We start from the raw sequence: 65,224 nt of genomic DNA on the forward strand, positions 1-65,224 counted from the left end.
TGGACATATAAGGATGTAATTAAGTTATACGTTTAGTGAGTGTTTGTGAGTAGGTATTGTGGTAAGGTGAACAGAATAGTGTATGGTAGAGTCCTGGAAGGGGTGTATATCCCACCCAGCTTCCTCAACTGGGTGAGGTAAATAAAATCCAGAAGGTTAAAATGGTCTCAGCAATGTATAGGTTGCTGAGACAGTTTTGTTAAGTTTATTGGACTGGGAGAAGGTAGGATTGGTAGAGGGACCTCCCCAGTCCACCCCATTCCGGGACAGGTTTTCCCCTACCCTGAGGGATCCCCAGCTGAAGCCAGCTGGGATCGTCAAGGGGAAATAAAGCATAGTCCAGGTTGTCAGTCTAGGAGAGTTAGGCCTGGAGAAAGTCTGGGAAGCTGGCTGCCCTGCTGGCTAGAGAAGCCGAGTTCTCTGCGTGAACTCTGCTCAATAGGTGAGTTAGAAACTTCACTGCATTAGCCAGAGCCCAGACGGGCAGTTTTTTTGGGGGGTTTATGTTTTGTGGTGCTGGACCTTCAGCTTATTCAGTGAATTATAACTGGGGTTGCCTGTATTGCCGGAGTGTGATAAATAAAGCAACATTTGGACTTTAACCCTGCGGTCTGCAAGAGAATCTGTCATTGCCGCCCTACCTAAGAGTGTAACCCCTTACAGTATGTATATAGAAGAGTTGGCAACTCTCCTGAAACATACAGGAGGCTCCCAAAAAGGGAAGACCTCCTGAATTCCCAGAGGGCTTTGTAAATCCCCACACAGGGAATGAAGGACACATCATGAAAGGGGTGGGGGCATACATGGAAGGTGGTGGAGTCTTAGGAAAATGAGTGTGTCCACAATTTTCATTAATACTGGCAGATATGGTAGTGTATGGTTAACAAATCCTCCTAAATTATTTTAAAGCAGTGTTTAAGTCCATATGTCCCCCAGTGTGTGGTGGAGGAAAGCTTTGCTTTAGTGGGCCCCAAATAAATGGAGTACTCCGTACTCTGGAACCCTTAATCTGGTCCTACCTCCATATGAAATGGCATTTGCTGGCTCCATCCTGATCCGGAAACCATTCTTCTACTGAACATCTTATGTCCCGCACTCTCCTTTTGATATACTTTCAAGTGTGAAAAAATATCATGTAAAACAGGTGGGTGGTCAATGATTCTGCTCCACTTAAATGAGTTCAAAACTTAGTGGAGGACTAAGGAGCATACTGAACCAATGAGGATATGGAGTAATTTGAAACATAGCTTTTACTAGTTCCAAAAATAAAATAAATGAGGCTCAAACGATTAACTATAAATTAGTAATAAGAAAAAAATAAAATCTTACCACCTCTGGCGTGTGTTGATGATTCTTTCTTTCCAAGTCCAAAGGGGTAGTAATTATCTTGAAAATCCTGGATCTTTCTGTCCGTAAATAATATCTTGGCGGGACGCTTTGATTGTTACATAGGGACAATAACTATCTTACCCTTAAAAAACAATATGTGTAAGTAGGGAAGGGGCTATATGTCCCTGCCTCATAAAAACAGAGCACCAGCCCCATGGGAATAGTGAGGGCTTTTTAGGGATACGGTCACTGAAGGACAGGTTCCAGACGAGGTCACCCCTATCGGAGCGGGTGCTCTGTGTTTGTGACGCAAGATTTGCAGGATAATTACTACCCCTTTGGACTTGGAAAGAAAGAATCAGCAACACAAGCCAGAGGTGGTAAGAATACATTTTTTTCCTTATCACCAATGTATGGTTAATCGTTTGAGCCTTTTTTTATTTTTAGAACTAGTAAAAGTTATGTTTTAAATTACTCTATATCCTCAACTGTATGGTTTTGAGGAGATTTTGCTGTTGTAATACTTACCAGTTTGTGTGATGAAGACAAAGGAGCAGCATAACACTGGCAGGGCCGGATTTGCATTAAAAAATCATATAGTGTAAAAATAAATGCCTACAACCTCAATCTCTGGCTTTATATTAGGAGTAATTTGGATAGGAGAGCGTCAGGGGTGGATTGACCATAGACCTTACACGGAAATTTCCTGGTGGACCGATGCCCAGAGGGCCAGCCAGTGGATGTTTTTGGGGATGCATTTTGTGCTTCTGGCAGTATTTTGTGATGGCCTGTTGGGGTGGTATAATGTGCCACAATATAGTATTACTTCTCCTGCCTTCCATCAATTTGGAGCCATTTACAAAACAGGGCCACTTTTCTTATTTTTTCCAGTCTGCCTCTGGAGAGCGGAGATGAGACAGGTAACAATTTCACCCCCAGTGCCATCTGCAGAACCCAGATACCTTCATGGTGCCTTCATTTACTAAATGGAAGAGGCAGAGGGGCAGATATGGCAGCAGGGTTGGTCACCTAGTGATATGGTAGTGTGTGATCTGTCATTGTATAACTAAGAGATTCTGCCATTTATAAAGTATAGAATAATGAAGACCAATCATATTCAGGGATATGTGATGATGACACAACATCGATGACATCACAGAAACTAGTGAGGAGCCTGAGGACCAATCAGATTCAAGCATATGTGATGACATCACAGAAGCTAGTGACATCACCAAGTTCTGAGCCTAGAAAAACCACTGGCTGACTTTACCTTGGCCAAATTAACTGTGAATACACAGAGAGACAGATTGACTTTGGCTTTTGCTGAGCAAATCTTTTCTTTGCATCATGGAGATCCAGGGTTTGGCATTCTTGCCTATCTTCTTGTCCATATGGATGCTATTAGGTCTCTGTTCCACGACCACCATTACTGTCATCTTAGGCCATTCAAAATATCCATACATCAGGTAAGAGCAGACGGGGCCAGATTCCTGATTGTGTAGTATAATTATTAGTATTACTGCGGTATCATTCCTGGGAGGGCATTATTACATTAGAATTACTATTAGTGGATTATTAATAAGCTCCATCTTATTGTTTATGTGGAAAATATCACAATGACTATAAGTATATAGAACATCAATGTGTCCACTATAAATGTCATAATAATAATAATGGTGGTGATGATAGTAATAATTATTCATTTCTTAACGAGTTTTACCCAGTTCCTCTGCTTCTCTGCAGGGACCATATCACTGGGTGTACTGGGGAAGTAATAGATATATAGCAGGGCAGGTAAAAGTGCATAAATTCTCCTCTGCTCTTGATGAGATATTTCCGACTCATGTCCTAGTAACTTCCAATATTTTGCTTTATTTCACAGTAACACGGGAGAAGAGTTCCCCGAATCGGTGGTCTTCACAGTCGTCTTCATGGTTATATCCATTGTAGGTAAGTGGATGCAGCTTCCTATAGGGAGACTACATGATGAAGATCTCAGTGACTCCAGATCTATGAACACTATCCAGCACTGAGCGGTGGCCATCACTAGAGATTGTAATCATCATTGACTCCTGAAGGTTATTGCAAGGGTTTATAGAAATGACCTATGGAAATCTCTGACTGATAACATATATTGTCTATTTCAGGAGCTGGCATCGCTTCCATCAAATACAGGTTCATGATCATTCATTCGGAGCCATCAGAGAAGCGACATATCATCGTCCAGAGAATCCTCTATGCCATGGGATGGCTGGCATGTATTGGGACAGCCTTGACCGGCGCATTTTCGGTTAGTTAGATTTTAGATAAAGTATAAATACACAGAGAAATCAGAACAATTACATGTAGAGGGGTCAATGCTTGGGCCCGGTGTTACATATATACTGGGCTGGGGCCCCATTTAGTGTTTGTTCCATAGAAAACATAGGGGCGGAAATTCTATTTGAAAATGTGCATTTTGCACCAAAAAACTGGTGTCCATGTGTAGCATCACATTTGCCAAGTTTTTTATGCCTTGTGCGATAAGGAGGAGTGTCGCCTAAAGGAAAGGCGTGCGGCCTAAATGCATCTTCATGTGCGACAAAACGCACCAAATTCTTGACAAATTTTTTAAGTAAAATTATAAAGTATAAGACACATTTCTGTCCTGAATCTGGGTCTATACACCAGAATAGTAAATTTGTCTAATAACAAGACAGTAATTCATATTCTTAGTGTAAATTGGGACACTATTAGTAAATCTCCCCCATAGTGTCTGATGCTCAGTGGCATAGTGCCATATGAAGCATACATTACCATGATACCCCCTGGTAACTATCCTTAGGTATTACTGCCCCTGTGTAATTGCACTCCACCTGTGGACTCTGCTCTTCTGCATTCTAAGATCTCCATAACGAGCTCATTGCGACATTTATATCTCTCTCTCTACATTCTAGATGAAGACCAATCCCCTCGTCCACAGGATCAGCGCAGGAGTGGCATTTTTCACTTTTGCCATATACAACCTGTGTCAATCTATATGCCTGTACAAGAGATCCCTCAGCAGTCGTTGCATGTGCCACATTAGACTGGCATCAACCTTGGTGACCATTGTGGCACTGATAATCTGTATCCTTTTATAGCCGGCTGGTACAATTATTTGTGTAGATATATTTGCATTTTAAGTTATTAAGAAATACAAGTTACATTTTAATAACATTTTGGTTGGTCCTAAGCGGTAGTTTTGTGGGCGTTTTGGCCTTAGTATATCTATATTGATTTCCCGAAGACCTTCCAAGTGGATAACAATATACATCTTAATGTTGTGTGCTGGATACACTGGTGATTATCTGCTTCCAGTGACTTCATTGCAGCATAGATGAGACATGACAGTATAGAAAACACAATATTAATAGACTTTTGTTACTTCTCCTTAACATCTCCTTCCAGTTGCTGTAGGTTTGGGCAGCTTCTTCCTTCTATGTACCACTGATAGCTGTAAAGAGGTGAGTTTATGTCTCTATTTGCCATCTTAAGTAACCACATGTGTCCTATGTAATAGTGATATAGAAACTCTTGGTGGATATGTGATCCTCCCACCCAACTCCATACCAGAACCACTGGTGAGTACTGCTGGGCACTAATATCTTCTATTCCATCCCATTCTCTTCTGCAGATCTTCTCTATAACAGGCCTGGTGGGTGAGTGGACGGGATTCTTTGGCTTGACAGTTTACCCTGTCATGAATTATACAGATTTCCAGGCGAGTAGATTATACATGAAGGTCTCATGCACCCAGTAAGCTGTTTAATGATAACATATTGAAGAAAGACTTTTATGATAAATTTCCCTTTTCTTTTATTCTCAGTGTTTGTCATTAGAGTTGTCACGAGAAGGCATCTCCATCGTTCTGAGGAAAAAGACCCAGGACCCTGAAAACCCCCAATAAAATCTAAGGTTAAAAACCAGGGACGGAGTGCCAGGAAGACAACTAAAACCATCTGGACATTGCTGGATTGAATACCGAACATGGCATTTACCGGACTTTCCGCAGTTAGATATATATTTTATCTGCTGCATCAAGAGACAGATTCCAGGCTTGGTCTCTGTTCTCACCACTGGACATGGCATTTACTGAACTTTCCGCAGTCAGATATATATTTTATCTGCTGCATCAAGAGACAGATTCCAGGCTTGGTCTCTGTTCTCACCACTGGACATGGCAATTACCGGACTTTCCGCAGTTAGATATATATTTTATCTGCTGCATCAAGAGACAGATTCCAGGCTTGGTCTCTGTTCTCGCTACTGGATATGACACTTACCGGACTTTCCGCAGTCAGATGTATATTTAATCTGCTGCATCAGGAGACAGATTCCGGGCTCGGTCTCTGTTCTCAATTCTGGACATGGCATTTACCTGATTGTCTAGAGCTACTTCACATAAAATGTTGACTTTTTACCCCTTTGCCCAGGGGAGGGGCAGTCCTTCAGCCATGGCTCCCTAGAGGTTTCCTCCACTGGGGGTTTTTCCTCTCCTGAGTGTTGAAGGACGACTCTTTGTGAGTTAGGGGTTTTCCATCAACAGGGCCATTCCAAAATTTCTGCCCTTTTAATAAATAAAAGTCACCAGATGAGGTAGCAAACAATGTGTCTGTGTCTCTTTATCATTCATTGTAGGCAACTTATTATAACTAATATTAGATAATAGAGCATGGGAAACTTCTTGGTGGTGACCAGACCAATCTCTGGAAGTGACATGAAGAGCGTGGTAATGGCAAGGATAGATTTTTCTATATAAGTAAAGGGCATGTAAGCAGTGGTTGTCATTTTATGGGCATTATAAATGACATCTTTTTGGAAAAAATATAAAGAGATATAAAAAAAAAATGATTTTACACTTCTGATCTGTCAGAAGAACTGAAAAATGAAAAACACAACAGATTCTGTATTTGGAGCATCCATAAGGCCTCTATCACACGGTCAGTATTTTGCATCAGGATTTGCTCATGATTTGGAAGCTAAAAGCAGGAGTGGGTACAAAACACAGAAGACATGCAAATATTCCAATCACAAGTCATCTCTGTTTTGGACCCACTCCTGTTTTCTTTTGGCCTTAGCAATACTGATCAATTACTGACCAAATGCTGGAAAAATAAACAGTGACGTCAACACAAACTTACTGCTGACACCCTGTCCACTCTGTCATGGGGGCCATATTTGTATCAGCGTGTAACAGAACTGGTTCTCTAGCAATCTATATATAATCAGCAGACGGTGTAAAAAGATAGGGCTCTTTCACCCTATAGTAGAATCTTGGGCCACTGTAGGTTAAGTCCTTGACATGTAAGGCTGATTCTAAGAGTGACGCCTGTCAACTGCCTGCCATACGAATGCACAATAATAGTTTCACTACCACAGCGGACTAGCTATGAATGTTTCTGCAATGCACAGTGATGTACACCCATATATATGCACCCTGCAGCCGGCAAATAGCTGATTTTTAACGTGCTTAATCACTAATTAATTCAAATTGAATTTGTTGGAAAAATTCGGCGAAGCATCCGAATCACATTTTTGAAAACTTCACTCATCTCTAGTAAAAACATATACATGGATAATTGAATATGACCTATTCTAAGGTAGCATTCGCACGCCCGTATCCATTTTGCAGACCTCAATTTGTAGATCCGCAAAACATGAATACCAGCCTTGTGCATTCCGCATTTGTGGATCAGCACGTCTTGCCCTTTGTTAGAAATGCTTATTCCTGTCTGCTAAACGGATAAGAATAGGACATGCTCTATTTTCATTTAATTTTTTTGCAGGGCCCACTGTAATGAATGGGTCCCCATCTGATCCGCAAAAAATGCTGATCCGATGTGGACCGAAAATACGGTCGTGTGAATGCTCTTTCAGTGTTTCAATGGAGCCTCATGGTTACTTCTGCTGTTTGCAATATCTCTTTTGTTAAGCTTTACTTTTTGCATATTTTTGCTCTGTGACAGCATATGTGCTTTATTCTTGCGTGTGACATCACAGTTCATATACTTTGTGCCGCATTTTTTGTATTGGCACACATAAGTGGATATTTTTGTACTGTAATGGGATTGAGCTACAAAAAGGCCATGTGACCAATGGATATGATATCAAAAGATGAGGACGAGGCTGAGATTCTGGAAGTAAGACTCCTGCAGATCACATATTGATGACTTTAAAGATATTTTTAATTTTGGTGCTGTATTTCTGTAGTGAGCTTGGTTCTGGCACTGTATTTGACTTATAGGCTTAATTCTGGTGCTGCATTTATGTATTGAACTTGGTTATGGTGTAGTATTTGTGTTATGAGCTTTGTTCTAGTGCTGTATCTACATTCTGTGCTTAGTTTCAGCGTTGTAATTATGTAGTTCTAGCTCTGCATTTGTGTGCTAAATATGCATCTGATGCTAGACTTTGATCTGATACTATCTATGCACATCTGCGTTGTCGGGTCCTCTGTCACAGATTCTGTCAAAAAGACCAGACAAAAAAGTCCTGCATGCTGGATTTTTTTTGTGTCTGGTAAAGAAGCAGCATCCTGAGCAGACGCCGTTATAGTTAATGGCGCCTGCTCCTTTCTTTTACTTTAAGATTTGTGCTCAATTTAGCACTTCCATTATATTTGTCCTTCTGCTCCAGTGAAAGCAGAAGACCAGAGTGTGATAACGCTCTTGTGAACCCAACCTAACAGCAATAGTCCTGTGCCCTCTGTATATCTTTTACCCTCCTCTCAGTGCTAAGTTAACGCCCTGCCAGTGGCGCAACTAGAAATTACTGGGCCCCACAGCATAATTTTGAATGGGGGCCCCCCTCTCCCAGTAATTTTTTCACAACCCCTTCCTTTCATGCCGCCCCCATTCCTGTGGCTAGTAAAGATCGCTCTCTCAGACCAGGCCTGGCAGCTGTTCCATCTATTTTGTACACTGCCTATACTGTCACTGTATATCATTTAATTGTGTAATACTGTTGAGGGGGCCCTGACAAAATCTTTTAGTCCTCCTCCTCCTGGATGGGCCCCTTGGGGGTCAGGGCCCCAAAGCAGCCGCTTCCCCTGCTTCCCCTATAGTTACGCCCCTGGCCACATTTGCAGTGTAACGTGTGCGTTGAAAAAATGTATCTGTGACATACAGTGTACTTTTTCCGTAGACAGTGTCCGCTTCTGACAGTGACATTATCTGTGCCACATCTCCAGTGTAACGTGTGCGCATCCCCAAAATATCTGTGACATACAGTGTACTTTTTCAATAGACTGTCGGCTTCTGACAGTGACATTAGCTGTGCCACATCTCCAGTGTAACGTGTGCGCATCCCCAAAATATCTGTGACATACAGTGTACTTTTTCAATAGACTGTCGGCTTCTGACAGTGACATTACCAGTGTAACTTGTGCGCTGAAAAAATTGATCTATGACATCCAGTGTACTTTTTTCGTAGACGCTGCGGACAGTGACATTACCGGTGGTACCTCTCCTGTATAACGTTTCCTCATCCCAAATACCTGTGACATTCCCTGGAATTTTTTATTAGCCGCTGGTGACAGCATTGACATTATCTGCGGGATATCTCCTGTAGTAATGGACGAACATCGGCCGAGACGATTCATAAACGCGTGTTTGCAATCAAATGTTTGCGAACCGCGAGTTCGCAACGCGCCCATTGACTTTAATAGCAGGCGAACTTGAAAAACCTTCAGGTCATATTTGCAGCCACCAAATACAAACTATGAGTGCACAAATAGTCCCACAACATGGACAGTGACATACCAGAGGGGGATCATTGGCAAAAATTCCCACAAAAAATATGTATATTAATCAGGGGCCATTTTTATGCTTCTTAGAGGGTAACCCTCAAAGATATGCCCTGCTGGAGCCTAGAACAATTGTATTTCCTATCGGTTTGATATATACAAATGTGCAGCACTCCGCGTTTTTGTATCCTGCAGAGTCCATTCAAAAAATGCATACGTTAATGTTAATTTTTTTTCTACTATGGAACTGTATGGTGAACGGACGCCACTGTACAGCATCAGTCTAAGGCATCTGTTAACGCATACATTTTTGGTATGCATTAAATGGATGGCAAAAATAGGATGTGAACCCAGCCCTAGTGTCAGAATAAGCACCAGTACACAGCGGAGCAGCGTGGCGGAGAGGGGAGGCCACCATGTACTGACAGAGCGCTACCTGGTCCTGGTGGTCAGGGATGAGGACTGTGTTTCCCAAGGATCATTTTCTACTGGGAAATACAGGGCACAGTATAATACACTAGAATCTATATAATATAAAGATATTAGCCCTACTCCCGAATAATAATACAATTAGGTGGTCATTTATTATATAGAAATACATCTATGTTAGGCGTATTTCTGACACAGATTGTGGCGCAAAGGTCCTTAGCACCGCAATCTGCATATTTTTCCTCCTCATGCCAGATCTAAAAAAGGATGGCGTGGGCAGGGAAAGGGTTACAGTTATGGCCATCCAGTTATTGGATACCACCGCCATACATTGACCGGATAATACCGACATTCCGTGACCAAATAAAAGGGTATAAGCGGGCACAGTACAGGGAATGACTAGGGGAACTGCACAGGGTGTAGTAAGAGGGCACAATGCAGGGTATAAGGGGTCACAGTACGGGATGAGGGGCACAGTACGGTGTGGGGGGCACAGTCACATGACCCTGTGACATTAGAAGGTCCATATGGTGAATGCGGTTCATACGCCACCATAATGAGAGGGAGAGGAGTGGGACAGGGAGGTGATTATGTGGCTAGAGATAAAAAATGTAACTGTTGGCCAGTACAGGCCCTAAAAAATAGCCAATAGGCATTCACCTGACAGCAAAGAACTTTGGATTCTGTGGCTGGAGGTACATTAGACGGTCACAGGATAAATATGTAACTGTTGGCCAGTACAGGCCCCAAAAATTAGGCAATAGGCATTCACCTGACAGCAAAGAACTTTGGATTCTGTGGCTGGAGGTACATTAGACGGTCACAGGATAAATATGTAACTGTTGGCCAGTACAGGCCCCAAAAATTAGGCAATAGGCATTCACCTGACAGCAAAGAACTTTGGATTCTGTGACTGGAGGTACATTAGGCGGCCACAGGATAAATATGTAACTGTCAGCCAGTACAGGCCCCAAAAATTAGGCATTCACCTGACATAAAAAGGCCTTTTATGCCGCTGTATGTACATAAGGCAAAGACCATTCTTTGTTCTGTGTGGTGGTGGATATGTATGGGCTGGCATGAGGAAATTCAATTAAACGTGGTCATCACAGGTGTTGAATTACTCTGAGATCCATGCCTCATTCATTTTTTAAAATGTGAGGTTGTCTAAACTGTCGTGAGCTAGGCGAGTGCGCTTATCGGTCACGATCCCCCCTGCTGCGCTGAACATCCTTTTGGGCAGGACACTCGACGAGGGGCAAGCCAAGAGTTCCATGGCAAATTGTGCCAGCTCTGGCCACAGGTCAAGCCTGAACACTTAGTAGTCAAGGGGTTCCTCGCTTCTCAGAGCGTACACATCAATCGTTAACCAAATGTAGTCCGACACCTGTCGGTCTAGGGGTTCCCTGAGGCTGGATCCGGAGGGCAGCTGTCGATGGGTTGGCTGCATGAATGAGCTCATATCTGAAGTGACCAGCACATCTTTAAACCGCCCTCTTCTTGCAGGCACGGTAGGATTGGTACCCGCACCTGTTTCGCTGTGGGTGGAAATTCCTCTGCCATTGCCCGCAACAGCAGAATGCAGCATCTCTCACAGCAAGGCCTGGAAATGCTGCATTCTGACAGCCCTCTGTGATGCTGGTAACATGTCTGCCATTTTGTGTTTGTACTGGGGGTCTAAGTACGTTGCCACCCAGTACAGGTGCTTGACCTTTATGCTTTTTATACAGGGTCTCTTTTCAAACACTGGAGCATGAATGCCCCCATTTGCGCTAAATTGGAAGCGCCCAGGACAATGTCATGTCATCCTCGGTCTCCTCCCCCCAGCCACGGACAACACCAGGGATCCCCGAAAAGTTTAGAGTCTGCTCTTCTTGCTCCTCCTCCCCCCAGTCACCATCCTCCTCTGACTCCTCTTCAGACTCCTGCTGACTTGTCTCAGATGGAGTAGACCCCCTTGGAATTCATTCAGCATTGCGACTTCCTCATCTTCCAGCTCCTGCTCCTCGATGGCTTGATCAATGACACGACGCAATGCACGCTCCAGAAAGAAGGCGTAAGGTACGATGTCACTGATGGTACCCTGGCTGCGACTGATTAGTTTGGTGATCTCATCAAATGGCCGCAGAAGTCTGCATGTGTCGCGCATGAGCAGCCACTGGCATGTTAAAAAAAAAAAAGAATTCCCCAGAACCTGTCCTGCCGCAAAGTTCGTACAGGTAGTCGTTAACGGCACGTTGCTGCTGGAGCAGCCTATCAAACATATACAAGGTGGAGTTCCAGCGCGTCGGGCAGTGAAATATCAGATGTTTGACGGGCAAGTGGTGTCGCCGCTGAACGTAAGCAACGTGAGTCATGGCCGTGTAAGATCTTCTAAAATGGCAAGAGATTTTCCTGGCCTGCCACAAGACATCCTGGACCACAGGGTATTTGGCAACGAATCTCTGCACGACTAAGTTCAGGACGTGTGTGTCATGGAACCATGAACCAGACGTACAACAGAGATGAGTGGAAATAAGAAGGCTTTATTGGAAATCAAGCCGTAGCAAAAGTCCAAACGGATGGCTAAACCGAAGCAGGGTCTTGCGTAGACAGAGGTCAGGAACCAGGAGGGTGGTCAGACGAAGCCAGGATCAGGAACCAACGGGGTAGTCAGACGAAGCCAGGATCAGGAACCAACGGGGTAGTCAGACGAAGCCAGGATCAGGAACCAACGGGGTAGTCAGACGAGGCCAGGATCAGGAACCAGAAGCAGCAGCAGTCTTAGAAGCATGTGAACACAGGAGGACCAAGCAAGGAACTGAAGCCACAGACCTTCTATATATATGAGCTAGGCATCCAGCTCCTCCCAGTGGGAAGGAGAAGCCGCAGGGTGGGAGGCTACAGAAACCCAGAAACCAAGATGGCCGCCAGCACATGTCAAACGAAGGTAAGACCATGACAGTACCTCCCCCTCAAGGGCCCCTCCTCCGCGGAGTAAGGAACGGTTTCTGAGGGAAGCGTGCGTGGAAGGCTCGGAGCAAAGCAGGAGCATGGACATCTGCGGAGGGAACCCAGGAACGCTCCTCTGGACCATAACCACGCCAATGGACCAAAAACTGCAACCGACCGCGGACCAGGCGTGAGTCCAGGATATTGCTCACCTCATATTCCTCATGATTGCCCACTTGGACCGGACGGGGCCGAGGAACCGAGGAAGTGAAACGATTACACACCAACGGCTTCAACAGGGAGACATGAAACACGTTGGAGATCCGCATGCCAGGAGGAAGCGCAAGGGCATAGGCTACCGGGTTTACCCTGCGAAGCACTCGGAAGGGACCAACAAAGCGAGGCGCCAGCTTGGGAGTGGGCACTCGAAGGTTGAGGTTGCGGGTGGACAACCATACACGGTCTCCGACCTGGTAGGAAGGAGCGGGCGCTCGTCTGCGATCAGCTTGGAGTCTCTGGCGCTGCGCAGAGACCTCAAGGGACCTCTGGATCTGTACCCAAGAAGCACGTAGGACGGAAAGGTGATCCTCCACAGCCGGAGTATCCTGGGGAGAGAATACCTCCGGTAACACGGCAGGTTGGAACCCATAATTGGCCATGAAGGGAGACGTCCCAGAGGAAGAGTTCACCGCCGTGTTCCTGGCAAACTCAGCCCAAGGCAGGAGGTCAACCCAATTGTCTTGGTGATCGGAGACATAGCAACGAAGGAATTGCTCCAAGGCCTGATTAGATCGTTCTGCGGCCCCATTGGACTGAGGGTGGTAGGCCGAGGAGAAAGAGAGATGAATCCCCAACTGGGAGCAAAAGGCGCGCCAGAACCTGGACACAAACTGACTCCCCCGATCCGACACAATCTCCTTGGGCAAACCGTGCAACCGGAAGACCTCCCTGGCGAAAATCGTGGCCAACTCTTGTGCAGAGGGTAACTTCTTGAGAGGAACACAGTGGCACATTTTGGAAAACCGGTCCACAATCATGAGAATGACCGTATGGCCTCGGGATGCAGGGAGGTCCACAATGAAATCTATCCCCAGGTGTGACCATGGGCGCTCCCCGGTGGCTATGGGTTGCAAAAGGCCCAGCGGAAGGTGCCGAGGGGACTTACTCTGGGCACAAACGGAGCATGCCGCTACATATGCGGCGATGTCGGAACGTAGAGAAGGCCACCAGAACAGACGTGAAACAGCCCAGGACAGCTGGTTCTTTCCAGGATGCCCCGCGGCCTTGGAGTTATGGTAGGTCCGCAACAACCGAGTGCGCAACTCCTCAGGCACAAAACACCTGCCGTTGGGTCTCCCAGAGGGAGCACCAGATTGAGCCGCCAAAATCTGCTCACCCAGGGGAGAGGTCAGGCTGGTGCGAATGGCGGCCAGGATCTGATTCGGAGGTATGACCGAAGTCGGAATCGACTCCTCCCCGGACAGCTCGGAGTACTGCCGTGATAAGGCATCCGCTCTGATGTTCTTGGAACCGGGTAGGTAGGAGACCACGTAATTAAAACGTGACAAGAACAGAGCCCATCTGGCCTGACGTGGTGTCAATCTCTTGGCCTCAGAAAGGTAGGTCAGATTCTTGTGGTCCGTCAGGATGAGAACCGGAACCACCGAGCCCTCGAGCAAGTGCCTCCATTCTTTAAGGGCCTGCACGATGGCCAATAACTCCCTGTCACCAATCTGATAGTTGCACTCCGCGGAAGACAGTTTCCGGGAGTAAAACCCACAGGGAAGCAGAGGACCCTCTGGTGTTCTACGCTGAGACAGAAGGGCGCCTACTCCCGTCTCAGACGCGTCCACCTCGAGGACAAAGGGCAACCCAGGGTTGGGATGCGACAGAATCGGAGCCGACACAAAGGCGGACTTTAGAGCCTCAAAAGCTCGGATGGCCTCGAGCGGCCAGACCTGGAAATTACTGCCCTTCCTGGTCAGATCCGTGAGAGGCTTGGCTAGCATGGAAAAGTCCCTGATGAACTTCCGATAATAATTGGCGAAGCCCAAAAAGCGCTGCAGGGCACGGAGACCACTGGGCTGGGGCCACTGTAAGACAGCCGAAACCTTCTCAGGATCCATGGAGAACCCCTCAGCGGAAATTATGTAACCTAAGAAGGTTACCTGGGAACGGTGAAATTCGCATTTCTCAAGCTTACCGAACAGCCTGTTCTCTCGTAACCGTTGCAACACTCGTCTGACATCCATAATGTGGGCCTCCATGGATTCAGAATATACCAAGATGTCATCCAAATAGACCACCACACACTGCTGCAACAGGTCACGGAAAACATCGTTGATGAATTCCTGGAAGACTGCGGGCGCATTGCACAACCCAAAGGGCATAACCAAGGATTCATAATGACCGGTCCTGGTGTTAAACACGGTCTTCCACTCATCGCCCGCCTTGATCCTTACCAGGTTATATGCCGCCCTCAGGTCGAGTTTGGTAAAGACCGTGGCCCCTTTGAGGCGATCGAACAGCTCGGAAATCAAGGGTATCGGGTAAGCGTTCTTGATCGTGATGCGATTGAGACCCCTGTAATCGATGCAAGGCCTCAACTCACCGCCCTTCTTTTTCACAAAGAAAAATCCAGCCCCTGCCGGGGACGAGGATTTGCGAATGTGTCCGCGTGAAAGCGCCTCCCTCACGTACTCCTCCATGGCCTCATTCTCCGCTACCGACAGTGGATAGACTTTGCCACGAGGAGGAACGGCACCGGATTGTAACTCTATGGCACAATCGTATGGGCGGTGCGGAGGTAGGGCAACCGCGCGCACCTTATCGAATACATCCCGGTACTCTTCGTATTCAGGAGGCAACAGAGAGTCCGAGGAAGTACACAGCAACTTGACAGGCCCATGGATGCAACTAACCCCACACTGCGGTGACCACGAGAGGATCTCGACCGATCTCCAATCGAAAGTCGGATTATGCTTCTGGAGCCAGGGGTACCCCAAGACCACCGAGTAGTGTGGAGACGAAATAACCTGGAGACAGACCGACTCTCTGTGAACGGCACCAATGGCTATCCCCACTGGAAGGGTCTCATGAGTCACGTGTGGCGGCAGAAGGGGTCTGCCGTCTATCGCCTCAAGAGCCAGTGGGGAACCTCGAGGCTGCAGAGGAATGGAATTGGCGGCAACGAACACTCTATCAATGAACAAACCACCAGCCCCAGAGTCCACCAACGCCTGGGTCGTCACCGAGCCCCCGACCCAGGAGAGGACAACCGTGATCAGTGGTTTGTCAACACGGGAAACCGGGGACGAGGAGACTCCACCCAAGATCTGCCCCCGACAGGACCTCAGGTACGAGCGTTCTCCCGGACGGTTCGGACATGCCAACCGAAAATGCCCACCGAGACCACAGTACATGCATCGGCCCTCGCGTCTCCGGAGTGCCCTCTCCCCCTCGGACAGGCGAGCAAACCCCTGCTGCATGGGTTCACCCCCAGACAAGTCATCCCCAGGAGGCGTGGGAGGAGAGGGAGGCACGGGTGGGACAGCAAACGTAGGCGCCAATCTGTTAGGAGACCTCCGCAGGCTCTCCTTAAAGGAAGGTCTCTCCCTGAGTCTGGTGTCAATCAAAATCAGGAAAGAAATAAGGGACTCGAGCTCCACTGGTAGGTCCTTAGCTGCAACCTCATCCTTCAAGGCATCCGAGAGACCATGAGAGAAAGCAGCGACCAGAGCCTCATTATTCCAGCCCACCTCTGCTGCCAGGGTACGAAACTCAATGGCGTATTCAGCTACGGATCGTGAACCCTGTCTGATGGACATAAGGAGCTTCGCAGCAGAGGCAGCACGAGCCGGCACATCGAATACCTTCCGAAGAGAAGCAACAAAACCGGAAAACCCGGCAACCACCGGATTGTTGTTCTCCCATAAAGGGCTGGCCCAGGCCAAGGCCTTGTCCGAGAGCAGCGAGATCAAGAAGCCCACCTTTGATCTCTCAGTAGGAAAGGCATGTGGCAGCAACTCGAAATAAATGCCCACCTGGTTAAGGAAACCTTGGCACTGAGTTGGCTCTCCCCCAAAGCGCTGTGGAAGGGGGGCAGAACCGGTCATACCCCGAGACACCGCAGGCGCAGCAACAGGTGTCGGGGTAGACTCTGGCGCAACAACCGGGGCGGCAGTAGGAGCGGGCCCAGGAGCAACAACCGACCCATCGGCAACGGAAGCGAAATGAGCCGTGCGTTCAAGCAGGGTTTGCAACGCCACAGCGAACCGACCCAACAGGTGATCCTGCTGATCAAGTCTGGCAACCAGCGTAGTTAGCGAGGATGGCCCTTTACCGTCAGAATTCATGGCTTGGTCCTAATGTCATGGAACCATGAACCAGACGTACAACAGAGATGAGTGGAAATAAGAAGGCTTTATTGGAAATCAAGCCGTAGCAAAAGTCCAAACGGATGGCTAAACCGAAGCAGGGTCTTGCGTAGACAGAGGTCAGGAACCAGGAGGGTGGTCAGACGAAGCCAGGATCAGGAACCAACGGGGTAGTCAGACGAAGCCAGGATCAGGAACCAACGGGGTAGTCAGACGAAGCCAGGATCAGGAACCAACGGGGTAGTCAGACGAGGCCAGGATCAGGAACCAGAAACAGCAGCAGTCTTAGAAGCATGTGAACACAGGAGGACCAAGCAAGGAACTGAAGCCACAGACCTTCTATATATATGAGCTAGGCATCCAGCTCCTCCCAGTGGGAAGGAGAAGCCGCAGGGTGGGAGGCTACAGAAACCCAGAAACCAAGATGGCCGCCAGCACATGTCAAACGAAGGTAAGACCATGACAGTGTGCCATGCACGGCACGTGTGTCATTTTGCCCAGTTTCAGTGCGCTCAGCAGATTGGCACCGTTGTCGCACACTACTTTACCAACTGTTAAATTGAGCGGGTTTAGCCACTGATCGGCCTGTGACCACAGAGCTGAAAGCAGTGCAGGACCTGTCTGGCTCTTGGCTTCCAGGCACAACACCCGCAGCACAGCATGGCAACGTCTCACCTGGGACGTCAAATAAGTTCTGGGGAGCTTGGGGGGTGCAGTGGAAGAGGCAAAAGCAGTGGAAAAGGAGGAGTCAGTCGAGGAGGAGACGGAGGATGGAGTAGGAGGAGGAGAAGAAGAAGCCGGCCTGCATGCAATCCGTGGCGGTAACACCAAATCCACACTAGTGCCACGGGTTACATGCTTGATTGCCGTCGGAAGGTTCACCCAGTGGGCAGTAAAAGTTATGTACCTTCCCTGCCAGTGTTTGCTAGACCACTTGTCTGTGGTCAGATGTATCTTGGCACCGACACTGTGTGCGAGAGATATATTAAAGGGAACCTGTCATCAACTTTATGCTGCCTATACTAATGGCAGAATAAAGTAGAGACAGGTGAGTGTATTTCAGCGGTCTGTCATTTAAAATTAAAAGTAAGCGGTTGCCAAGAACCAACATTACAATCATTGCAGACTGGGCCTGGAAAAGACTCATGGCCACCTGAGAAGAGTCATGGTTATTCGTAGATTCCTGCTCTCCCTGCCCACCTGCTGATGACTGACAGTCTAATACCGAGTTTTCTCCCTTTCTCTCTAGGAGAGAACTGCCAGCAGATGGGCGGAAACAGGAGATTATGAATAACCCTGACTCTTCTCAGGTAGATTTGATTCTTTTTGAGGCCTTGGCTGCAATGATTATGATGCTGGTTCTCAGCAACCACTTACTTCTAGCTCATTAGTGACACACCGAAATCAGCATTTCTGTCACTATTTTATACTGCCCTCAGTGAGGTCAGCATTAGAGATGAGCGAACTTCTGTTTTAAGTTCGGCGTCTAAAGTTCGGGTTTGGATTAGCGGAGAATCCCGATCTGGAACCGGATATGGATTCCGACTTCCGTTGTGGTCCGTGGTAGCGGAATCAATAATCGGCCATTATTGATTCCGCTACCACGGACCACAACGGAAGTCGGAATCCATATCTGGTTCCAGATCGGGATTCTCCGCTAATCCAAACCCGAACTTTAGACGCCGAACTTAAAACAGAGGTTCGCTCATCTCTAGTCAGCATAACGTTGATGACATGTTCCTTTTAACTTGACACTAAACGTGGCCATATAGTTCAGGGATGCCTATCTGGGAAAAAAATATTTCCTTCCGGGGACCTTCCATTGCGGTGTGCCAATGGCCACAAATTTTCTAAAGTTTTCCAAGTACACCAATTTATATGGCAGTAGTTGGCGGGCTAGCAGTTACGACAAGTTAACAGTCAGTCGTTGGGCAAGAGGATTATCCAACGTTATCATTTTTTTACGCTCGAACATTTGGACCACGGAAGCCTGCCTTGTGCCAGATGAACGCAACAACAGCACAGTCGAATGTGGAGTGGAGAACAAATGGGAGGAAAAGGAGAAGAGGCAGGACGTGGAGCGCCCGGAGTGTGGCTTTGTGGGTTCTGACGGCGTTGCTCCCTCTGGGCTCAGTTATGGGAGGCCAGGTGCCTTCTTAAGGCGGTCATCCGTAGGTGAGTGTTGGGCTTACCGCGACTTATGGGTTGACAGCACAGGCTGCAGATGGCAACGCTATTGTCAACAGCTGAGACATTAAAAAAAGCCCACACTGCGGAGCCATGTGCCAGCGTCCTGGAAGAGCAAGATGTGACCATGCATGGTGGATGGCTCGCTCCAGATACATTTGCAGTCTGCTTTTTGTCTCCTGTGCACTGTGTTACCACACAGACGAGGGCCCTCAGTCATGACGAATGCTCTCTGCAACATCTGGACATAGCCAGTGGCCGTTTGACCCCCCTGCACTTCCTGAAGCTCCATTGTTCCACTGAAGAAAAAAGCACCCCAGACCATTATGGCGCCCCCTCCACTGTGGCGCGTAGAAAACATCTCAGGTGGGATCTGCTTGTCATGCCAGTAACGTTGGAAACCATCAGAACCATCAAGGTTAAATTTTTTCTCATCAGAGAATAAAACTTTCTTCCACCTTTGAATGTCCCATGTTTGGTGCTCTCTAGCAAAGTCCAAACGAGCAGTTCTGTGGCGTTCAAGGAGACGAGGTCTTTGAAGATGTTTTTTGTTTTTGAAGCCCTTCAGTCTCAGATGCCATCTGATGGTTATGGGGCTGCAGTCAGCACCAGTAAGGGCCTTCATTTGGGTCGAGGATCGTCCAGTGTCTTGACGGACAGCCAATTGGATCCTCCGGCTCAGTGCTGATGAATTTTTTTTGGGTCTTCCACTTGACTTTTTTGTTCCATAACCCTCAGGATCATTTAAGAAATTCCAAATGACTGTCTTACTGCGTCCCACCCCAGCAGCGATGGCGCGATGTGAGAGACCCTGCTTATGCAGTTCAACAACCTGACCACGTTCAAAAAGGGAGAGTTTTTTTTGCCTTTGCCATCACAACGTGTGACTACCTGACAGAAAATGACAATGAATCCACATCTTTGCACAGATTTGGCCTTTTAAAGGCATGTGGTCCTAAAATTTGGATCAGCTGAAAAACAGCCTGTTTCAGTTTAATTGTTATTTTCAATTAATGGAATGCTCAAAAAATGTTTTGTCTCACTCTCATTTCTTCTTGTTGCATGTTGAAGCTCTACTTGGAACCCTGTTAAGATCCAACAATGTAAAATATGATTTTTTGCCATTTTTCAAGTGGTCTTAAACTTTTGATCAGGACTGTATATGGCAGGCTTCAATCAGTTGTTAGTTGAAGCAGGTATATCGAAACCCACAATTTGTATTTTGTGGACGCAGGTATATGGAAAACCTCTATCACTATTTTGTGGAAGCTGATATATGGCAGGCCTCAATCAGTTAGTTGAGGCTGGTTTATCACCCTCACGCAGTGTTTTTGTGGACGCAGGTATGTGGAAAACCTCAATCACTATTTTGTGGAAGCTGATAGATCGCAGCCCTCATTCACTATTTTCTGGAAGCATACAAATTCACTATAATATACTTTCTATGTTAGAAAGTATATTATAAGTATATCACACCCCTCTGTGTATCACACCTATCGATAGCACAACGTTACCAGTCCTTAACCTCTTAAGGACACATGACGTACCGGTACGGCATGTTGTCCTGGTACTTAAGGACACATGACATACCGGTACGTCATGTGTATTTCTGATCACCGCCGCACGGCGGGCGGTGATCGGAACAAGGTGCCTGCTCAAATCATTGAGCAGGCACCTTGGCTAAATGTGTGGCGGGGTCCCCGGGACCCCTCCGTGTCGGCGATCGCCACAAACCGCAGGTCAATTCAGACCTGCGGTTTGCGGCTTTTACTTGCAGTTGCGGTGGGCGGTGCATCGGGTCCCCATGCGGCTGTAGGGGGTGGACCCGATGGCATGGAAGGCAGCACGATGCCTAAGGAAGGCAGCACGCTGCCTTCCGGTGACGAGCCTGTGAGATCCAGCCCCCTGGATCTCACAGGCCGGAAGCTGTATGAGTATTACACACAGTATTACTCCTACAGCCAATGCATTCCAATACAGAAGTATTGGAATGCATTGTAAAGGATTAGACCCCCAAAAGTTCAAGTCCCAAAGTGGGACAAAAAAATAAAGTGAAAAAAAAGTTGAAAAAATAAAGTGAAAAAAAGTTGGAAAAATAAAGTGAAAAAAAAGTTGAAAAAGTAAAGTTTTTCCTCCCAAAAATTAAGTTTCAAGTAAAAATAAACAAAAACGTAATTTTCCCCCAAATAAAGTTAAAAAAAAGGTAAAAAATAGGGGGGAAAAAAGTATACATATTAGGTATCGCCACGTCCGTATTGACCGGCTCTATAAACATATCACATGACCTAACCCCTCAGATGAACACCGTAAAAAATTAAAAATAAAAACTGTGCTAAATAAACAATTTTTTTTGTCACCTTACATCACAAAAAGTACAACAGCAATCGATCAAAAAGGCGTTTGCCCACCAAAATAGTACCAATCTAACCATCACCTCATCCCGCAAAAAATGAGCCCCTACCTGAGACAATCGCCCAAAAAATAAATAAACTATGGCTCAGAATATGGAGACACTAAAACATAATTTTTTTTGTTTTAAAAAAGCTGTTATTGTGTAAAACTGACAAATAAAAAAAAGTATACATATTTGGTATCGCCGCGTCCGTATCGACCGGCTATATAAAAATATCACATGACCTAACCCCTCAGATGAGCACCATAAAAAAATCTAAAATAAAAACTGTGCTAAATAAACCATTTTTTGCCACCTTACATCACAAAAAGTGTAATAGCAAGCGATAAAAATGTCACACGCACCCCAAAATAGTGCCAATAAAACCGTCGTCTCATCCCGCAAAAATCATACCCTACCCAAGGTAATCACCTAAAAACCGGAAAAAGTATGGCTCTCAGACTATGGAAACACTAAAACATGATTTTTTTTTGTTTAAAAAAAGAAATCATTGTGAAAAACTTACATAAATAAAAAAAAGTATACATATTAGGTATCGCCGCATCCGTGACAACCTGGTCTATAAAAATATCACATGATCTAACTTGCCAGATGAATGTTATAAATAACAAACAAAAAAAAAACGGTGCCAAAACAGCTATTTCTTGTTACCTTGCCTCATAAAAAGTGTAATATAGAGCAACCAAAAATCATATGTACCCTAAACTAGTACCAACAATACTGCCACCCTGTCCCGTAGTTTCTATAATGGGGTCACTTTTTTGGAGTTTCTACTCTAGGGGTGCATCAGGGGGGCTTCAAATGGGACATGGTGTACAAAAAAAACAGTCCAGCAAAATCTGCCTTCCAAAAAACGTATGGCATTCCTTTCCTTCTGCGCCTTCCTGTGTGCCCGTACAGTAGTTTACGACCACATATAGGGGTGTTTCTGTAAACTAAAGAATCAGGGCCTTAAATATTGAGTTTTGTTTGACTGTTAACCTTTGCTTTGTAAAAGTAAAAAAAATATTAAAATGGAAAATCTGCCAAAAAAGTGAAATTTTGAAATTGTATCTCTATTTTCCATTAATTCTTGTGGAACACCTAAAGGGTTAACAAAGTTTGTAAAATCATTTTTGAGTACCTTGAGGGGTGTAGTTTCTAGAATGGGGTAATTTTTGGGTGGTTTCTAGTATGTAAGCCTCGCAAAGTGACTTCAGACCTGAACTGGTCCCTAAAAATTGGGTTTTTGAAAATTTCTGAAAAATTTCAGGATTTGCTTCTAAACTTCTAAGCCTTGTAGCATCCCCAAAAAATAAAATATCATTCCCAAAATGATCTCAGAATGGCCTGGATAAGTCAAAGCATTTTAAAGTTATCACCACTTAAAGTGACACTGGTCAGATTTGCAAAAAAATTGACCTGGTCCTTAAGGTGAAATAAGGCTGTGTCCCAAAGGGGTTAAAAGGACTTTTGTGTTCCTATTAGCTAGCGTTTGGTGTCTAAGTTCCTAACAGCCTGTCCCTGTTCCAAAATGCAACCTCTCCCTACACTGGCAAAACACATAATGTAAAATGGCTGCCAGATCAGGTTCTGTCATAGATTTGGGGGGGTGTCCATGTGCTAAAACGTTTCAATTGGCTGTCCTGTCCCACCTGATGGATGTGTCATGAGTCAAAGTTCAGCGCAATGCAAAAGAATATGGTGCTCGCAGGCATCGCCATATATTCGCATGTTCGACGGACAAAGTTCGCCGTGAGCCGACTGCCGGGCGAACCGCAAGGCCATCACTAGTAATAATATTGCCAGGTTATAGTTATTAGATTTCTGGAGAAGAGTTGTTGATCCAGGGAGTTATTCAGATTTTTTTTCCCTAAAGTGAGGAAAATTGGTTCTACCTCACATTTTTTTTTTTTTTTACTTTCCTCTGGATGATCTTGCAGGATAACAATGACGACATTTTTATGATCCGGAGTGGCTCGATGGACTCCTTGAATGAGTTCCACCAACATCTTAATAATGGGGTACCCGGGCTTCAATTCACTGTGACGGCCTCTTCTGAGGAGTTGCAGTTTCTTGACGTCAGGGTATACCGCGAAGGAGGTATATTAAAAACTGACTTGTACAAAAAGCCTACAGATAGGAACAATCGTTTAATATATGACAGTAATCATGCACGCTGCATGCTCGACTCCTTACCCTGGAGCCAGATGCTGCGTGTGAGACGAGTGGTATCTGATGATGACAAATTCATGAACTGCATTGTTGAGATGTGCAATAAGTTCTCCAATAGAAGATATCCAGGCAGGTTGTTAGACAGAATGAGGACCAGGATCTCCTCGGCTGACAGAGTGTCCACTTTTCAAGTCTCTCCTAGGAGAATGAATGCGGGACGCATCCCGTTTGTATCCACCTATGGCAATCATAGTGCTGATATAGCACAGATTTTGAGACGGGAGTGGCATATTTTACATAGGGGCCTCCCTACAGGAAGTGAATTTGACAAATTGCCATTGATGGCATACAAACGGGGTACTAATTTGCATGACAAACTTATTAAGACTGACACGTGTGATGTTAACAGAGGGGGCCAGACTTATTTGAAGCCCAGAAAGACAGGGAATTTCCCATGTTTGGGTTGCTGTAACTGTGGGAACATGTTGAAAGGGAACACTTTTGTTCACCCATACAGTGGCAAGAAATTCAACATTGCAGAATATTACACGTGCCGGTCTAGGTTTGTCATCTACATGGTTGTTTGTCCCTGCAGTGTGATCTACGTGGGAGAAACGACCATGGAAATTAGGGAGCGTATCAACAAACACAAAAGCACTATAAAGAAAAAAATGATGGACAAGCCAGTGGCTAAACATTTGATTGATTGTGGACACTCTGTCAGCCAACTGAGATTCTGGGTCATCGATTCTGTTCAGGTCCCTAAGAGAGGAGGGGATAGGGAGCGCATGTTGAGGAAGAAAGAGTTGAAATGGATTTTCACATTACAATCCCTACAACCCCAGGGACTCAACATTGAATTTAATGTAAACAGTGTAGATAGGTAGAATATTTTCATTTATTGTTGTCCGATTCAGTATATAATGTTTTTATATGGTACTTTAAGGTATATTTCTTACACTTCTTTTTTGCACTTTAATTATCTGTCCCCTTGGGGTACAGTTGTTTAGGGTCACTAGCTCCATATTATATGCCGACACTCATTTTGTCTCATCCATTTCCTTCTTTTTTTTTTTCCTAAGCCGAGGTCTAGTGACAATTAGATTGTCATCTGGTCTCTGTGAGATATTTAGTGGCAATAACTTATGTCTGAAATCTATTGTATAATCTATTCATTCTTCCATTATATGATGGGACATTAGTGAGACATAATTTTGGTCCCATTCTAGACATTAGGGGTGTTATATAATAGATATTCTTGAGGCCGATTTACCTTATTTATAACTAGGCGGATCTAGGACCTTTTGCCGGCCAGGTGACGATCACGTGGGCTGATGATGCGCTCTGCATGTGACTTGCTGTATGAGCGCTCATTGGTTGTATGTGCCGTAGTCACAGAGCGAGGTGTGGCCGCATTGTTGATGTTCGTGACGGAGGCCCGCCCATATTGAAACGTGATGACGTCACTGAAATGCGCAATAGGTCTGTTGAGACGCCGACTTGGGGAAGTGACATGGCTGAGGCATTTGGATGATTTTCAATGAGGATCAGGTACACATAGCTTTTATTTATTATTAGTCTGATTGGAGCTCAGGCCATTGTAATTATAACACATGTGCTGATGAGATTGAGCTTTTAGCTGATTGGCTACACTATGCCACATGAGTGACCACTCTGGTCTATATATGATTGCTCACTTTCTTGAATCTGTATACTTGATAAAGGCTACTGCGTAGCCGAAACGTTGTATCTTTTTGTGTGCGCACTCTTGGTTCCCAATAAATAGTCACACCGGACATGCTGCTGTTAACCTTTCTATTTTCTACCATTGCTTATGGGACTGCTGTAGATCGGTGGTCCTATCGCGGCTGGTGCATTCCGGATTGGTCAGGAGGTCCATTTGTGCTGCTGTGCAACTGTCTTCTATCTTGCAGGATAACAGTGATTCATTGCTTCATTCTGGAGAAAAATTACTTGTAATCCATATGCAGATGAGCAGTCAATCACTTTTTATGCAGAATAAAGCAAAGGATCAGGAAGTGAAAGGTATCATCTCATTAACTCATAGATATACACAGTGTAACTAATGGAATAGCCTAACAGCATCTGCAGATCTTTAGATGAAAATGTATATTTATTACATATTGTATATTTACCATTAGGGTTGTCACAATACCAAAATTTTGATTCAATTTCGATGCCATAAAAAAGTATTGCGATACTCGATACCACGCGAAAAAAATAAAACACAAAAAAAGGGGGAATTCCGCATTTTATGGATTTCATGGGAGGATACCACAGAGAAAGCCACTGCTGTCCAAAGAAAACCACTGCTGCACGTTTACAGTTTGCACAAGAGCACCTGGATGTTCCACAGCAGTACTAGCAAAATATTCTGTGGACAGATGAAGCCAAAGTTGAGTTTTTGGAAGAAACACACAACACTATGTGTGGAGAAAAAGAGGCACAACACACCAACATCAAAACCTCATCCCAACTGTGAAGTATGGTGGTGGGGCATCATGGTTTGGGGCTGCTTTGCTGTGTCAGGGCCTGGACGGATTGCTATCATCGAAGGAAAAATTAATTCCCAAGTTTATCAAGACATTTTGCAGGAGAACTTAAGGCCATCTGTCCACCAGCTGAAGCTCAACAGAAGATGGGTGTTGCAACAGGACAACGACCCAAAGCATAGAAGTAAATCAACAACAGAATGGCTTAAACAGAAAAATATACGCCTTCTGGAGTGGCCCAGAGTCCTGACCTCAACCCGATTGAGATGATGTGGCATGACCTCAAGAAAGCGATTCACACCAGACATCCCAAGAATATTGCTGAACTGAAACAGTTCTGTAAAGAGGAATGGTCAAGAATTACTCCTGACTGTTGTTCACATCTGATCTGCAACTACAGGAAACGTTTGGTTGAAGTTATTGCTGCCAAAGAAGGTTTAACCAGTTATTAAATCCAAAGGTTCACATACTTTTTCCACCTGCACTGTGAATGTTTACATGGTGTGTTCAATAAAAATATGGTAACATTTAATTCTTTGTGTGTTAATAGTTTAGTCTATTGTTGTGACTTAGATGAAGATCAGATCGCATTTTATGACCAATTTGTGCAGAAATCCATATCATTCCAAAGGGTTCACATACTTTTTCTTGCAACTGTATATAGTAACAGCTTGAAAAGTGTTGGATACAGCCTTGAAGACCTGTGAGTATCATACAGTACATGGGTTTCCGGGCAAGCTGACTGCTTTCAATTCGGGTCAAATTTATTTGTACCTGAATCTAATAGGACAATGGATTGATTTGAATGGGACCAGAAACTAATTTCAAGAAATTCTCTCATCTCTAATGGTAACTTAGCAATTTCCTTATTTGTACATTGCAGTGTTTTCTAACAGTGTGTATGTGTGTGCTTTAAACCACTGCATTCATCTGGCTTGATTTTTTTTACCCACAACTGCTGATCTACTATGGATCTGGAAGGCAGGATTCAGGAGGTGCATGACGTAGAGATTTTCTCTATGGTGTTCCATAAAGGCCCTGTGTCATGCTCCAGAGGCCTTGCTCTAGACTTACAAAATAACCAAACAACAATTTTCTTTTATGTATGTTTTTATTTTTACAGAAATGTATAATGTAGTGCAATTTAATATCAACAGATACTGTATAATACTGACAGTGTGTTGTTTTTTCATTGTTGCAATTTACGCATTTATTGAATTATGCAACAAAACATCTTTATTGTGAAATGCAGCACTGTTCTATATCATTCTAATAACTTCTATGTAAAATATGTCTATATAAACTCTTTTACTGCTTCTACTACAATATATAGCTTTTTTTTTTTTTATCTATTTCACTAGATAAAAGCATTTTTTTCTGGTAGAGGAATTTTCCCTTATGTAGAACATTAGCATTACATTAATATCTTTAGAATATTCCCTCTAAGTTTTCCATGTCACTAAAAAAGGAGAGGGGGGACTGGCAGAGGAACCAGGAGGGGCATGGGGGCACAGAGTGGCCTGAGCCCACCCTTGGTGCACTTAACTATTCATTTGCATTTAAATGGATTAATGAAGTAACGGATTGCTTAGTGAGAGATCACATTACGTTCGACTGAGCTAGCCCTACAAGCCATGGTGATGGATTCCTTTAAAGTTGTTCTTATTCACCAACATCCTTAAAGTGTTTGTACCATCTGGACAACCCCATCTCTAAACAAGGACACTCTGGTTATAAAGTATGTGCTAAGGGTGTGGCAGTTGCTTGGCCATCCGCTGTGATCACACATATCTTGCAGCTGCTGCGGTATTAAATGGCACCCGTACGATTGAAAGTCCTCCAGGGCTGGCTAAGCTCTTTGCACTAGCTCTCGGCTCTGGTGGGCCAGTCTGGATCAATGGACCCACCCATGTGATGTCCAAATGCCGTAACAAAGTGTATGGATAGGGAGTATTCTATTTGGAAAACCCCTATAAACCTCATTCACATATGGACTCCATACATTTTCATATCAAAAACCTTTTGGCAGTGGCACATTTAAAACCTACACAGACAGACTGAATAGTTTTTTTTTTATTATATGTTTGGGATTTTATTGAGTGAGGAAACCCACCTAAGACTTGCTATAACTCAAATTGCATGTTTCAAATATCTGATAAAAACACACTGTGTGATGGGAACTTAAAGGGTTATAGAAATATAGACCATGACCTATAGTATATGAGTCTGAGGCTAGGTTCACACCTGAGCGTTTTACAGCGCGTTCCTACACGCTGTAAAACGCTCAACAGGCAAAAAACAATGTTTCCCTATGGGCATGGTTCTCACCTGAGCGTTTTACAGCACGTACAAACGCGCTGTAAAACGCGCTGTAAAACGCGCTGTAAAACGCGCTGTAAAATGCCCTAGGCCCCAAGAAGTACAGGAACTTCTTTGGGGCGTATTGTCGCGCGTATTGTGGCAGTTAATCAAACAAACGCCTCAAAAACGCCCGATAAAAACGCCTGTATAAAACGCTTATGCCAGCATGGCTCAGAAGTCATTATTTTTATATCTTTCCCATCAATGTGTACTATAGTTTTCAGGACAAGGGTTAAATTGTGGGGATGAGATTACCAATATAAATGACAACAGTTCCCATGTTTCCTCTGATAGGTATTTCCTCTATCTACAGCTGCCTGCACGCACCTCTTTTAGGACATGGCCACAAAATTGTGCAGCCATTGGCTACCACGGATGGGCCTGACTTGGTCACATGCAGTCAGCCGCAGCATCGGGGTGGAACACACCCCTCAAGAAACAGGGAGGGGACAGCCTAGGGGAAAATGGAGATAAAAGGGAAAGAAGAAGCATGAGATGTGTCACATCCAGTACTTCAGGGAGGGGGAGATGTATGAGATGTCACACAAACATGAGATAAACACCAGGAGCATGGTCATGTCACAGCAGGCGAGGCTGGATTACAGAACCCTCTCAGCTACTGGCTGTATATCAGTAAATTACTAACCCTACTGCATTTTCTTAATTTGCACATTTTCAAGATCTGAAAACACCTTTAAGAGATGAAAGTTTTATTAGATCTTCCAAAGAACAGGATAAGATTTATCTGCTCTACTGGGCAAAGTAAAAATAAAATAAAAATCAAGAGCTGTTGTGTGTAGGCCTCTGTTGTGTGTAGGCCTCTGTTGTGTGTAGGCCTCTGTTGTGTGTAGGCCTCTGCTTCCATTTATAACTGAGCCATGATAGCTCTGGTAGATTTGTTTTGAAACTGATGCAAATGAATAGTAATAGACCCCATTGAGCGAAAGTGTGGTTTTCCAGGTTTCTGTTGAGGGTTTAATATTTTAGATGACAATTGTTGCAGACTGCAATGCTCTTCCTGTCAAAAATAGCAGAACCCCTGGGAGAAGGCATATTTTGGTGATGTGAACAGAGATTTATTTAGAAAAATGCCTCTAAGTGGAATAACTTTATTTTTTTTTTCATGATCATTTATGTCAATGTCATTCCAGCAATGTCCCGGTTGCAGTTGTTTTGTCAAGGTACAATGTCAGACCGATTGTAACAGTTACAGTAGAAACCTGGTGCCACAAGAAAAACAAGTTTCAAAGACTATCATTGAATACAGTGGTTCTTCAAGTTAGAGTGTTACTTGGTTCCGAGGCAACCGTTGCATGTTCAAAGCATTGTAACTTGAGTCCATGGAAAACTAGTAATTGGTTACAAAGCCCCAAATGTCATCCCTGAAAGCTGTAAGGGTACATTCAGACGACTGACGACTGTTTAAAAAAAATGGATGCTTGTTTTCCTTTGTCCAGATAATTTCCGGCCTATTTTTGCTTAATAGGGAACGGCACTCGATTTGCACATATTTGTTGAGACATATATGTTAAGGCTCATGCAGATGACCATATTTACGTGGCGGTCCGCAAAAAATGGCTCTGCAAAAAATACAGATGATGTCCGTGTGCATTCCGTATTTTGCGGAACGGAACAGCTAGCCCCTAATAGAACAGTTCTATCTTTGTCCGTAATGCGGACAATAATAGGACATGTTCTATTTTTTTGCGGAACGGAAATACAGACATACGGAAACGGAATGCACACGGAGTACCTTCAGTTTTTTTTTGCGGACCTATTGAAGTGAATGGTTCTGCATACGGTCTGAAAAAAACCCAGAACAGACACGGAAAGAAAATACATTCGTGTGCATGAGCCCTTATTGTTGATTTATTCGTTTTATGATTTTTCTCTGTCATTTCCACATTTCTTTTATATATCCTTTCCACATTCAGGACACAAGACGTCATCTCTTTCTGTAAGAAAGCCACGACCCACCAAAGAAATTGCACACTTCTTACAGTTAAAGCAATCACTGTGCCATTGACGTTCCTCAAAAGATATATATTTCGTTCCTCCAAGCCCTGGTAAATGAAAGAGATCACAGATATAAACCATTATTACAAAAATGAAAACACAATATGCACAATTATAGAATCTGATTATTGTTCAAATCAACATATCAGTCTAAGCCCTCATGCACATGACCGTTCCGTTTTTTTTCGGTCCGCAAATTGCGGATCCGCAAAACACGGAAGCCGCCCGTGTGCCTTCTGCAATTTGCAGAAGGCAAATGGAACAGGTGGCCCATTGTAGAAATGCCTATCCTTGTCCACAAAACGGAACAGAACAACGGTCGTGTGCATGAGGCCTAAACGTCTTCTGCTTTAACTCCATTCCTATGTTTGGCTGAAAAGGTTTTCGATTCAAGACCTCATCTATTAGCCAGAGAAGAGGAAAAAAGGTTCTCTTGGTCTTGGGCATGTCCTTTTGCTATATAGACAATTGATTTTGGTGACAGTAAGGCCCCTTTCACACGGGCGTTGCGGGAAAATGTGCGGGTGCGTTGCGGGAACACCCGTGATTTTTCTGCGCGAGTGCAAAACATTGTAATGCGTTTTGGACTTGTGTGAGAAAAATCGCGCATGTTTGGGATCGGTGTTCTGTAGATTGTATTATTTTCCCTTATAACATGGTTTTAAGGGAAAATAATAGCATTCTGAATGCAGAATGCATAGTAAAATAGCGCTGGAAGGGTTAAAAAATAAATAAAACATAATTTAACTCGCCTTAATCCACTTGTTCGCGCACCCCGGCATCTCCTTCTGTCTTCATCTTAGCTTTTTGTAGCAACAAGGACCTTTGGTGACGTCACAGTCATCACATGATCCATCACCATGGTAAAAGATCATGTGATGGATGATGTGATGACTGTGATGTCACCAAAGGTCCTTGTTGCTACAAAAAGCTAAGATCAAGACAGAAGGAGATGCCGGGGTGCGCGAACAAGTGGATTAAGGCGAGTTAAATTCTTTTTTATTTATTTTTTAACCCTTCCAGCGCTATTTTACTATGCATTCTGTATTCAGAATGCTATTATTTTCCCTTATAACCATGTTATAAGGGAAAATAATAATGATCGGGTCTCCAACCCGATTGTCTCCTAGCAACCGTGCGTGAAAATCACACCGCATCCGCACTTGCTTGTGGATGCTTGCGATTTTCACGCAACCCCATTCACTTCTATGGGGCCTGCGTTGTGTGGATTATCGCACCGCAACGCACAAAGAGGAGCATGCTACGATTTTCACGCAACGCATAAGTGATGAGTGAAAATCACCGCTCATGTGAACAGCCCCATAGAAATGAATGGGTCCGGATTTAGTGCGGGTGCAATGCGTTCACTTCACGCATTGCACCCGCGCAGAATACTCGCTCGTGTGAAAGGGGCCTAATGCTGAACTAACTGTAATGCTAGCTTGCCTAAAGGTGAACTTCAGATGAATTTTCAGAATAAGCTGTCATATGTGTGCATGAAGGGTAGCTCTGCTGCTTACTATTACATGACTTGTATTCAGCCCCAGAGTAAGCACAGACTAGCTGCTATGATGTTTCCCATAGACAGCACCCAGAGAGGAAGAGATCATGTGTCACGGATGTTCCCGCGACAGGTGGCAGAAGATCGGTGAGACTGGCAACATGTGGTTTGATCTGACATGTTTTCTTTTTGGATCAAATTACGTCTGTGTTTCTGGTGCTTGCCACACCTTCTTTCCCCAGGTGTGGCTATTAGGCCTCTGTTACACGGGCGTTCCGGATTTGCTCCAGATGCGTCGCGTGTGCATTGCGTAAAAACCCGCGCGAGTAGGCATGCAATTGCAGTCCGTTTTGACTGCGATTGCATTCAGATGTTCAGTTTTTTCCACACGACTGCAATGCGTTTTGCACGTGCGTGAGAAAAAACTGAATGTGGTACCCAGACCCGAACCTGGACTTCTTCACTGAAGTTTGGGTTTGGGTTAGGTGTTCTATTAATTTTAATATTTTCCCTTATAACATGGTTATAAGGGAAAATAATAACATTCTTAATACAGAATGCTTACTAAAATGTGGATTGAGGGGTTAAAAAATAAATAGAATTAACTCACCTTATCCAATTGATCGCGCAGCTGGCATCGTCTTCTTGCTTCTTCTTTTAGAACCTGCAAAAGGACCTTTGATGACGTAATCACATGGTGAGCGCGGTGACGTCACCGCAGGTCCTGCTGAATTAAGATAGAAGATTTCGTCATCAAAGATCCTTTTGCAGGTGCTAAAAGAAGCAAGAAGACGATGCCAGCTGCACGATCAATTGGATAAGGTGAGTTAATTTTTTTTATTTTTTAACCCCTCAATCCACATTTTAGTAAGCATTCTGTATCAAGAATGCTATTATTTTCCCTTATAACCATGTTATAAGGGAAAATAATACAGTGAATACACTTTAATCGAGTCTGGGGTTGCCTTTATCCCTATCATCTCCTAGCAATCATGCGTGAAAATCGCATCGCATCCGTACTTGCTTGCGGATGCTTGCGAATTTTACGCAGAACCATTCATTTCTATGGGGCTTGCATTGCGTAAAAAACTGAATATAGAACATGCTGCTATTTTCACACAATGCACAAGTGATGCGTGAAAATCACTGGTCATCTGAATAGCCCCATTGAGGTGAATTGGTCCGGATTCAGTGCAGGTGCAATGCGGAATTCTCACCCGTGTGAAAGGGGCCTTAGGGTCATTTAACCTTCTCTATTTATAGTTGCTTCTCCCACAATGCTGTGCAGTTTATAGCTTCTGTTTGGACCTTTGGATAGATTGTGTTTGCATCTCGGCTGAGTTTCTGGTGCTTTCATTGCTCCTTTGAAGTTGAGTCTTTCCTTTCTCTTTTGTATTTTGTTTGGGTTCTGTGTGTTGCATTTCCTTATTGTTTGTATTAGGCCTGAAGGAGACTCCTGTTCGTCCTTCCTTTTGGAGGAACAGGTAGTCTCCTGCCATTAGTACCAGGGTCCTATAGGGCTTGATAGGACTCTAGGTATTCCTGCGTGTGAACTCACCTACATTTGGGGTCTGTTCATACTGGTAGTCAGTCAGGATTTTGGTCTAGGGTTTTCACTAGGAGGTGTCCATTTTCCTTTCCTAGTTCTCAGGCCTGATTCCCAGTTCCCCCCCTTCCTTCCTATGCTCAGTGTGGTGTTTCCCTTCCACACCGAAGTGTGACATTATACTCCCCTATCTCTCTGAAGCACACTCAGAAGCAGCAGCATAGAGGACGTTATACATAAGTACTGAGCAGTGTAGCGGTGAATTCAGCACTAAGGTGAGATATATAACTTACTAGACCCAGCAATTAGGTAAAATAAAACACATACTTAGAGGCTTCAGCCACATCTCTTTGTGTTTTTCTGTCTCACTCTTGAGCTGCTCGCTTTTCTTCCTCCTTATCCCCTCTCCATAGACTTCTATGGGCAGCAGTTTTTTAATAAAATTTCTTACAAAATCAAGCTTTTGTGTACAAATTATTTCAGTAAATTAGAGTTGGTGATCAGTGTAAGTGGTGGAGAGAGGAAAAGAAGTGGCTGATAGGTGGAGAAAGTCATTTTTCTGTCATACAATAAATTACAAAGCTTCTTATCCTCATGTGTACTATTGATTTATCGGAAACAATAATGTTTAGGTACACTTTAAAGGGGTTTTCTAGCCTTAAACTGCATTTTTAATAAGGCCCAAGACTATGTTGCGTCTAAAGCAAAAATGCGTTCACCTGCTCCCCACAGCTCTGTTCCAGTACCAAGGCTCCATTCAGCAATCTTTCCAATACTTGGCATGTGTACTTCTGGCCAGGGTCCGTGCACTGCTGAAGTCATTCCCTGGTCTTAGCTACTTGGTCATGGCGCTGCTTGGGGACACATCACCGCTGAGGCCAATGAATGACTGTAGCATGTGACCCTGTCTAGAAGTTTACATGCCGGGGACTGGTAAGATTTCAGGAAGGAGCCTATGTGCCGGAATGGATTTTTTACTTTTATGGTCCTAGGCCTAATTAAAAAGGTTTCTAGGCCTGAAACCCCCTTTAAGGGTTCCAGGTTTCCACCTCAGATTATAGTTAATCGTTGGTGATGACACCCTGTAATTAGCTTATCATCATGCTAACAAAAAGGGATTTTCCAAGTCAGCCTTGGTCACACAGGACTAATAGATAACTGTTAAATCTACAGCCATCACACTATAAGTTTTGATACAATAGTGTGGGGGATGGATTTTCAAGATGGTCATAAAAATGTTTCTGTGGAACCACATGTGCAGTACAGCTGTAGGAGCTCAGGAAGCAGCTGCTACATCCAGACATTTTAACTGTGCAGTTTTAGATTTCTTTGTAGCATAGCAGTAATGCATACAGTAGTGCTTCAGCTAACCGTTGTGCTGTCCATGGAAAGCATTGCTCTGTCTTAACCAAAAGCATTGGAGTGTCAGTGAGTGACCCTAACGCTTAATATACTGCATTTTACCACATATTTTAAATGATGCAGGGGACTCTGACGTCCCCGTTATCAGCATACTCAACAGATAAACCATAAAAGTATTTAAGTGGAAAGCCGCTTTTAACGTTTTACTTTTTCCTGCTATATTTTTATATTTTCCATGGTTAATGCTATGTTTTAAAGCTTCATCTTCCTGAATATAATACATTGCCTATATTCCATGTATTGCAGCCCTATTGTTACATCATATCGATTTTATCAAGTAAAATAAAGCAAAACATGTGTACCACTTATGGGACTGGTGCATCCAGCACATTTCTTGGCATATAAATTGCAGAAGCAGTTCAGGCAATAGGCAAATTCATCCCGGGAAGTAAATCTTTGCCCAGACAATGGTTTCTTGCAGCCAGTACAGATAAAGCACTCCTTATGCCAGGGCTGATCCCGATAGGTGACACCTCCTGTAGTGATGGCCTTGAATAGAACAGAATACACTGCTGACATCAGACCTAAAAGGAGTTGTACAGGTCTTTTTATTTTTAATTTCATTTCCCACCCAAAAACCTACAACCCATCCAGCACTACCTGTCAAGAGATCTATACTTACTTGCTGGGTCACGTGCCGCTGGGAGACAGTCATTGGCTGCAGCGGCACATGTGATACAGTCATTGGCTGCAGTGGCACATGTGATACAGTCATTGGCTGCAGTGGCACATGTGATACAGTCATTGGCTGCAGTGGCACATGTGTCCATACAGAAGTTATTGGCTGCAGCAGTGCATGTGTGTCTATACAGAAGTTAACAGACAGGGATCAGAACTCCAGTAAAGACAATCTGGGAGCCATGAAAAGAATGGCAGGACAGGTACTTATAGATCTCTTCAAAAGGTACCAATTGGGGGGGGGGGGGTAGAAAAATAAGTCCTGCTTAGCTCCTATAACCTTGGTTTAACAAATGTTATAATTTGTCTTGTGGAGATGACCAGTTCACCATTTACTTGGCCATATGTGTTTCTTGTTGACTATTAACATTACAGCTCCCACAGATGATCCCAAAACCCCTTAAAGGGAGTCTGTCAGCAGATTTACCCCTTTTTAACAGTTGCCATACCGCTGTAGCCGCAAAACAGATGATTAACACAGTACCTTTATATGCTTTGGTGGACTTTTAAATATGCCAAAAATGAACTTTGATGAGGGCTCGCAAGTGCCCAGGGCGGAGTCCACCGGGTTGGAGCCCAGACAGCTCTGCCTCTTCGGCTCTTATCCCCGCCCAGCCTCCTCCTCTGCCCGCCTATCTGTTGTCTCTCCCCCTCAGCGAGATCCCGCGCCGATGCGATAACTTCCTTGGCCGGGGAATGCGCACTGCCATGCCCATTGCTGACACGGCATCGCAGTAGCTTATGCGCATGCCCTGACCAAAGAAGTCATCGCGTCGGCGCGGGATCTCGCTGAGGGGGAGAGACAACAGATAGGCGGGCAGAGGAGGAGGCTGGGCGGGGATAAGAGCCGAAGAGGCAGAGCTGCCTGGGCTCCAACCCGGTGGACTCCGCCCTGGGCACTTGCGGGCCCTCATCAAAGTTCGTTTTTGGCATATTTAAAAGTCCACCAAAGCATATAAAGGTACTGTGTTAATCATCTGTATTGCGGCTACAGCGGTATGGCAACTGTTAAAAAGGGGTAAATCTGCTGACAGACTCCCTTTAATAGAAAATCTACAGTTCTGCAGTGATATATTCAGGGAACATGCAGGACAATCCTAATGGCAGCACCCAGTATTCCCAGGAACAGGTAAAGAGGTGAAACTGCTGGATAGATAGAATTTGAACAATTTGATAGAGACCATACTCAATTCCTTAAATGCTAATGATTTCTTTTCAAGGAAAACCGTTCTTTGGGCTGTCTGCATATAACTACAATGCTGTGTATAAATGTCACTGCAGAGCTAGTAGCTTGCGGAGGTCTCTTCCTTCCTGACCAAGCTATACATTGCGTTCCAGCAAGCGTCAATGAAACTCATCTAGCATTTAGAGACATTAAATGTGTCTTGCAAAAAAGTCAGAAAAGATAAAAATTGCATTTGTATGCCACTGAAAAAGTGAAGTTGTTGTATTCATTGTAAGAGTAAATGGCATTGTACAGTACAGACCAAAAGTTTGGACACACCTTCTCATTCAAAGAGTTTTCTTTATTTTCATGACTATGAAAATTGTAGATTCACACTGAAGGCATCAAAACTATGAATTAAGGCTACTTTCACACTAGCGCTTGATCGGATCCGTTCTGAACGGATCCGATCATATTAATGCAGACGGAGGCTCCGTTCAGTACGGATCCGTCTGCATTAATAACTTAGAAAAATTTCTAAGTGCGCAAGATGCCTGAGCGGATCCGTTCAGACTTTCAATGTAAAGTCAATGGGGGACGGATCCGCTTGAAGATTGAGCCATATGGTGTCATCTTCAAGCGGATCCGTTCCCATTGACTTACATTGTAAGTCTGAACGGATCCGCTCGCCTCCGCACGGCCAGGCGGACAGCTGAACGCTGCAAGCAGCGTTCAGCTGTCCGCCTGGCCGTGCGGAGGCAAGCGGAGCGGAGGCTGAACGCCGCCAGACTGATGCAGTCTGAGCGGATCCGCTCCATTCAGACTGCATCAGGGCTGGACGGAGGCGTTCGGGTCCGCTCGTGAGCTGCTTAAAACGGTGGTCACGTGCGGACCGACGAACGCTAGTGTGAAAGTAGCCTTACACATGTGGAATTATATACATAACAAAAAAGTGTGAAACAACTGAAAATATGTCATATTCTAGGTTCTTCAAAGTAGCCACCTTTTGCTTTGATTACTGCTTTGCACACTCTTGGCATTCTCTTGATGAGCTTCAGGAAGTAGTCACCTGAAATGGTCTTCCAACAGTCTTGAAGGAGTTCCCAGAGATGCTTAGCACTTGTTGGCCCTTTTGCCTTCACTCTGCGGTCCAGCTCACCCCAAACCATCTCGATTGGGTTCAGGTCCGGTGACTGTGGAGGCCAGGTCATCTGGCGCAGCACCCCATCACTCTCCTTCATGGTCAAATAGCCCTTACACAGCCTGTAGGTGTGTTTGGGGTCATTGTCCTGTTGAAAAATAAATGATGGTCCAACTAAACGCAAACCGGATAGAATAGCATGCCGCTGCAAGATGCTGTGGTAGCCATGCTGGTTCAGTATGCCTTCAATTTTGAATAAATCCCCAACAGTGTCACCAGCAAAGCACCCCCACACCATCACACCTCCTCCTCCATGCTTCACGGTGGGAACCAGGCATGTAGAGTCCATCCGTTCACCTTTTCTGCGTCGCACAAAGACACGGTGGTTGGAACCAAAGATCTCAAATTTGGACTCATCAGACCAAAGCACAGATTTCCACTGGTCTAATGTCCATTCCTTGTGTTCTGTAGCCCAAACAAGTCTCTTCTGCTTGTTGCCTGTCCTTAGCAGTGGTTTCCTAGCAGATATTCTACCATGAAGGCCTGATTCACACAGTCTCCTCTTAACAGTTGTTCTAGAGATGTGTCTGCTGCTAGAACTCTGTGTGGCATTGACCTGGTCTCTAATCTGAGCTGCTGTTAACCTGCGATTTCTGAGGCTGGTGACTCGGATGAACTTATCCTCTGCAGCAGAGGTGACTCTTGGTCTTCCTTTCCTGGGGCGGTCCGCATGTGAGCCAGTTTCTTTGTAGCGCTTGATGGTTTTTGTGACTGCACTTGGGGACACTTTCAAAGTTTTCCCAATTTTTCGGACTGACTGACTTTCATTTCTTAAAGTAATGATGGCCACTCGTTTTTCTTTATTTAGCTGCTTTTTTTCTTGCCATAATACAAATGCTAACAGTCTATTCAGTAGGACTATCGGCTGTGTATCCACCTGACTTCTCCACAATGCAACTGATGGTCCCAACCCCATTTATAAGGCAAGAAATCCCACTTATTAAACCTGACAGGGCACACCTATGAAGTGAAAACCATTTCAGGTGACTACCTCTTGAAGCTCATCAAGAAAATGCCAAGAGTTTGCAAAGCAGTAATCAAAGCAAAAGGTGGCTACTTTGAAGAACCTAGAATATGACATATTTTCAGTTGTTTCACACTTTTTTGTTTGGTATATAATTCCACATAGTTTTGATGCCTTCAGTGTGAATCTACAATTTTCATAGTCATGAAAATAAAGAAAACTCTTTGAATGAGAAGGTGTGTCCAAACTTTTGGTCTGTACTGTATATTATCATATAGGTCATGTGTTCAGAGATGTCAATAAATTAGCATTTAATGTTGGTTTATATGATGCCACTGTTGATATATGTGGGGCGATTTCCTCTTATAAACATATGGGGGAAACATAGTTTAAAAACTAATAACAATAAAGTGAAAATAACATAGTAAAAACAAAAATATTTTTAAAAAATTAACAAAAACGCATCCTGACAGACGATAAAAGTGTCATGGCAATTACCGTTCTTGAAAGAGGAACCTATTTCAGTACAGTATATTAGTGAACCTTTGGCTCTGTTAGGATTTCGGTGTACATTGTATCACCTAATTTAATAAAAAAGTCCTAAATCCATGTGATTTTTTTCCCATAGCATGTCATTTCGTTCTGTAAAACTCCTGTCACATGCACTTTAAGGTAACAATAAAAGTGAAAGATGAAATCTCACTGTTCTGTTATATTGATCTCCTACCTTTTTACACTGAATGCAATGCATTGCAAACTGCTTTTCATAACATGGCACACAAAAGTTCTGGTTCTCTTTGGGGATGAAGCTCTTTGTACCTATAGGCTGCTGGCATCGCGCACAGATAAAGCAAGTCTCGTGCCAGCTGTTTCCCTTATATTCCATCTTGCGTGTTCCTGTGTGTCAATAAAAAGAGTTTATAACAGTTAGATCCTGACTGCCAGGAATATAACTCTATTATAGTGGCCCTTACAGACAGTATGAATTGTTTCCAATGTTTGTGACCACAGCGGTGGAGGAGCTGCCCATAGCAGCTAATAGGTCTGCTTATTTCATTTTCAAACTGTTGTGGTCAACCCCTCCACTTTTTAGATGTGTCCCCAAAAGAGTGCACAACATAAGCAAAATATACAAAGTCAAGGGACTAAACCAATTCTAATATTTATGGTTATCCTTTACCAAACATATTAGGCACATGGAAACAGAACTCCAAAAATGATGATAGAAAATGAGGGTTAAAACCAGGGGCGTAACTACCATAGTGGCAGACCATGTGATTGCTATGGGGCCCAGGGCAAGAGGGAGCCCAGTTTGGATCATCCCCTCTTCTACTGGGGTGAAAACTTAGTTAGGACTCTACCCTCTAAAGGAACAACTTTTAGCAAATGAGGCAGTGGAAAAAATGGCCCACGGGTCACTGAAAGGGGTTTAGGCGGAAACTCTTCAGCCATGTGTGGGTGGCCTGTCTTGATCCTTGCTATGGGGCCCTTACTTCCCTATGTACGCCACTGGTTAGAACCTTCTAGCATAGAAGGCTAAAATTCTTGGCATTCAGTATTTTGTAGAATGCATTTTCCAAATCTGAATAAAAAATGACTCCCAACACCCACCAACCTGGCATGATAGTTTTCTTGCATTCATTGCATTTGGAAGAATATTCATTAGAGTAACATTCAGTACAAATGAGATGTTCATCCTTGGCAGCAAATGGCTTGTCCACCAGTGAGCGCTTGCACTGGAAGCAGTGAAAGCAGGCTTCATGCCAGTGTCGATCCTTGTATGAAAGATCCTGAAAGAGCAATAGCCACCATTAGTTGTCACACATTTAATACCATATAGATCTGCAATTAAAAGGCTTGTCTGAAATACAAAAGACATTGTCAACCTAAAGCAACGCTTAGTTCAAGAAAAAAAAGGCCCATTAACTGGTGAACAGAACACTTACATAGTGTCCTTTTCATCTTTTCAGCTGCAGATCCACCAATGTCTGGGCTCCTCTTCTACCATACAAGATGGCCGCACCACTTCTCAGATTTCTTGATGCACACTGTGCATTTGGTAGTCCAAGACACTTCCTACTTGTCCAGCCCTGCCCTCATATTGGCCAGCACCGTTCATGTGCCAGCAAATCCGAGGGCAGCAGGAAGTGTCTTGGACTACTAATTGCAAAGTATGCATCAGGCAGTCTGAGAAGTGGTGCGGCCATCTTGAATGACAGAAGAAGAGCCTTGGAAATGGCTGATCTACAGCTGAAAAGATGGCACCAGGTGTTACGTTCATTTCTCAGTTAATGTGATTGGGCCCCCCCCCCCCCCCTTGAACTGGAGGGTCGCTTTATTAGAAGGACCTACATACAGTACATCATATAGCCAAAGTGCAGTGTCTACAAAAAGCATAGTTCTCTCTCTCAACATCCAGTTGTACCTGTATTAATAAGTAGTAGCAATAAATGAGGAACGAAACAAAGTAGAGTTAAAAAAGTGGGACCCTCTCCAGACTATTTTTCACATGGGGAATAAAATTATTTAGTAAAACAGACATGTCAGGAGTGGTAACAGATCCTCTTTAAATAGTTGGCAAACCTATTTGAAATACAATCATTTATTTATCACATCACATCGTCAAATAAATTAGCAAGTCCTCAAATCTTTTTATATTTTACCATAAACTGCCAGATCACATGATTAAAATAAATCTGTCACATTACATAGTGCAGATTCTGCAGAAAACTTGGCGAAGCTAGCATGAGACATAATCCTCTCCATAAATAATAGTGTGACTTCACACAGGATATTTCTCAGTTTGGAGTAATCTCTGACAGCCCAGTAAAGAATAATTCCAATTCCAGTAGATATTAAGCATTCATAAATTGTGATATGTAAAAGGTATAAGTGCCAAAGAAGGTTACATTACCAGAGTCATTTCTCAAAGCAAATTTCTATTAAAATAAACTGAAAACCTATAAGCCAAAAAAAATACTATCATATAACGTTTACTAAGAATCTGTCTCATGGATTGTGGATTGTTATCTGCAGTAACACATGAGTAATACTGTAGATAAGGAGTCCAGGTTACCATTTAAAATTTTCCTTCTGCGCCCATGCCCTTATTGTCAGCATTTAAGGCTGTGCTGAGATACATTAGGGCACATTTATTAAGACTGGCGTTTTAGACATCGGCCTTAATAAAGCCCTGCACTGACGGTGGAGGGCGCCAAAGTTATGAAGAAGCTCCTGCCTCTCATAACTTCAGTGGATCCACCACAGCTTCTACATGTAAGCCTGCTACCTTGCTATTTTACATTTAGACCATTTTCTACACCTAAAACAGGTATAGAAAATGGTAAATGAGATGAGCCTGCTGGCGCCCCCCCCTTCCCCGCCCAGACCACACCCACTTTTTAACTTGGCATGAGCAGGGAAAAGTTGCAGATTGCAGTGCAAAGCATCTATTTGCCACAATCTTTGCCAGAAATACGCCTAATATATGGACTGTGTATTTCAGCCTAACTTTGAGTGCTGACAGTGGAGGAACAGGGGACAGCAGGAAAATAAAAAGTAAAGATCTGGACTCCTTATCTGCAGTATTACTTATATATTACTGCAGTTAACAGCCCAGAATCATGGTGACAGATTTCCTTCAAGGAATTACCAGTAAATGCAAGGATAGCTGGCAAGCAACTGCTATAGAGACTAAGCAGTATTGGTGGTACTAGTACTATATAAACTTGTGCATTAAAAGTGAAATGGGGAGGCAACGCAAGGTTAATGGAAGGAGGAAAGTAGCAGATCAATACCATTGCAGTTGACAGAATGACTGCCCAATTTTTCAGCAGATAATCACGAGCGAGCATTCGTATGATCGCTCGTTAGTGATCATCTGGCAGTGTAATACTGCCGCCGATTGCCCAATGAACGCGCAAACGCTAGTCGATTATCGGGCAATCAAAATCTTTTGACATGTTAAAAAATGATTGCTTGCTGATGGCAGATTGTTCTGTCTAATAACAATCTGCCACTGGCAAACCACTATTCAGCATGGAGACGAGCAAAGGCATAACGATCGCTCCTTCCTAGGCTGCGGAGGAGATCACTGCATGTAATAACAGTCTCCTCCACTAGCGAGCAGGCAATTGCCGCGAAGGAACACTTCCCTCCTGACAAAAATATACAATGCAACAGCACCCTGCAAACCAAATGAAGTACAATAATGCCAAAGTAATAGAAAGTATTCTGGTGCTAATGCTACGCTAATAAATTTAAGATGTTTGGCAAATATATTTTGTACAAAATTATTTCGGCCCGTCTGCCAAACGTCAAGGCGATCTCAGTAAGACGGGAACCTTACACTAAATACCACATTAACTGGAGCCATACTGGCCTCCATTACATTCAGGGAATGCAGGTTCCATATGCATGCCGAGCACACATCGTATTATACCTCTTAGGGTCTATTCACACGTCCGTTGTTTGTTTCCTGATCTGTTCCGTTTTTTGCTGAACAGATCTGGACCAGATCTGGACCCATTCATTTTCAATGGGTCCTGAAAAAAAATGGACAGCACAATGTCAGATTTTTTTTCAGGACCCATTGAAAATGAATGGGTCCAGATCTGGTCCAGATCTGTTCAGCAAAAAACGGAACAGATCAGGAAAGAAACAACGGACGTGTGAATGGACCCTTATGGTGCCACGATGGCCTCCATTATATTCAGGGGATGCAGGCTCCTCATGCATGCCAACACTATATAATACCTTTTTGGTGCCTCACTGGCCTCAATTTTGTTCAGGGAATGCAGGTTCCACTAGCATGCTGAGCCCACTCTGTATTCCACCTATCCTGGTGCCAAATGGCCTCCAATACATACAGGGAGAGCAGGCTACAGCTTTATAGCTACACTAATTAAAATCAGCCTATGAGGCAGACAGGTTATCAGGAGTGCACGACCAACAGAGTCAGCCACACCTCCGATACAAACTGCAAAGAAAAATTGGGGGTCAGTCAGCACATCCAGTGCGCAGGTGCGCATTGCCATGGCTGAAAGCACACAAGCAAAAAAATATATACAATGCAACAGCACTCTGCAAACCAAATAAACTACAATAATGCCAAAGTAATGCTGTTGCATTATTTTTTGCTTGTGTGCTTTCATCCATGGCAACGCGCAACGCGCAACTGCGCACTGGATGCGCTGACTGACCCCCAATTTTTCTTTGCAGTTTGTATCAGAGGTCTGGCTGAATCTGTTGGTGCAGCCCTGATCTCCACACGCACCTCTGTCCCTGCCTACTTGCACGGCCCGTCCTAACTGACGGCATGCAACTTGGCAGCGGTCCCTAGCTTAGATACGTGCAGGGGCCTAAAGAGTGCTAAAGTAATACGAAACAGAGTCAGGGAAGCAAAGGTCAAAGCCAGGAGGTAACGCAGGTACGCAAGGGAAAACACAATAGCAAGGTCAACACAAAAGGAGTTAACAAGGTCAGAAAACAAAGCCGAGGTCCAAACACAATAGCTAGGTAACAATAGGAATGCTGGTGAAGGTAGAAAGACCAAAGGAAGTACAATAATGCCAAAGTAATAGAAAGTAAAACGTGACTCGCATAAAATAGCCCAATATAGCCAAGCTCAGCTCTCCTGCTGCTTGTTGTCTGGGGGACGGAGGATGCCGGCCACGCAGAGGAGGCATGCGCGGCTGGATCCTCCCCGCCCCCTGGTCCCCATGGAGACGAGAACGCCGCCCGTATCCTCACTCCGCTATGCGCGTGAAATGCCAATGCCGCTGCGAAGGGAGAGTGCGCCGCTGGCTCTCCGTGACAGACTCCTGTTAAGCTGAAGAAATATTGTTCTGCCTAACCCAGTAAATTTTCAGAATGAATATGCCCAGCCAAGAACATTTCAAGTAAAAATGTTCAAACACACACAATTCAGTCCTCAGTTTTTATTGAAACCACTGTCCAGAATAATATTTATCCTGCAACTCAAATAAATAAATGTACGACTACTTCTGCTGAAACTTTTGTCCTGAACTTTTTACATCCACTGTGACCACTGATAATCTAATCCAAGATATAGTTTATATGACTACCATCTGCAAATATGAACAAACAACAACTAATAGGATTAGACTTGGAGTATTCTGCTGCCAAAAATGTCAAAACAGTAAAAAATATGTTGGTTTTATGGCGTGTTGATCCCCTTTTGTATGCATACAGCTGTAATTTGTACTATGAACCTCACACAGCAAATTCCATTATAGCCACTCTGGCTGAACACTTCATTGTAGGCTTTGGATTTGAAGCTAAAATAGCTCATTAAGGAATGTGGTTAAAAAGACTCCAACTAAGACCAATAATCCAGTTTCTGGCTTAGTAGAACTCAACAGCTACCATTTTCTAATGTGGGGGGAGTGAGACAGCAGTGAGACATGGGAGAATACCTCTTTTTTTTTTACTATTGCCAGATTCATTTAACAAAGTTAAGGGGTTATCTAGAAAGGTCATTTCCAGGAGCCAATTAGTGAATTCTGACATATAGTGGTTGTCTATTGAAGATAACCCCTATTCATCTTTACATCAGAGGGTCCCCCACTAGGGACTCCCTCTATGAGCCAGAATGGAGAATTGTTCAGTTTGAGCGTCTCCCATTCTGGTAGACTCAAGCCATCCTTGTATTATATCTGAATAGCTGTCATGTAACATTAAATTTCGCATGCAGTGATTATTTCTAGGTGGGCAATTCTCTACCTCTCCCCCCTCCAGTAAAATTAAAGTTTGCCAGGTTGCTGGAAGCAGCTGTATTTTAAAAGACAAAATGCAAAAAGAGAGCATTGATCTCACATCCACATGCAATGCATAGCTCTATTGCTTCTATGCATAATTTATTACTGTATACGAGACACTTTGTATAGTTTTTTTTTATCAAAATGCATAAGCCTACACAACATGTCTTGGTGGCTTTTTTCAAGTGGGTTCCTATTCTGATTTGGTGACCATCCCACCACAACACAGCACCCGCAGGTGGCAAGACCTAGCATTCCAACAGCAACCCTGCTGTCAGGCTAAGCCCCTTGGCATTGGGCCCCAAAAATCCACAGACACAGCAACCATGCAGCACTGCACTCAGTACAGGCCACCTTGACATGGTGAGTGGACCCATGTTTTTTACGTATACTAAGTGCCTTGTGTACAGTTCATAAATGCCACTGAGATGCAATAGATCAATGCATGACATGTGGATATACAGACCATGTCTATTTCTCCATACTCTTGAATTTTAAAAGACCCCTGTAAAAGGTCCTTCATTCAGAAACCTCATCTATTAGTAAGATTAGAAAGTGGATACAAAAATCATCTCTAAGTCTGGAGGCACCAACATGTCCATAGGGTTTCTACCACTTGCATATCACATATTTGGTGATCAGACACTAGCGATCCGCTAGTGTCTGATGTAGCTTACAAGCTAATTATTACCTTAATCCGTTCGGCCCATACCTCAAAAAAAGCACTTATATCTTTATGCAAATGAGCCTCTAGGTGCTATGCAGGCGTTTTTCCAGCACCTAGAGGCTCCGTCTACCTTGCAGTTTGCCGCCCATCGCCTCGCTCCAGCACGCCCATCTCTTACCGTATTCGATCCTCCCCCTGCTTCAGCCTTCAGAAATCCCGCGCCTGCGCCGTTTGTCGCGGCATTCGGAGGCATTCGGCGCAGGCGCAGTCAATGTCTGACCGCTCCGTGCTCAGACATTTCCACTGCGCCTGCGCCGATGTCATCGGCGCAGGCGCAGTGGAAATGTCTGAGCACGGAGCGGTCAGACATTGACTGCGCCTGCGCCGAATGCCGCGACGAACGGCACAGGCGCGAGATTTCGGAAGGCAGAAGCAGGGGGAGGATCGAATAGAGTTGAAGATGGGCGTGCTGGAGCGAGGCGCTGGGCGGCAAACTGCAAGGTAGACGGAGCCTCTAGGTGCTGGAAAAACGCCTGCATAGCACCTAGAGGCTCATTTGCATAAAGATATAAGTGCTTTTTTTGAGGTATGGGCCGAACGGATTAAGGTAATAATTAGCTTGTAAGCTACATCAGACACTAGCGGATCGCTAGTGTCTGATCACCAAATATGTGATATGCAAGTGGTAGAAACCCTTTAAATAGACATAACATTGATTTACAACTGGTAAGTGTGTAATGCTTCATTTTACCTGCAGTGAAACTAATACTTGTTGTCCTACAGACTACAGCTGATCATTGGCTCCAGGCACTGAGACACCCTCTGAATAATTTATTTCCTGTGGGTCTTTTTAACAAAAAGTTTTTGTGTAAAGTGGACAACCCTTTTCAAGAGCAGAGTTGTCACCATAAAACCCTGTGGTGTCAACAGGAACTCAACTCAAATTTTTTTTTACGAATGCACTGACCTGACATACGTATATCAAAATATCAATGTATTCAAAATCAACCTAGAGGGATGAAGGTGGAAAATGGGGGCTCGTTAGCTCAGAGGTAATTCTACCCAAACCTGAAAATGTAATTTGAGGTGCAGTTACATTTTTTTCACATCACATTACAGAATAGAGAAAATATGTATAATTTAAACTATAGCTTGACTCACTTCATGATTCATACCTAAAAATGATAATTTAGTGGTCATTTATCCCAGTCTTTAAAGACAGAAGTGATCATTAGCATTTCATTTATGTCCTGTGATGTTCTCAGTAAAGGAAATTCCAGGACAATAGTCATTTTTTCACATTCTGATCATCATGCTTCTGAGAATCTCCAGGACTAACTATGGTACATACAGGACACAGTTCCACTGGGGTAGGCTATGGTGCAGCTTTTGAGTCGTTCACAAATAGCAACCCCTTTCTTCTGCTTACTTTTGGAATGTGCTTCTCCTTGTATAAATCTTAAATCGTGCATCGTATACACATTCCAAGACTAACTACATTTTTCTCTAATTTTTGCCAGATCATTTTACCACAAAATATGCAAGAGTTTGTAATTTACTCAATGGTTTTACAAACAATAACTTGAAATGATTACATGTAATGTGATGGCTTTATTCCAACTATGTTATTGGTACCACATGTAGTTGTTAGTTTCTGGACTCCAAGATAATAGAAATAAGCTAGACTAAATGCTATTATCAAGGTGACATCATCGAGATATGTCCTACCATACATCATTTTAGATCCAGGAGAGTACAGAGGGGGCTGTCACACCTAGATATTGGTGTCTAAGGGGGCCCAGCAGTACTTATCTGCTGCCTATAGGTGAATTGACACTATTATGCTCTGCAGTTAAAGTAAAAGAGGACATGTACCATGCATACCTATTACCCATACCTTTACCCAAGTGTTCACTTCAGGAGAACCGCACACCGCAACACACATTTCACCAGTAACTGTTCTCTGGTAGTTTTTTTTGTACAGCTCCTCTATATTTTAAATGTATAGACTCATTAGAAGTTTTGTCTGCCAACAAGGAATGATTTCTCCCCCTTAAAATGTTTTTGGGAAATGATATTTAATTGTTTCAAATAACAAATCATGAATAATATGAGTTTAAAAGTTCAAGATGATTAATTCCTAAATATTTTTCTGACTCTAATGTTCTGACTTCCTTCCAACTTTTGAAATTCCTGATGTCCCTTGCACAAGAAAATGGGACACAACTCCAGAGAATAATTTATCTTGCTTTCACTGGGAGAGAAAGGGATGTTCACTATTTCCATGCTTATTTAACAATTGGATGAATCCTAAAACATTGTTAGCCCAGCGGTCTGTACCGTCACTGCTGCCCCTACCCGCGGACACGGGCTCCCTTTTTCCCTCCTGCTGCCATGTGCCGTACTGACAAGTGCGGGCAGCAGGTAGCTTAACTGTTGCATCTGTGCTAAATGCCATTTACTTCCTACTGGAGACCTGTACTGTTCTTAGGGCTTGCATGGGTGTGTCTCTCGTCACTTGTGAGACAGCACGTTAACGCCCTCTGTCTCACCAGTCTATGACTGGATTGCAGGAGGTATTTGAAGGCGCTTCCTAGCATAGGAAGATGCCTGAGCAACTCATGGTCACTAGTTGGTCTAGTTTCAAGTGTAAAGGTCTTTTTCAAGGTCTGCTTTGCCTATTTGCCGCCTGCCTCTGACCTCAGACTTTGTTTAAGGACCTTGCTTCTTTGCCGCCTGCCTCTGACCTCGGACTTTGTTTACAGACCTTGCTTGATCGCTGCCTGCCCTGACCCACGACTTCCTGAACATGTACTTCCCCTTGGTGCTTGCAGCAGTATTTCTGACCCCATGGTCAGCTGCCACTGACTCTGGGACTATCCTCACCATCAGAGGCTCTAGTGAAGACCAGGTAGTTGCTTAGTCACGCCCCTCCAGAGTATAGCCAGTCAGTGGTGCAGTGGGTCCACACCCGCTTGCATAACAAAAAAAAAAGCGAAAAATATATCTCTATTTTACCTGTGATTTTGGAATAAAAAAAAAAATCAGATACAATGATGTTGTTTTCTTTTGGCTGTCTTGCTTTTCATTCATGGAGTTATGTCAATGAAAAGAGAGCACAATGACTTGAGTTTACTATTATGGCTGCACCCTAATTCTTGCATAATGTGTGGCAACTTTGGGGGCATTTTTGGCACAATTGGGTGCATATCTTTTTAGACATATTTATGAAAAAAGTAAACCAAAAACAATAATCAACTCGACCTTGCACTCCGAGGGGCATGGATTCCTGCCACAAAATGTTGTCGCATGGTAAGCCAAATAAAAGATTGTGTACAGTTAGACTAGAAAGTAGCGATAAGTGAGCCTTTTGAGATTCGGTTGGTTTCAGGTTCGGCAACATTTTTAAAAAGTTTAGTTTGGACCAGAATCGATTCTACCAAAACAAAGCTGCTCTACTTGTCCTGATTGATATATAATACCCTCAAGTCTCCTAGGACTCAGAAATTGTAGGAAAAGATATTATGTATTTTTCAAGAATTTTTGCATTTTCACTCCCCTCATTCCAAAGCTCCAATGACAGCAATAGGAAGTAGTGATACTGACATACATAGCTATAGATAAACTCATAATTGGTGTTAACGAACTATATGTTTAAACACACACCACGCCATCATATATGTTATGCTTTTTCATATACCAAAGCTTCCAGAAATTGCCACTTATCGGGGGCAGATGGTGTTTATTGAAAAGAAAATAGAAAACAGTGGCTTGTTTGGGGACCAAGCATCCAAAAATTATGATAATTTTCAGAAGAAAAAGTGGTGGTTTGTCTCTCTACAGTGTAATTTGCATCTAGGTTCACTTGGAGAACAATGGCGTTATTTCCGTAAAATAGTTTTGCTATAATGCATGTGTAATAACAACGGACAGATATAATGCACTGAATTAAAAACATGCAATTGCTCTGCAGCAGAATGTTGTTGGGATGCTGTGCTGGCAATAATACAGTGCTCCAGACTAAAAAAAATAACTAGTAGCCATTGGCTCCTGAACTGAAAAATTTAGGAGCCAAATCAAATTTTTAGTCGCCAAATCGAAACCGAATAAAAATGTTGGTATCGTGACAACGCTACGCCGATCAGATCGGCATAGGGTTGTTTTGATACCAAAATTTTGATTCGCTTTCGTCACCATAAAAAAGTATTGCGATACTCAATAACGCGCAAAAAAAAACAACACCAAAAAAAGCTGCGTGCATTTCGCATTTTATGAAACATTCGGCCCATAATAGAACAGTCCTATCCTATTTTTTGGGGTGACAAGGTGACTAAAAAATGGCAAATGCTCACCGCATAGGAGATATTTTTTTATAATTTAATAGTTTGGACAGCGCTGTGTAATATGTTTATTTATTTATTGTTTATATATTTTATATGTAAAATTGGGAAAGGGGGGATTTAACTTAATATTTTAGGGTACTTTCACACTAGTGTTTTTCTTTTCCAGGCATAGAGTTCCGTCCTAGGGGCTCAATATCGGAAAAGAACTGATTAGGCATATCCCTATGCATTCTGAATGGAGAGTAATCCTGTTCAGGATGCATCAGGATGTCTTCAGTTCAGTCATTTTGACTGATCAGGCAAAAGATTAAACCGCAGCATGCTACGGTTTTATCTCAGACGAAAAAAACTGAAGATTTGCCTGAATGCCGGATCCAGCATTTTTTCCCATAGGAATGTATTAGTGCCGGATCTGGCATTCAAAATACCGGAATGCACCCGCACTAAATCCGGACCCATTCACTTCTATGGGGCTGTGCACATGAGCGATGATTTTCACACATCACTTGTGCGTTGCGTGAAAATCGCAGCATGCTCTATGTTGTGCGTTTTTCACGCAACGCAGGCCCCATAGAAGTGAATGGGGCTGCGTGAAAATCGCAAGCATCCGCAAGCAAGTACGGATGCGGTGCGATTTTCACTCATGGTTGCTAGGATGAAAGTCTATTCACTGTATTATTTTTCCTTATAACATGGTTCTAAGGGAAAATAATAGCATTCTTTAATACAGAATGCATAGTAGAAGGTCAATATAATAAACATTGGTGGCGCAGTGCGCGCACCCCCAACACCCCAGTATGATAAACATTGGTGGCGCAGTGTGCCTTCCTAATATAATAAACATTGGTGGCGCAATGTGCCCCCCTCAATATAATAAACATTGGTGGCGCAGTGCGCTCCCCCCCAACACCCTAGTATAGTAAACATTGGTGGCGCAGTGTGCCCCCCTCAATATAATAAACATTACCCCCCTAACACCTCAGTATAATAAACATTGGTGGGCGCAGTGTGCCCCCCCTCAATATAATAAACATTGGTGGCGCAGTGTGCACCCCCCCCCAACACCCCAGTATAATAAACATTGGTGGCGCAGTGTGCCCCCCCCCTCAATATAATTAACATTGGTGGCGCAGTGGGGAGTGCCAATGAGGGTTAAAAAATAAAAATTAACTCACCTCCTCCAATTGATCATCTCCTGTTCTTTCTTCAGGACCTGTCAAAGGACCTGTGGTGACATCACTGTGCTCATCACATGATACATCACATGATTCATCACCATGGTAATGGACCATGTGATGAGCTCAGTGACATCACCACAGGTCCTGAAGACAGAACAGGAGACCGACAGCTACGCGATCAACTGGTGGAGGTGAGTTAATTTTTTAAAGTTATTTTTTAACCCTCATTGGCACTTCCCACTGAGCCACCAATGTTTCTTATACTGTGGGGGGGGGCACACTGTGCCACCAATGTTTCTTATACTGGGGTGTTGGGGGGGCACACTGTGCCACCAATGTTTCTTATACTGGGGTGTTGGGGGGGCACACTGTGCCACCAATGTTTCTTATACTGGGGTGTTGGGGGGAACACTGTGCCACCAATGTTTCTTATACTGGGGTGTTGGGGGGGCACACTGTGCCACCAATGTTTCTTATACTGGGGTGTTGGGGGGGCACACTGTGCCACCAATGTTTCTTATACTGGGGTGTTGGTAGGGGGGAACATTGTACAGGGAGTCTAAGAAAGAATCGAATGAGTCACAAGTCGGATCTTTAGTTCTTTTCACCTGTGACTCATTCGATTCTTTCTCCCTGTACTTGTCAGTGACTCAGAGCTGCTAGTGCTCGCCTTGCTTTGCCTCAGCTCTGATTGGTTGGTGGGCGGGGAGGGGAGGGGCTGGCAGAAGCAGCTTCCACTCTAGGATCAGATTACACTCCTCCCGAGCCCCTCCCCTCCCTGCTGCCAGCGTCTCTGTGTGCTGTGACCGAGCTGACTCAGGCTGAGAAGAACATCGGCGGCGGCGGGGCAGAGAACTATCAGCTCCTGTGCCCGTCGCTGTTCAGCTGCAGAGCTGCCGCGGAGGGTCTAGTCGCAAATGGCGACAAGACTAAAAAGTCTTGTCGCCATTTGTAAATTCTTAGTCGCATTGGCGACCATTTTGTCACCATCTGGAGCCCTGTAATATATAGAAAGTTTAAGGTTTTGGGGAGAAAACAGCAGTCTCTGTTAAAATTATTTTAAAAAATAATAATTTCTTGCAGGTGGCTGGTTTTGATTTATCTGAAGCAAACCTGAAATTCATTTGGCGGGCGAATTTTTGTGAACTTTATCATCCAGCATCAGACACTACGATAAGTCTGGCTTATTTTTGGACTGCTTGTCTAACTATGAGGCAGAATTGGTCTTTGTTTCCGTGCATCTTAAAAAGGCATAGAAGATAGCAGTACTGGAAAAGTACTGATTACACCTTGGCAGCAGATACAGTTAGCATTCAGTATTTTGTGTATTTTTGTGTATTTTTTTCATGTATGGCAGGTAGTGTGACATTTGGTAACAATTTCATTATTAGCTGAGCCTGAGTTCCTGGAAACAAAATTAGTCCTGTTGCAGTTCAAATAGCCTAAGGCTAATAGATTCCCGTTTTTGGTCTAGTTTAAGACATAACATTTATTTCATTATTTAAAAATATACGGGAAGAAAAAAGAAATAGGTGATTTAAAAATAAAATTAGTCTTGCATTCATATAATACCATAGAAATGCCCCTGTAGCTGCTATATGACCATGGAGAGGTGTGCACAGCATTGCTCATACTAATTCCATCGCCACTGGCACTGTACCCTAAACGAACAACTTATCAGACCCCCAAAGTCTTCAACTGCTTATTTAACCAAAGTAAGACAACTTACCTCATAGAACAACTAATCGACCAACATGACTATGCGACTAAACATCACTCTGTAAAAGTGTTGCCTCACAAGTGAATGAGGTTGCAACATGATTTGCAAGTTGCCACCTCTGCAACCTTAGAATCTAAAAAAATCAAACAAAGCTGGATTTTGTTGTGGTTATGGGGTCACATTTGCACCAACCTGCAAGTCATGCTGTGACCCCATTAACTTGTGAAGCAGCACGGATGTCATGGGCAAGATTGTAGTGTAGCCCCAGCCTTATGGGAGATGAAAGCAATTACTTTAATCCTTTGCATGCAATCTAGTAGACAGCACATTTATTTTTATTTTAAGATCGCTGTGGGCCCCATAGCCTACAAGGCTCCATGTGCAGCTGTACAAGTTCCACCTATCATATGCCTAATACTGGTACATAATGAACCATAGTTCAGCAAAGGAGGTGGATGACAGATGACCGGACAAGGAGAGCAAGAATGAGTAACCATGCTTCTTGTGATAAAGAGGAGCTAAGGTTCTATCATACACGTCAGTTCTTTAGATGTAAGTGGTAGAGTATTTATCTCTCCTTCCCTTTTTTATCCCTGTTCTTTACTTAGCATGTATATTTAATAGGACAAAAAAAAATAAGCACTGGTTTAAAAGCTAACCGGCCATGGATACAATTTATCTCAGGAACCAATATATAAAAAATATAAAACCAGACTGCAAACCGTTACCTAACCAAAGATGTCTAGATGAATGAAAGCTAGCACCAGGCTAACTATACTGAACATTGGTTGCAGCTTGCTAACGGTGAATTCTCCCCTCAGACATTTATTGCATATCCACAGCATATGCCATACATGTCTGACAGTTGTGGGTCCCACCTACCCACACCTATTCCAAGAATGGGGGTCCTCCAACCTTTGTCCCACCCGGGGAGGTGTCCACTGCAACCATGCAGGGGAATGTGAGAAAAGGTACGCATGTGGTGGCTTTCTCCAGTCTGTAGGTCTTTCAGAAGCAGCAACATAGTGCAGAATGGAGAAGGCTGTGCATAGTGTTCCACTCGTGACAAAGGTGGCAGTCCCAGAGATGGGACCTACATCTAGCAGACATTTATGGTACATCCAGGAGGTAAAAAATAATATTATTTCTGAGTTTGTCTCTTCTATTTGTAGATTTATAAATCTGTTGGCAACTGTAAAAAACTTGAATGCACCATTAAGCAGAGATTTCACCGTACCTTGCCATCACAGCCAATGGGCTTCTTGCATTCTTCACATGTGTTGGAGTACAGATTCTCGTAACATTTCACACAATATGGATTTTCTTCTTTCAGAAGGTATTTTTTTCCAAACAGAGTTTCCTTGCAGTAATGGCAATCAAATCGCTCAGTCATTTTTAATACCGTTCACGCCTAACCTGTAAGATATGATATAATTAGACTTACCACAAGTAAAACTGGATAAAGATCGATGATAACAGTATTCATTTCCATTCATACCAGTCTAGACAGCTTCTCACTGGTTTAGGACACATATTAACAGCAAATATGTAACCACAGTAAAAAGCAGATAGCAATACATATCTTTTTTCTAATTGCAGATTTATTTATTCTATTTCCTGAACATGATTATAGGAGTGGCCATCTTGCCTGAGCTGTTCTTAACAGCATTTAGAAAATGTCTTTATGGCAGCCCTATGGTCCATAGACACAATGAACCAGCGGGCACCTCATTATCTTCTATGGGAGAGTTTTTTAGGCATGCTCTGTGACTAGTGTTAAACAAGCATGCAAGTTTCTGCTGGGATTTGAACTCACAACCTTCTACATTAGAGGCTAGGGCTTTAACCACTCAGCTATAAAGCTGAATGATAAACTGCGTCAGAAACACCTCATAGTAGTTTGTCATGTAGTAAGTATTCCTATACAGCAGAAGTATCATTTCATATTTCACTGCAGGTGAACATGTAGCTGTATAGTGTAGTGGTTAAGGTTCTTGGCTCTAATGTAGAAGGTTGTGAGTTCAAATCCCAGCAGAAACTTTTCAGAAATAGAGGCTAAATTTAATTTAAATATATATATATATATATAAGTTTTTAGCCATAATATATTTACATATATTATTAGATATATATTTAGAATATATAATATATGTAAATATATTATGGCTAAAAACATCAGTAGTAGTTGCCCACATATTATGCATTCATACTGTATATATCAGAAGTATGATTTTATATATATGTATATATATATATATATATATATATATATAGTAGGAAGAAATCCACGGCACATCCAAGGCGTAAAATAAGAACGGCTTTTATTTACCAGACAGCGACGTTGCGATGCACCTCTATGGGATCTTTCTCAAGCAGTCACTGCTTGAGAAAGATCCCATAGAGGTGGATCGAAACGTCGCTGTCTGGTGAATAAAAGTCGTTCTTATTTTACGCCTTGGATGTGCCATGGATTTCTTCCTACTAGATGTCTTGAAGGGGGATCGCCTTCACAGCCACTGGCACTCCGCCTGTACTATTTTCCGCAGTGCGGCTCCTATTTTGCTATTTTGCTTTTTTTTGTCTATATATATATATATATATATATATATATATATATATGCGCATGGATCCCAATATAAACTTTCAATGCGAATAGTCAGTCACAAAGTATAAGCTCACTGGTTGTTAGGTATAGAGTCCCATATACGGTTAGTATAATGTTATATATAATTTTTCAGAAAGGTCCTTACTTGCCAATTGTAGCAATGCTTGAAAGCGTATGCAGCCTGTGAGTTTGCGTTAGATAATATTCAGGCTGTTCATACGCACAGCGGCGTCCCGCTGTATTCAATATAGCAAAAGCGATCGCTTGTCGATGGTTTGTAGAGGCTTACCCGAGGGTCTTTTGATGTTGGATATTGAGCTCTCGACACGGCGTACCTGTCTCGGTTCCGGTCTCAAGAGCTGGTGTCCAGGTTTGAGTTTTTGGCCGCCAGTGAGATTTGTTTGTTGCACGCGGTGTCGATGTCTTTCATCACCAGCGTGGCAGCGATAATTCACTTCGGCGGCTTTCTGGTTAAATGGCAGTTGTCCAGACTTCCTCGGTTTTGCAGGATCTCTCTACTCCATAGGGGGATTGATACCAGACGCGTTTCGGGGATTTACGAAAATGACCCCTTCCTCAGTGGTTGATTTCCCCCTACATGTGTTCCATTTTTATAGTGAATAGGGTATATCGAAAAAACTGGTTCGCAGTCCAGAATTTTTCCGGATTGGGATCCATGCATACCTTTTAACTTTAGACATATGTCAAGGTAGTATTTTTCAACTATTCCATCTTACATAGATGAATAACATATATTATCTAAAAATAGGTTCCATACATATGAATATAAAATAGATATAAATATAAAAATATATATAAAAAGGTAAGAGAAGGAGTGGAATCCTTATATCTGGCATTACTAAGGGAGTGTCTTATTTCAAACATAATGGAGGAGCACCAAAATATAAATGGCAGACTTTTCCTAATGCAGGCTTATTTACACTGTTTAACATTTTCTTTTATTAGGTGTCGTAAAACATCATAAAAGTGTTATATCTATTTCACAAGACATCATAGAAGACGCATAAGAAACGCATTGATATAATTTCATTATATCTCCAGGGGATTTTAGTTCCCTCCCCTCCTCAGAGGTCTTCATTTAAGTTGAATATATTGCGGTTCCGATGCGTTTTCCTTGATAGTTTAATACTGTAGAATTCTCTTTAAATTCCTTCAAAAATAACTTCAAAAATAATTTTATTTTCAGAGAACTCTGCAATATTATCGCTGCCACGCTGGTGATGAAAGACATCGACACCGCGTGCAACAAACAAATCTCACTGGCGGCCAAAAACTCAAACCTGGACACCAGCTCTTGAGACCGGAACCGAGACAGGTACGCCGTGTCGAGAGCGCAATATCCAACATCAAAAGACCCTCGGGTAAGCCTCTACAAACCATCGACAAGCGATCGCTTTTGCTATATTGAATACAGCGGGACGCCGCTGTGCGTATGAACAGCCTGAATATTATCTAACGCAAACTCACAGGCTGCATACGCTTTCAAGCATTGCTACAATTGGCAAGTAAGGACCTTTCTGAAAAATTATATATAACATTATACTAACCGTATATGGGACTCTATACCTAACAACCAGTGAGCTTACACTTTGTGACTGACTATTCGCATTGAAAGTTTATATTGGGATCCATGCGCATATTGACCATAGTATTTGTATTGTTTAATATATTTTTACCCATTTTGTTTTTATGATCATTTATAATCTAAATTTAATTAATTTTATTGTCTATACCTAGTGTATTTTAACATTTTTCTGTATTTTTATTCTTAAGATTTACTGTCATTTTTGCATTCTTACCATTTGTGTTAATAAAGATCCCTATACTTTGAGAGTGTGCCCCACTTTCATTATTTATTTATGCTATTTATCACTTTCAGACTGGGTGTTGTCTGTTAAGTGGGTGCACCTCTGTGCGGTTTTTCCACCTCATTTTAGTGCGACATTCCTTGTTTGATATATATATATATATATATTTATATATATATATATATATATATATATACAGTGGATATAAAAAAAATCTACCCACCCCTGTTAAAATGTCAGGTTTCTGTGATGTAAAAAAATGAGACAAAGATAATTCATTTCAGAACTTTTTCCACCTTTAATGTGACCTATAAACTGTACAACTCAATTAAAAAACAAACTGAAATATTTTAGGTAGAGGGAAGAAAAAATATAAAAATAAAATAATATGGTTGCATAAGTGTGCACACCCTTAAACTAAGACTGAGTAAAGTCTTGCCTCTAATGTAGAGTTCAAATCCTGGCAGAAACTTTTCAAAGAGACGCTAAATTAGATTTAGATACACTGGGTGTTCCCAAGCACTGACTCCATATATGGACATAGCTATATATGGAGTCAGAGCAGCGACTCCTAAGCTGCAGACTCACACTGGGGGATTCCCTCACTGTACAGCGATCTTCTGCATAGACCTCAGGGGGACCTGGCACCCTCCCCTCTTCAGAGCAGGAATGCTCGGTTTCTCCCATTGACTCTCCCACTTTGGTGCTCGATTAACACTATCTGTGACCTGTGCAGAGGTCATTGTAAAAGGGAAGAATACATAAGCTTAGACCAGGCATGTCCAAACTGCGGCCCTCCAGCTGTTGCAAAACTACAACTCCCAGCATGCTCTAATAGCTGTAAGCTATCCAGGCATGCTGGGAGTTGTAGATTTGGAACAGCTGGAGGGCCGCAGTTTGGACATGCCTGGCTTAGACAATCACCTATTATGAATGGTGGATCCTGTCTTATCTGCCATTCTGATCCTGCCTATAATAATATGACCTCTGTGTTTAGATAAGCAGGTATCTGCAGTAAAGTGTTCTGTACAAACTAAGAAGTGGTGCTTATTATTAAGCTTAGTGGCCAGTGCGAAAACTGCAGGATTTTATGTTTTTGTTTAAATATAGGTATTGATATGGAAAATGAAAAATAACCTCATCAAAATGTTGAACATAAAAACGTGATCTAAACAATAGGTCATTTTCTGGTGACACATTCCCTTTAGAGAGGTTATCCAAGATTAGAAAAATGTGACTGCTGTATGTACATCAGTCCATGAAAAAGGCCCTCTATCCTATACAACCCCTTTATTTGTTAATTCTACACTACATTGAATCCCAAACTTCTCACAGACAAATTGTGGAGGATGTTGTTTCCTTACAAATCGTATATGTTCTTGTTAGGGTACTTTCACACTTGCGTTGTTTGATTTCGGCAGGCAGTTCCGTTGCCTGGACTGCCTGCCTGATCAGGCAAACTGTATGCAAACGTATGTCATTTTTTCTGACTGATCAGGCATTTTTCTGACTGATCAGGATCCTGATCAGTCTGAAAAATGCCCGATCAGTCAGAAAAATGCATTGCAATACTGGATCCGTTTTTCCGGTGTCATCAGGCAAAATGGATCAGGTATATATTCTCTCTTTTTTCTCATTTTTAAAGGTCTGCGCTATGGAAAAAAATGACGGATCTGGCATTCAGGCAAGTCTTCAGTTTTTTTCACCTGCTTTGTTATAAAACACCCGACGGTCTGATCCAACCAATTAACTCAAAAGTCATATAGTTAGCTGAAGAGGACCCCCTGATGCAATCAGAGTGTCACATGATCTGTCACATGATGTAAGTTTAAATACACGTGTTTTGAAGGCCCCTGAGTCTGCAACACTACTAAGCAAGGACGCTAAAGACCAAAGACTCTCCAAACAGGTCAGAGACAAAGTTGTGGAGAAGTATAGATTATGGTTGGGTTATAAAAAAAAAATCCCAAACTTCAATCCTGATAAGAGAAGTCCATCCACAAAACTTACAAACCGGGCAAAGAGTGTCACTAGACAGTATGGCACTGTCAGAACTGTCTGGAAGGGTTAACCATGTGGGTTCACCCCCCCCCCCCCCACCCCCCAAACTAGAGTAAGCAGTTTACAGTATAATTGACGTCAAGTACGGTTATGTAATTCCAATGCTGTGCTCCCACAAACCAGCTGTAAAATGCATTAAGAAGATTCCTCCTTGAGTCCTCTACATTATGTGCTTGAGCTTGAGAGTCCTTGCATTTCATTTTACTGCTGGTTTGTGGTGGACATTGTCAGAATAATAGTATGAAGATAAAAGTGTACATCATCAGACTCACTTCCACAGCATCACTTACACTGTACACCGCTTACTCTAGTTTGGGGGGCGTTTTAAAGCTGACAGATTCCCTTTAAGAAAGGACGAAACTCCAAAAATCAGCAAGGAACATAGTGCAACTTGAGTCTCTCCAAGTATACAGGCACATAACTAAGACTCATATTTTTCCCGGCAAAGATTCACATCTAAATTTACGACTTCAGTCCCTTATGTAGAGTCACGCTATCCATTTTGCTTTCACTCAATACTTGCATCTGGAATTTCTAAACAAGACCTCCCTGTCACCAGAACCGAATTCCTGAATCACACAATTAATCTTCAAACTTTTTTTTTCTGTTCCCGCATTTTCACAACTATGTCTAAATGATGCCATCTTGTCTCTTAGCTGTCCTGACCTCCGACACAAATAAAGAGCTTACGTCCTGGACTTGTATATTTTCTGTGCATGCTTGTATATTTAATCAAACGAATTCTCTTGCGTGTAACACTGAGCCAATTGTTCCACATGATTACACTGCACCTCTCTCTCTCTTTTTTTTTGTTGTTAAGACCATCAACGATTTGAAATATTTCACATTTTTCCCAGACAGGAGATGAAAGTGTAATCCGAAAAGAAAATATCTAAGACATGCTATTACAGGAAGAGGAGATCCAATTCCTTACTTCGCAAAATTGCTAGGTGAGTTGACCACATTTTGTTGCCTGCTGTCCAGGTTCCAGTATTTGGGGGATATGCTGAAATCAAATACCCCTAGTACTTCATTATCCAAAGGTCCATTCTGGATTTTGTCATTTTACACATGTACTAATGGAATATAAATAGTCGTATGTGAGGTTAACCATAGACTTCTCCTAAATATTTAGAACAGGCACCTACAGATGGAGACTAACCCTGTCATCGTGGCTTGGTGTTTCTAATCCACTTAACCACTATTTATTTTAACACTTAAGTATTAATATAACATATTTGATTATATATTTCATGCCAAACACAGGTCAGTTGTCCCAGTAATGGCACGTAAAATTAAAACGCGCCTTAGAGCCACAACTGTGCATGTATTAGTGAGTTGCATTATGAACAACTGATATGTATCTAGTACTAAAAACAAGGAGCATTTTTAGTACAACTATAGTTATGTAGTTAGTTAACAAGGTTTTCAGGCAGCAAAATATTGATGACCTATCCTCAGGATAGGTCCTCCATATCTGATCGGTGGGGATCTAGCTCCTGGCACCTCCGCAGATCCACTGTTTGAAAGGGCTTGGATGAGTGCTGTGGCCTCCTCACAGCATATGAAACACAGCTCTATATATTGTATACTGGCTGTTCTAGGTATTGCATTCACTTGAATGGCACTGAGCTGCACATAGACCATGTGACCGATGAATGTGACATTACTGGCCTAGGAAGAGAGGCTGCAGCACTCACCAGAGCACTGCTGTCTCTTCAAACAGTTGATTGTGCGGGTCCCGGAAGTCAGACTCCACCAATCAGATATTGATGACCCAATATGGCAGTTCCGGAACACCCCTTTAATTTGGTTAATAAAATACATATGTTCATCAAGATCATCAGGGGAAGGAAAAGCATGTGAATCAAAGAAAGGGGACCATTCATTCTTAGGATTTTCCTACCCCCTATTGATCCAGAGGAGTAAGGAAAAACCCATAAAGCATTACCGACTCTGCCCTAAAGGGCAAAAATGTAATTTCTGATCCCAAGTGGCGATCAGACTCCATCAATATTCGAACATTTTTTAAGCCTTCAGCTGTTTCTGCTAAAACTAGTTCCTGGGGTGATCTTCTACAGCCTTACCGCTCTTACAGTAAAGAATGCTTGTTGCCTCTACAGACATTTTTTTCTCCAGATGAATGCAGTTCCCCCTTGTATTTTGAGAGGATTTAACATGAAGTAGCTTTTTCTTATATTTTTCATTACTTTAGCATTCAGTCATATCCTGTTCTCTGTGTATTATCCAATGCAGAATTTAAATTCCATTCAGTTTTGCTCCCAGTTGGAAGTGAATAGGAGCAAGCACCATGGTAATCACAGTTTACCAAGTGTATAGCGCTGGGCACTGAACTAATGTTCGGCATGTTTAGTTAAGGCCCTCATACACAATTGTATAATATTGGCCAAACCCACTGAGAACAGTGGATTCAGGGGATAATGTAATGTGTATGGGGAGCTCCTGATTCATGAGGTTTGGGGGGATAAAGAGTTAAGTTTTATGACCCATTATTTTGTTCTCCAGAGAGATAAGCAGCTAGAAGTGTCTGTCATCAGCTCTCTTCTCTCTCCACTTTGACAATACATATACACTTCGCCAAACTGAACTTGTAAAGTGGCTTAAAAAAGTATCCACACCCCTTGAAATTTTTCCACATTTTTTCATGTTACATCCACAAACTTAAATGTATTTTTTGGTGATTTTATGTGATAGAATAACACAAAGTAGCAAGTATGTGTGAAGGGAAAAGTAAATTATACTTGATTTTCCAATTTTTTTTATAAATAAAAATCTGAAAAGTGTGACGTGCACCCTGTACTCTGATACTCCTAAATAAAATCCAGTGTGACCAATTGCTTTCAGAAGTCACCTAATTAGTAAATAAAGTCCACCTGTGTGTAATTTATTCTCAGTTTAACCACAGCTGTTCTGTGAAAGACTCAGAGGTTTGTTAGAGAACATTAATGATCAAACAGCATAATGAAAACCAAGGAACACACCAGACAGGTTATGGAAAAAGTTGTGTAAAAGTGTAAAGCAAGGTAATGTTACAAAGAAAATATCCCAAGCTCAGAACATCTCACGGAGCACTGTTCAATCCATTATCCAAAAATAGGAGTATGGCACAACTGCAAACCTACCAGGACATGGCCGTCCACCTAAACTGACAGCCCAGGCAAGGAAAGCTCTAATTTGAGAAGCATTCAAGAGGCCTATGGTCACTCTGGCGGAGTTGGAAAGATCCACAGCTCAGGTGGGAGAATTGGTCCACAGGACAACTATTCGTTGTGTACTCCAGAAATCAGGCCTTTATGGAAAAGTGGCAAGAAGATATTTTTGAAAGCAAGCCATAAGATCCATTTACAGTTTGCCACAAGCCATAAACGGGACAGAGCAAACATGTGGAAAAAGGTGCTCTGGTCAGATGAGACCAAAGTTGAACTTTTGGCCCTAATGAACTGAACACTGCACATCACACTGAACAAACTATCCCCACCGTGAAACATGGTGGTGGCAGCATCATGCTGTGGGATGCTTTTCTTCAGCAGGGACAGCTAAGCTGGTCAGAGTTGATGGGAAAATGAATGGATCTAAATATAGGGCAATCCTGGAGGAAAACCTGTTAAAGGCTGCAAAAGACTTGAGACTGGGGAGGAGGTTCACCTTCCAGCAGGAATGACAACGACACTAAACATACAGCCAGAGCTACAATAGAATGGTTTCGATCAAAGCATAGTCAAAGTCTAGACCTAAATCTCACTGAGAATCTGTGGCACGGCTTGAAAATTGTTGTTCACAGACACTCTTCTTGGCAAAGAAGAATGGGCAAACATTTCACCCTCTAGATGTGCAAAGCTGGTAGAGATATATTGCAACAAAAGATGGTCCTACAAAGTATTGACTCAGGGGGACTGAAAACAAATGCACACAACAGATTTTTATTTAATAAAAAATGTTTTAAAACCATGTATCATTTTCTTTTCACTTCACATATACTTGTTACTTTGTGTTGGTCTATCACATAAAATCACAATAAAATACATTTAAAGGGGTTTTCCAAGATTTTTGTAGTGCTGACCTATCCTGAAGTGAATGGGGCTGAGCGCGATACTAAGCACAGCCGCTATATAATGTACGGCGCTGTGCTTGGTAAACACGGAGAAGGCCATGACATGCGCCTTCCCAAACAACTGATCGGTGAGGGTCCCGGGTGTTGGACCCCCACTATCAGATACTGATGACCTATCCTGAGTATAGGCCATCAGTATCAAAGTCTTGGAAAACCCCTTTAAGCTTGTGGATGTAACGTGAAAAATGTGTAAAAGTTCAAGAGGTTTGAATACTTTTTCAAGGCACTCTATATGTATGGGGCGTCAGGAGGGAGCCGGGAGAGATATCTGTTAGCTGAATTACCATTTGGCCCACTGCTATTGAATGTGTATGTCCACATTTACTAATTTAGCACTCCGAATGTTTGAACACATTGCACTCTATAATATATTTAAAGTGTGCCTAAACCTTTAAACAGTTTTATTAAAATTATTCTAATTGTCATATAATTAATTATTGTAATATACTTTATTTTTTCTATTTTACTTACAAAATAAGCACCTGGAGTTCAGATGTCTATAGCGCTTTAGAATCCGTACATTCGTACACCTCTAACATGTTGGAATTCACTAGAGGGCTGTACTGGCATCACTGATCATTGTGGATCCTGCCTGCTAAAGCCTGGAGACCCTGCCCCAGTGGAGCTCTGCATAGCACATGCTGCTCCTGCTTGTGCCTGCTCCGCTAAAGCATTGGATGTGCTATGCCAAAGTAGGCAGCAGTAGAGCGCACTCCGTACACCGCTTCCATAATGCTATAGATACCTGAACTTCAGATGCCTATTTTGTAAGTAAAATAGAAAAAAGATAAATAAAGTTGGTTACAATAATTTGTTATATGACATTTAGAATAGTTTTTATTGCAGGGATTCTGTCAACCCGATTTTCGATACTGAGATTTTGGTATCATCATATAAGTCTCCATTATCTCATTAAAAATATACTAGTTTTACTCCCACCTGTCGTAAATTTTTGATAA

General features: G+C 43.1%; 2 protein-coding genes across 2 annotated transcripts; one reads left to right on the plus strand and one right to left on the minus strand.

The window, feature by feature from the left end:
• Nucleotides 1-2,676: 2,676 nt before the first annotated feature.
• LOC122931493 (DNA damage-regulated autophagy modulator protein 1-like) lies at nucleotides 2,677-5,257 on the plus strand. The gene is made up of 7 exons (XM_044285558.1): nucleotides 2,677-2,795; nucleotides 3,212-3,279; nucleotides 3,477-3,619; nucleotides 4,266-4,437; nucleotides 4,759-4,814; nucleotides 4,985-5,071; nucleotides 5,177-5,257. Exons 1-7 carry the CDS (start codon nucleotides 2,677-2,679, stop codon nucleotides 5,255-5,257), a joined length of 726 nt encoding a protein of 241 aa, XP_044141493.1.
• Nucleotides 5,258-30,196: 24,939 nt separating this feature from the next.
• Nucleotides 30,197-56,553, minus strand: FHL2 (four and a half LIM domains 2). Its single transcript, XM_044286980.1, has 6 exons — nucleotides 56,533-56,553; nucleotides 54,876-55,054; nucleotides 40,567-40,741; nucleotides 39,679-39,848; nucleotides 35,246-35,432; nucleotides 30,197-30,521 (listed from the first exon to the last, which is right to left on the minus strand). Exons 2-6 carry the CDS (start codon nucleotides 55,029-55,031, stop codon nucleotides 30,370-30,372), a joined length of 840 nt encoding a protein of 279 aa, XP_044142915.1. The 5' UTR covers nucleotides 55,032-55,054; nucleotides 56,533-56,553; the 3' UTR covers nucleotides 30,197-30,369.
• Nucleotides 56,554-65,224: the final 8,671 nt, after the last annotated feature.

Source organism: Bufo gargarizans, chromosome 3 (genome assembly GCF_014858855.1).
Source record: "Bufo gargarizans isolate SCDJY-AF-19 chromosome 3, ASM1485885v1, whole genome shotgun sequence".
NCBI classification, from domain to species: domain Eukaryota; kingdom Metazoa; phylum Chordata; class Amphibia; order Anura; family Bufonidae; genus Bufo; species Bufo gargarizans.

Coding starts and splice junctions, on each gene's coding strand:
- LOC122931493 (XM_044285558.1), top strand. CDS start 2,677: ATGGAGATCCAGGGTTTGGCATTCTTGCCTATCTTCTTGTCCATATGG. Junction 4,815..4,984: donor CCACTGATAGCTGTAAAGAG/GTGAGTTTATGT, acceptor TCTCTTCTGCAG/ATCTTCTCTATAACAGGCCT. Junction 5,072..5,176: donor TGAATTATACAGATTTCCAG/GCGAGTAGATTA, acceptor TTTTATTCTCAG/TGTTTGTCATTAGAGTTGTC.
- FHL2 (XM_044286980.1), bottom strand. CDS start 55,031: ATGACTGAGCGATTTGATTGCCATTACTGCAAGGAAACTCTGTTTGGA. Junction 40,742..54,875: donor CCATTGGCTGTGATGGCAAG/GTACGGTGAAAT, acceptor TTGCTCTTTCAG/GATCTTTCATACAAGGATCG. Junction 30,522..35,245: donor ATGCACCAGTCCCATAAGTG/GTACACATGTTT, acceptor TTCATTTACCAG/GGCTTGGAGGAACGAAATAT.